Below are 72,089 nucleotides of genomic sequence, written 5' to 3' on the forward strand. Positions count from 1 at the left end.
AAACCAAATTTGAGCTTTTAGATTCCTCTCTGTCCTGGTATTTTTGTTTATTCATGCCCTGATCCTTTTTAGGATCCATATTCAGAAAAATTTACAAGCTACTAAATCAATAGAGTGAAAGAAGATGATGATGATGAAATATATGGAATATGAGTGAGAGGTTGAATAGATGAATGATTTCAATTTATAGAGAAATCAAAAATCACAAGTGGAGCATGTGAATGTGAGTACTTAAGTAACATAATAATGAGGAGGGTACTAGAAAAATTAGCCCCAAACACATGTTCATTTTGAACTGGAGGGGAAACGACCTATAAGTTGGTATCACAGTCTCAACTTAAGTAAGTTGTGTTCCCTAAAAAAGTTAAACTATTTTGTTTTAGTTTATAAATTTATATAACGGCAAATATTTTCTAAGATAGATATACTTGATGGTGATCCATATCGAAGATGGATATGCTATTCAACCCAACGAAAGTTTAATAACCTTTAAAACTTTGCTAAAATCTTAACTAAGTTAAGTACGGAATGCAAGGTTATACTACACAATATTGATTATGAATAGAGTTCTTGTTGGAAAATGGCTAAACACTTGGAACTTGATATTTCCTTTCTTGTTCAGCTTGATCAACTAAGTAAAACAATAATTATGATCGATAATTATTATTTTTTTCCTCTAACGTTCTTCATCTGTGCTTGAGAATAATTTGGATACGCGTTCTTTTAAGTAAATACAATTTCTTTAACATCTTAGAAAATTCGATTCCATCTTGTGGCAACTGTTAATACCGCTAACAATTTTATCAAATAAACTTCCCTTTTAAAAAGTAAAATAATCTTGGCTCTCTATTTAACTTGTTGGAAGCATAATCATGTGTTGTTAATGAGATGTTAAATAATAATGTGCATTAACTTCTTACCATGTGATTACACAGGATTGAACAATATGTTAATGCAATACACATCAATTTATCAATGGATACAATCAACACTTAAAAAAACAACATATCAGTGCAGACATAATTAATTATAAATGCTTGAGATTTAAAGATAAAATAGTATGTTTTGATTCGTTACTTGAGGAAAGATGAATGATTGAAATATAAATCATTGTTGCTTCAGGTATGTTAACGTCTAATACTAGACACTAAGTTTTCATTCTCAAGCATAGAAAAATATTTTTCATTCTCTGGTAACCAAATTTGAAATTTGTTGATTGGTGGTCTCTTATAACATAGTATATACTCCATTCCAAAACCCCTATAACATGATTGTTTGTGCAACGTCTTGTTAAGAAACAAGTGGTTGAAGAATTATACCAAGAAACTCCATAATCATACCAAAGACTATAACCCCTTATTCACTCATGTCCCTCAAATGAAGGACCCCCTTAGCAAATACATCTCCAGCATGTTCAAATTGTCAATACGGATACATTAAATCATACCCCTCTAATACTTCTCCATCCCTCAACAACGCCAATAATTTACACCATAATATCTATAGAACCTCCAACAATATTTTTTGGCTGATACAATGAAACAATTTTATACTCTTTTGTTATGGAAGATAATTGAATCTTCTTGAACAATAGGTATAGATATCCTCTGTAATCGAGGAAGGAATTTGTATTCTCTGTTAACTGGATTGATAACACAATCATGTTTCCAATCATTGAGACAAAGTGACTGAACAACCCATTAAAGGAACCAAGAACTGGTATTACTCTGAAGTGTATCAAGTGTGAATTCTATTGATGATAATTTAACTAGAGGTATTTTCTTTAATGGACTCTTGATCAAAAGATAAAATGAAATATATTTTACCGACTTTTGTTTTTGTGCTTGTTTGTTTATAGAGTTTTTGTTGTAACGTGTAATAAAACACTGTTTTAATTGTTTTTTTTCTCTAAACTCATTGGGTGTGATTGATGTTGTTCACAACTTGTTTATTGTGAAAAGAAATTTATGCTGATGGTCGTTTACTATTATTCTTTATGCTGCAAGAGTCAATGAATAACTAATCAGTTACAAGCTCATTTGATCTCCGTGTTTTCAATGAAGATGTTCTCCACTTAATATGAATTTTTTGTTACTATTAAAATTAAAATTCATTAAGAGTAGTTTCCAATTCTAAAACATTTAAAAAGAAAGGTACGCTAAAAAATGGTCACATTCCCACTATCCTATTGATTATTTTAGTTGATTACTTTTTTAATCTCTCCTTTAAAAATCATTATGTTATTGTTATTTCTCGTATTTTCAACGCATAATAAGTTGAAATTTAAAGAGCATCCATAATATTAGTTAAATGAAACATCCTAATAATAAAATGGTTATGATGTTAGTTTTCGCGTTCCTCTCGAAACTAATGTTACAACAAGCGGAGTATGTGGCAAGTGATTTTACAAACTAGGTCTAACTTGTAGGTGTATGTGGAAGTGAAAGTGACGGAAAAGAGAAACCAAATTTTGGCATGATTGGTGGTTTTAAAAAGTCTCGTTAAAGTAAAAATACCCAAGGATATTTAATTTGAGTCTACAAATAATTGTAGAGTTGTGGAAGTGATTGGAGATGCATGGTAGTTCACGTTTAGAAAAACTTTGGATGCATCTTAGGGTATTGATTTGTTGGAGCTCAAAGGTGATCTAACTTGGTGCTTCTGCAATATGGTGAAGAATACTTCCTTGATGGAGATTACGCTGCTGGTAAGATTTATGAACTCTTATCAATGAAGCAGGGTTGATGGGTTGGTGATGGTCTGTTAGCAAAGAAAATAATAGCTCCTAAGGTTATGTTTCTGTTATGGACAATTCAGTGCATACTCATATGATATTGCAGCAAAGGGGAGTCAGTATCGGTAGTAATTTATGTGTTCTCTGCAACAATAGTGGTGAATGTCAACAACACTTATTTCTTCGTTGCTCGTGGGTTATGAACATTTGGAGCTACTTTATCAATTCTCTTGGAGTGAAATGGGTAACGCATGTGGATATCCCATCTTTGATTCATATTTGGAAATCAATTAAGTTATGGGGTATAAAAAAGAAATGTCTAACCTCTCATGATATTTTCAATTGTTTAGGAGGTGTGGAAAGAAAGAAATGCAAAGGTGTTGATGGTGGTTTTTAGTTCAGGGCTAAAATTTGTAAAAATATATCTACTTGACCCGACATCAGATGTAGTAGACATTGATATGTCTATATTCCGAAGGGAATTCGGAGAATATATCTGATGACTACCTATGTGTCTCTCTTCATATTCTATTGAAACTCAAGCACCTAGATGAATTGTCCACTAGTATAGAGTCTAATGAGTGTATAAGCTCCTAACTGCATTACTCACAAATGCAGGAACCTGCTGAGTACTTTTCTTATGCTTATGTTCCCTGGAAGAACCCTTAATATTGGTATGGCATGACGGATTTGTGTTCACTCGCAGCAGAGTAGCACAGACCTCCAAGTACCAAGGTTAAGGCCCTTGCACAAAATACTCCGTCAGAAAGCAAAGAATAAACAGAGTCGCGGAGTAGGAGCAACAACGAGGGAAGCGTGGCCATGCCATAAGATAGCCGGCGCCACTTGGCCACGCCCCATGCTACCCAACCGGCCCTTATTCCTTTATCGACCAATCAGGTCGCATTAAACCTGCCACACTCCCATGAGTTGTGGTTGGGCCCATACTTGCCGGCTCTATTCCCCATCGACCAATCAGGTCGCATTAAACCCGCCACGCGCGCCAAAAGGGTAGCCACGCCCATGCTTGGCCGGACCCCTACTTTTATTGACCAATCAGGTTGCCTTAAACCTGCCACAACATTGAAAGAGGTGGAAATTGCGTCAAGTGGTCGCCATGCCAAATTGGCTTCCCAAAACCATGTCAACATGTTAACGGCATGTCAAACATGCCAAAAACAAACATGCCAGGCGCAATGCCAAACGACATGCCAATCATGCCAAACGCTCGTGCCAGGCGCACATGCCAAACGGCATGCCAAACATTACAAAAGCATGCCAATCGCACACGCCAAACAGGCATGTCAAGTGCACATGCCAAACGTGTCACCTACTGCATACTACATGCCATATGCTCTAATTAGTGTTTCGACATGCCAAACCCTAATTTAGGAAAAGTTTTCGCACCAACCGAGCCAAACAATGTTCCATAGAACATGGGGATCAACGTGGCCATGAAAACTAATGTTGACACACCACGTTTGAATCTAACACCAACGTGCCCAAAATCCAGCGGCGATGGCTACGCCAGGCGCCACTTGCACCATCGTTCCGCTGGCATGCACAAACTATGCCATCCATGCCGCAACGCCACTAGCATGCACTAAAGGCACCACTGTTCCATTGCCAGGCACCAATGGAAGGTATCCACAATCAACGGCTACCCTTGCCCATGAGATGCAATCTCAACATCCAAGTTTGCCACCAATCTAACAGACTTGTGGCAAATTTTAGGCGACCAATCGCCTAAATCCTGTGGCCATGGCTACGCCAGGCGCCACTTACACCATCATGCCGCTGGCATGCACAAACTATGCCAGCCATGCCGCAATGCCACTGTCATGCACTAAAGGCGCCACTGTGCCATTATCAGGCGCCAACAGAAGGTATCCATAATCAATGGCTACCCTTCCTCATGAGATGCAATCTCAGCCATCCAAGTTCGCCACCGAACTGATAAACTTGTGGCAAGTTTCAGGCGGCCAACCAAGACGAGTCTAATAGTATCACATGCTATTTTCCTGCGGAAAGTCTCGATTTTGACTTGCCAAAGTGCTACATGTTTTCCACTCGAGACATCAAACATGTCACAAACTGGGGGATACTCATCAGGGTATTGGTCTGACGGTTTACAGCGTGCGGCGTGCAATACGCCCGTTACAAGAAAGTGTCATGAAGAAGGGCGATTAGTAATGGAAAGAAGTAATGGTGTAAACGTTTCATTCATCATGGAAGCATAAATTCTAAGGTTACACGTTACTCCACTCTTCCACCAGTCAATCGTTTCCACTTCCTACGAGATCAGGGTACGTTTTATTATGATTTGTATAAATAGGTTTCACCTATTTCCACCAAACAACAAGTTTGGGTCGGAGAACAACATAGTATCCAGAAATCACCTGGTAGCTTTCTATTCTGCTTGCCAGTTCTACTTTCTGATACAAGTCATAAACAACCACACCTTCAGGATCAACGATTCTGGTCTCAATACTTTCTTCGTTTCTCTCCCTAAAACCAACCCTTCTCCTTCACTTTGTGACCGAAGCAAGCCTAGAATGATCATTTCTTGGTTTATGCCATAATTGTACAGATTGATCTCTCGAATAAAAATTACTCCCGTGCAGTACATTGTTTAGGGTTTAGACTCTTTTCTCATCCACACACACGAATTTACCAAAACTAGCAGAAACCGTTTTCACCCATAAACAAAAGGTAAATGGAAGACAAGGAAACCAATGGATGATATTAACTATAATTTATATTTATGGTGTTTAGCTGCATGATATCAATGAAGTAACAAATGTTATTAGGTTACATTTGTGGCTACATGAGTTAAATATGAAAGACACAAACAATTTTCGTGGTTCGGTGTTTTAACCTATGTCCACTGGGGTAATTTCTCTAAGATTAAAAAAAGATTACCAGTGCTCATTGAGGGTACATGAACGCTCTCAATATCTCTCTCTGCTAAGAATCCTAAAAAAAGTTAACACTCATTATATTATTTACATTTTCTTGGTGTAAACAGAAGTAACCAGTGGATAACAGCTCACTTCACTCGCCGGTGTACTTGTTGGTCTTCAGAGGATCCCTTCCCAACAAAATTACTTGTAACGGGGTTTATCCTCGCCTATTGAACACTTCGCAACGAAGCTTGTTTGGTCCTGACGAACTAAGTTTTCTGACTCTGCATTAAATGCACAACTACTCATTTCAAATTAGATCGCCGATTTTGTTAGTGATTTCCATGTGTCTTCACCTTGGACGAAGGATAGATATATCGTACCCGGAAAAAGTGCTCCGGAGGAATTATTCAATATTGGTCCTAATATTCAGATTTATCGTATTCATAATCTGTGATCCTTCCTCGTGGTGACATAATTTATCCCACACACACATGATTCTCTGATAGGGACACCTTTAGTTCTTTCTTTATTGCTTCCATTCGTGTTCTTCTTCTTATTCTTCTTCACGGAGGTCTCTTTGACATTTGATGTGCATAATATACTTTTTATGTACAGTAGAACTTCGATAAAAAATTTTTTTGGTAAGAATTCATAGAAGATGGAATTGAGTTTTGTTAATGTTGTTGATTGAATTGCAAATTAGTGGGGTTGATGATTTGAGGCAGTGGCGTGTCAATGTATTCTAAATTACAAGTGTTATAGATTGATCTGAGTGAATCCTGAGATAGTATTGCAGGACAGTGATGAAGCTGCAGGTATTACTCATTGAAGAACTGAAATGAAATGGATATGATGGGTATGTGTGTGTGTTGAATGAATGGTAATGGTTTTAGAATGTCATATCGAGATTGTATTGCAGTGTATGATGAATGTTGCGTCTTGCTAGCTGGAGTTGAGATGATGTTGGATACCAGCGGTGATATCCGATAGGATCTGCAGTTGTGAAGAATATGTTGTTTGAATGGAACTGATGTTGTTGAGGTGGCAGTTAATGGGTGAACTGTGGATAAGAAGTTAAATCTGAATTGAGAACTAGTACTAATGGTGATTTTGAAGTTTGAATATGACTCGCAATTGGAGTCTGGTGCTATTGTTGTTGTACGTAATGGTTGAAGTGTTGGGAGTGTCCTAAAAAACAGGTTTTGGACTAGTGTGGAGAGGTTTATGCTGTATTGTGAGTCTTGGTGGTGATGTTGTAATGTTGGAAGTGTAGTTGATATGATAAGGGGAATGAGTTGTAATGCTGAGTATGGTAGTGTTTAATATTGTTGTGTGTTGAGTTGGGAAAGTAAAGTATATGTAGGAGTGGTGATTGTAAATCACAGTTGGTAGCCTCACTGAAAAGCTTGCAACTTTTGCTATTGCAGGTAGGCTGTGTTATCTTTTGTAAATCAAGTTTAAGTTATAATTTGAATGAATGAATTATTGCAATGATTAGATTGAAGTTAACTTGAATAGAGTTGTAGAGTTACAGATGTGTGAGAAGGACCCTTGGCCTGTCTGATTGAGCTTATTTATTATTGTTTAGCTGACTCAGTTAATCTGACTGAGTCGAGTTGACCTTGATAACCTGAGTTGAACCTTGTTGACTCACCGAGTTCCCTGTCTTGATCCGAGTTGACTCGGTGGACCGAGTTGGACCTTGACCCTAGACTTTGACTGAAGTGGACTGTTAGTTGACCCATTTGACCGTCAGTGACCGTTAATAGACTCATATGGACCAGGCCTTAGGGTAATGGGCTGGTTTGATGGACTTGGCTTAGGTTTAGCTTTCCTATTCACTTGTATTGGACCCTTACGGTCTGAATTATTAAACCTTAGTTATGCTAAAGATAGAGAATCAAAAGGTGTAAAGGCATAAATGGGCTTAGAACCATTAGAAAGCCTTGTATGATTCTTGTGTGAGCCATTTTGGCTAGATTCTTAAACTTCTTGTATGATTAGGAGTTAGTCTATATTAACAACGATCGATTCAAAAGATGAACCAGTGGATCGTGGATCTCGAGGTAGGCGTGGCTCGTCATCAAAAGAGGTGGGAATTTATATTTAACTCTATTGTGATTATTGTTGTTTTCCTTTACAAAAGTTTATGTTAACAAATTCATGCGTTGTCTGGTTGTGTTTTCCATGCATTTGTTTAACTTTGAATTACGAAAGTTCTGTTATTTCTTTTAATATTTCCATTTCTTGGAAATGAATTGTAATGCTTTATTTGTCTTTATGAATTGTTTGGGAAATAAGAATTTCCATTTGTATGCCTAATAGGTGTGTAAGGAATTGGTCGACACCTATAAGGAAAATGATAGGTGTGTAAGGAATTGGTCGACACCTATTTGGAAATAAGAATTTCCATGCGTGGTATATAGGATACTGCTCCTTCATTTATACCTACATGAATTCGAGCTTTTATGCGTATTAGGTGTGTAAGGAATTGGTCGACACCAGTATAAACTAATAGGGTGTGTAAGGAATTGGTCGACACTCAATATAGTACATTGTTTGAAGAAGGAGTTAGTTCCATACACATTATTGTTTATTTCTGTGAATTGGTTATGTTTTAGTGTTCTGGGAAAACATGAATTGTTTTCAAATCATTCCAATGATTACTTGAAAGTTAAATGTTATTTTCCTGCGGGGCACCCCTTTTAGGGATGATGTGCTCACCCATTCCCATTTTCAGTTTCAGAGACAGATAAGAGTTGCGCAATGGAAGCTTCGAGGAGTTGAGTTCGTTAGTTGGTTAACTTTTGCTATGTTTATTATGTTGTATATTCTATTTGTAAACCAAATGACTATTATATATGTATCATTTGAGAGAAGTTCTTATATATATATATATTTCTGAGAGGGGCAAGTTTTGGGTTAAGTTTTGTAGCAGATTTCTTAATTGAATGTTTAAGTATTTGATTTAGACTCGTAGTGCCTCTTTATTTAGTTGATCTCTTGGATTAGTCAGCTAAATTAATCCTCAATAAATTAATTACTTCGCTAAATAATAAAATTCTTTAGTCCCAACTAGGCTTTTACAAGCTAAATTTTAACTCAATAAATTAATAATTTTGCTAAAATAATAATTTTCTTCAGTATAAAGAAAAATACTCAACCCAACATTCGAGTGAACCAATTTCCATTCAGATAAAATACTATCTCTGTTTATGCAAAAGTGTTATTAATAATTTTTTCATTTCAATCTATTTTCCAGAAACAGAGGGAGTAAATAATTCTAAAAACAGAATTAGGAAGTACTTAACCTAGAGAGAGGCGTGTTTGGTCCACTTGCCTTCGGCTGTATAATCCTGGAGCAGAGACTTGGCGACCTCAAATATGACAGCCAGGCTGGCCGATTGGGCTTGGCCCGTTTCGATTTCGTTAGCCAAGTGAAAGTTGCGTGACTTGTGTCTAGTCTGTCACTCACTGCCTTCGAGGAAGTTCTTCTTTTTCGTCTCCAAAAACAAATCTCTCAAAACAAAAACCCGCGCCATATACTAAACCCCTTTCTTCCTCCCCAAAAACAAAGCGAAAGAGAGTAACAGAGTTAGATTATGGGAACATCGGTTCAAGTAACACCACTTAGTGGTGTTTACAACGAAAACCCTCTATCTTACCTGGTCTCAATCGATGGTTTTAACATCTTAATCGATTGTGGTTGGAATGATGCTTTCGATACCTCTCTTCTTAAACCCCTTTCCAGGTTTGCCTTCCAATTTTAACACTGTGTTTTTTGAAAGTAATGTAGTTAATTTTGGTTGCTGAAATTCTTTTTATCTCATTCCCTGTGTATATTTGTTCAGTTCTTGCTGAAATTTTGATTCCATGATAAAATTAGGGTTTGTGTTGGAAGTAAGATTTGGGTTTGATTAGGTGCGATAGAGAGTGAATGTGTGTATTCTGGGTCTGGAGTTCTTGATTGATTTAAGTAAAGTGATGTGTGTGATTAACAATGTGGGAAAATTTTGGAACCCTAGTGTTAACAATTCAAGTAGAAGTAATTGAACATCATTAGTTTCAATTTCTGCATTTGTGTCAAACATAATGTAGGGGCAACTAATAGTTCATTGTATTGGTTGTCTTAGCCTGTAAACTCAGAACAACATGTGACTTGGTACATGCATGATAACTAGTGAGGCTGTATATTGTTATTGTTGTTTTTGTTAGTTTGTTTCCTTCTCTTGTTAAATAGATGTTTCCTTTGATATTTGAATGACAAGTTTGCTTTGCAGTGTAGCTTCCACTGTAGACGCTGTTCTGTTATCACATTCAGATACACTGCATCTCGGTGCTTTGCCATATGCCAAGCAGCATCTTGGACTCAATGCTCAAGTTTATTCAACTGATCCTGTTCATAGACTAGGACTTTTGACGATGTACGATCACTATTATTCACAAAAGGTGATATTTCTTTCACCTTGGTGTTCTTTGTAGGATTTTAAAATGCTTGACATTATGTATGTATATATCCTGAGTTTTTACATAGGACTGCTTTCTATTTTCATAGACAGACAGAACTAGTTGGCTAGCCATACCTCCATAAACTAAGTTTTGTTGCTGCTCCCGCGTTAGCAAACATTAGAGGTCACATAATGGATGGAATCTGTTAGTAGTCCACCCCTATTTGCTTTTCAGGGCCTATTCTTCTTCTTCTTCTTGTGACGTTTACATCTTCCTGCAACTATGCTCCTTCTATATTATGTACTTATCAGTCTGAATCTGAAGCTGAAATATTTGTCAGTTGTTTCCAACTTAATTTCCAAGTGATTGTGGTAAAATTTTCTATTTTCTCACATCATTTTTTGTTGTGCTGCAGCAAGTTTCAGATTTTGACCTGTTTTCTCTGGATGACATTGATTTCGCTTTTCAAAGCATCGAGACACTAAAATATTCTCAGAATCATCACCTGACTGGTAGGCAATTTCACTCTCACTTTTCTTTGACCTAGTCTCGTGAAACACAATGTGCTACCTAGTTGTTTGTGTCCCTAGATCGGCATGTCTCATACCCATCATGTCCATGTATGCAAGTGTAACCAATTTCTAGCATGGGCAACACTCACTTTTAATAAGAATCAGGGATGCGCTATATGAAAATCTTGAGCTATGTTTAAGAGTTCTTTTTAAAATAAAAGTAATGCTGTATTTATTTTTATCGTTGCTGTGTGTCTTTGTCTTGATTTTTCCACCATAAACCTTAATAGGTAAAGGAGAAGGAATTGTTATTGCTCCTCATGTAGCGGGGCATCTATTGGGCGGTACTGTCTGGAAAATAACAAAAGATGGGGAGGATATAATATACGCCGTAGACTTCAATCATCGTAAAGAAAGGTTCTAGGCGACTTTCCTACCAATTAATTAAAGAATTTTTTTTTGGAGCTGTGTCTATCTGGTGAATTCTTGAGAAGGGATTAAAGAGCTTACTTTTTATTTTTTTGGTGGTTTACCAGTCACTTGAATGGAACTGTCTTAGAGACATTTGTGCGGCCTGCCGTTCTGATAACCGATGCTTACAATGCTTTGAACAGTCAGGATCCTAGAACCAAAATTGAGAAAGGTTTCTTAGGTATTCTTCTCGCATTATTTGATGTTCATTATTTCCATATCATCTTACACTGTTTTCCTTTTATTACACCTTATTGTTTTAATATTTTAGAAGGTTTCCAATCCCTTATGTACGAGTTATTTTTGGGAGTCATATACTTGTTAGGACATGTTTTAAGACTTTTTTGTGATTCTTTTTATTTGTTTTTCTATTTCCTTTAGGTAAAATTAGGAATACCCTAGAAGGAGGTGGGAATATACTGCTTCCTGTGGATTCAGCAGGGCGGGTTTTGGAACTTCTTTTGGTTATGGAACAGGTAGGGTCAGATCAATTTTGTAAATGTTGTTAATCGCCTCCGTTTTCTTAACCATTTGTGGACACTGACGATCTTATGTTTTCTGATATGCAGTATTGGGCACAGAATCATCTGCCTTATCCTATTTATTTTCTTACATATGTTTCTTCGAGTACAATTGAGTATGCAAAGAGCTTCCTTGAGTGGATGAGTGACACAATTGCGAAGTCTTTTGAAGACACACGTGACAATGCTTTTCTTTTGAAGTAAGTAGTTCAGAACACATCGTATGTGGTGATTTTGTTCTGCTTATACTGTTATACATGTTTCCTTTTGTCCTTCTTTCCCATATGCACTTAAGTTTTCTATTTGTTTTTTTCTTCTTACCGTTATTGTAAAATGAAGTTGAACATCTGGAGTTGCTTTTCATATATAAGAATGATCATTTAAGGGGTTGCCTAGAGTACATAAGTTTAAGAACTCTTTTTAAAATCTTGTTTGAATCACCAGCATATAAATCAGTAACTCCAAATTGATTCAGGCATGTTACACTCATGATCAACAAGAGTGAGCTGGAGAAAGTACCAGAAGGCCCAAAAGTAAGATGCCTAGTTTTCATGAAACTGTACTTTTTTTGTATTACTTATTTTCTGGGATGAAGTTGACTGATACTCTTATGATTATTTAGGTTGTTTTAGCTTCAATGGCCAGCTTGGAAGTGGGATCTTCTCATGATATATTTGCTGAATGGGCAACTGATGTCAAGAATCTTGTTCTATTTACGGAGAGAGGGCAGGTATGTTCAATATTCTACCCTGACTGGTTAAGTTTGTTGATTTATAACCTGTTTACAGTTTCATCAGAGTATTTTAGACTTCTGTATTGTTCGAAAGAAGAAATCTGGGAAACTTCTTATCCATTTGAGTTAGGCTTAACCACCATCAATCAATAATAGTAACTAGTAAATTTTGTTTTCAAAAACTGGTTTATAACGTCCGTGTTTAAGTAACAGTTTACTTGGTAACATGCAAGTTTTTATTTTTCATATGGCATGCATAGATCTAGCTTTTGTTTAGTCTTTCCTGTGCTTTGGATAATTTTTATTTATTCTGAGACCCCAGTTACCAACTTCAAATGTAGTTCGGAACATTAGCTCGAATGCTTCAGGCAGATCCACCTCCTAGAGCTGTAAAGGTCACTATGCGCAATAGGGTTCCACTGGTAGGGGAAGAGTTAGTAGCTTTTGAAGAAGAACAAAACCGAATAAAGAAGGAAGAAGCATTAAAAGCTAGTGTAAGCAAAGAAGAAGATATTAAAGCATCTAATGGATCTGATGTCAAAGAAGATGATCCAATGGTCATTGATGCATCTAATGCCCCTGCATCATCTGAGGGTATGTTTTTCACTTATTTTCGCTGTTGCATATTCCAGGTTTTTTGATGATATATATATTCCATGCTATGTTTTCTATAGCAAGTCTAATTTTTTATTTCCTATAAAACAGGTTCTTTTTCCTTGTTAGTTTATGGTAAGACTGCATATAAAATAACAGGTCCTCACCCTTCATATAGTTCTTAGTATACCTGTTTTGGGTCTTTATGTTCTGTATATTAAGAGCTTGATGTATATTCATTATAAGGAGGAGTTCAATATTTAATATGATTACTCTCTACGTTCAATGTAATTTTCAGTTGATTTGGGTGATATAACGATATAATTTAATAGTTAATACTGTATAAGTTCCTGTTCTTAGTTATGTTCTGATTTACCTTTCAGTGACTGTACCACATGGAGACGCTCATCGAGACATCTTCATTGATGGATTTGTTCCTTCTTCTACAAGTGTAGCTCCAATGTTTCCTTTTTATGAAAACTCTTCCGAATGGGATGATTTTGGTGAGATCATTAACCCCGATGACTATGTAGTCAAGGAAGAGGACATGGATCTTATGTCAATGCATGTAAGTATTACATGTACATTCACTGCTTGCTCAGAATGTTTGTTATTGGTTCTCCCATTCTTTTTCCTTTTCATTATGTCATTATGTAACCACTTCAAATTTTAGGTAGCTCACCTAAATTTTGTTCATCTTAACTGTGTACCTTAATTTTTCTTCCGTTTCCCATAACAATGTCTCTTAAAATCTTATAATTTGGAGTTCAGTTGTATTAGAATAAGACGAAGGCGTCTGAAAGCTGCTAATTAACAGGAATGGTCTTTGCAAGTTGGCAAAACTGCCAGTTCTTAGCGTGCTTATGCGAATTATCTTTGCGTAGAAAGATGTGCAAGTAAAGATGCTTACCAGAAATCTGGCTTATGCTTGACAGTGGTCTGCTTTTAAGAGTTTTGAAAGTCAAAATTCTTAATTTGCATGCTTTATGTCTTAATAGCTTTCAAAGAGAAATTGCGATTGTATGGAATTTTGGATTGTATGTATGTGCTTTCAACTTTGTTGAATGTATGTTGTGTTTCATACATCTTCTTTTTCAGGTTGGGGGAGATTTAGATGGCAAACTTGATGAAGTAGCTGCTAACTTGATACTTGATTCAAGACCTTCAAAAATTGTTTCAAATGAATTAACGGTATGTCATAACCTTCCTACAGGTGCTTTGGTTTTTAAAATCTGCGTGTGATATAAGTTCATTATTTAACATATATGTATAAACAAATTGTCTTATTTTATTGATTGCTATGTAAGGCATGCTATATGTAAGAAATAGAAGTATAAGTATAAAATAAAGTATAACAGGGTTCAGTAGTTTGGATTACTTGCTGCTTTCATCTGGCTATCACACCAAAATGGTTGTGTAGGTAAATCACAGACCGATGGCTTTAGTTGTTGAGACCTTTTGGTCTAATCCACTTGGAAAGACTTTTATTTATATCCTTTAATCCTTACTGAGTCCCCAGTCTCCGCCTATGTTGTCTTTCTTAATCGCAATATTGGCATGTTTATAACTCCCTTGTTTCAGGTGCAAGTGAAGTGCTCATTGGTTTACATGGACTTCGAGGGTCGTTCAGATGGCCGGTCTATTAAATCAATTCTTGCCCATGTCGCTCCTCTGAAACTTGTATGTCACTACTGCTTTTATGTTATTGACAGACTGTTTGCGTATTATGAAATTGCTTACTTTTGGTTTAACTAATTTTGGACTTCTTTCAACTGGTTGAATTACTATGATGTATTTCTTAATGAAATTAGCCAAATAACTTTTCACCTTTTGAAGAGCACATAGGGTGTGAAATTACTGATCGGTCATCGTTTTTCTTTTGGGTAGGTTTTGGTACACGGATCAGCAGAGGCTACTGAGCATTTAAAGCAGCACTGCTTGAAGAATGTGTGTCCCCACGTCTTTGCTCCGCAGGTTGGAGAAACAATTGATGTCACCTCGGATTTGTGTGCTTACAAGGTGATCAGAAATTCCTGGGTTTGATATTATTATGGCATGAAATGTTTTATCACCTTGATTGATTTAGTTTATTGTTTTTCTTAATCACAGGTGCAACTTTCTGAAAAACTGATGAGTAAAGTACTATTCAAGAAGGTAAGCATTTCAGTGTCCCCATCTGATACATGTCAACGCTAATACAATGGTATAAGCTAATCAAAAAGCATGTATTGCATTTTGATCTCTTCCCTTGTCAAACTACTTTATAATCAGTTGTTGGGGGAATAAGTGATTTAGGGGATGGGAGGAGATTATAATTAGGAGAAACTGAACGTAGCTAGTTACCAGGTCAGTTTATAAGAGTTAAACCGCAGATTGAATAAACATGTAAAGGATAGAGCCTCAAGTGATCTGTAGTCTAGGATTTGAAAGATGAATGTTTCATATATCATAATGGCAACAGAAAGAAAACTGACTCATAAGTAGTTTGTGTGGATATTTTTCTCAAGGATGCTAAACCTGAATGCCAAGGTTGATTAGCGATAGAAAAGTTTTGAATATCATTGTTGTTATTTTTGTTTATTCGACATATCATCACAGCTTGGAGACCACGAGGTAGCTTGGATTGATTCTGGGGTAGAGAAGACCGAAACCGAAATGCTGTCTCTACGTCCTATCTCAACTGCACCTCCGCCTCATAAATCTGTTTTTGTTGGTGACTTAAAACTAGCAGATTTCAAGCAGTTCCTCGCAAGCAAAGGAGTCCAGGTAATTGATTTTTCTGCATTACTGTTTTTTCTTAGGAAAAGATTCATCACATCATAACAGTTCAGTTCTAACTGACTGGCATGCTGTTGGGCTTAATTATGTATTTGGAATATATTGTGTTTTATTACTGGTATAAAGCATAAACATTCTAAAACCTATGTTCTATCAATCTATATATATATCGAGAGATCAAACCACATCAAGGATCTTAGTTAGCATGAGTTTCTATCAGAGGCATAAACTATAATATACAATACAGCTAACTGTTATTTTAGGTTGAGTTTTCTGGGGGTGCTTTGCGATGTGGGGAGTATGTTACACTGCGCAAGGTTGGAGATGCAACCCAAAAGGTTATTTCTTATCCCTCAGCCTCTCTTTTAAAGCCACACTTCAATATATTTGTTCCGGCAAAACATCTATTTATGCATTCACTCATTATTCTGAATGTCGTTCCGTTTTCCAGGGTGGTACAGGCGGTACTCAACAAGTGATTATCGAAGGTCCCTTAACTGAAGAATATTACCAAATTCGTGATTATCTCTATTCACAGTTCTATTTGCTATAACGTGATAAATGAAACCCTCCTGCTTGCAATATTTGTCCATCTGTAGGAGTGACAACAGGAGTTTAGTCAGAATATTTGGATGTTGTATTAAACTATGTAAACTTCAGTCAGAGATACAAATATATAAAGAGAAATTTGTAGCTCACATCTTTGCAGTTCCAGTATTTGTTCAGCTTTTGTAACATGAACGAGATAGTGTTACTTGGATGAAATTTTACCTGGAGTTTTTAGGGGCCACTCAAAAGGATTTAGGGGCCAACAATAAAACAAAAAAGGTCACCCAAAGGGAAAATGTAGTCAGCCTTTATCTCGCGTAATTCGTAATGGCGAAATTATCCTTATATATTCGGAGGATATGATAACATTGTTATCCTCCGATTTCAATCGGAAGCCAAAATATTTCCCAGACTTCCGATTGTGGTCGGTGCAGTATTAGAATGATTTTTGTTTCATTTTTTCATTTCTTTTGCATTTGTGAGTTATTAGAGTTATAGAGAAGAGGTTGAAGGAAAAAAGGGAAAAACCATTTTTTTCACTACAAAAATGGATGGATATGAAAAAGAAGGTGAGAATCATGACGAAGAACAAAATGTTGAGGGTTCACGACCGTTTAGAGAAGACGATTTGGGGTATATGTTGAATGATCCAAACTTTTGTGGAGAGGAAAACCTAGACGACCCTTTCATGGAAGAAAATGGAGAATCGCACGATATTGAAGCTAACGATGCATGTAAAACACAGGTATTGTGTTAAGAAACTAAAATACTCGATTTCCATGGTTTGTGTGCTTTTGTAAACAAGAAAAACCGATTATTGCATGCATTGAATGCCATGAACTACCCAAATTCGGTAGATAATTTATAGATTAAACTTACGAATATAACACACTGAGTACCAAATATGTATATTCGGTAGTTCCAAGATACTAGTTTACTTCCGAATATGAGAAAACCCCAAACTGGTTTTCCAAAAATATCTACATTCGGTAGTTATGTAGAGTTATTTACCCCCGAATGGCCCCAAAAACGAATTCCTCAGAAAATTTCAAAACTCAGTATTCTTATCCTTTACAATCGGTAATAGTTTAACATTATTTGACTGCCGAACAAAATTTCCGAAAACTTGAAAATCGGATGTTTATCGATTAAAGTTATCTCCCGGTTATTTATATTTGACTGGTTTACTATATATTTTAGCTTTCGATTATATCATTTTTTGCACTCAGTAAACTGTGTACATTCATTTGCATAAATCGGGTGTTTTGGGTAATCGATAGGATTCCGAATATAAAGTATTCGGAAGTTTGACTTATTTAATAACCTCCGATTATATCATTTTTTTCACTCAGTAAACTGTGTACATTCATTTGCATAAATCGGGTGTTTTGGGTAACCGATAGAATTCCGAATATAGAATATTCGGAAGTTTGACTTATTTTATAACCTCCGATTATATCATTTTTTTCACTCAGTAAACTGTGTACATTCATTTGCATAAATCGGGTGTTTTGGGTAACCGATAGAATTCCGAATATAAAGTATTCGGAAGTTTGACTTATTTAATAACCTCCGATTATATCATTTTTTTCACTCAGTAAACTGTGTACATTCATTTGCATAAATCGGGTGTTTTGGGTAACCGATAGAATTCCGAATATAGAATATTCGGAAGTTTGACTTATTTTATAACCTCCGATTATTGTATAATAATTTGTTGCTTTCATATGCAGGCCGTTGAAGAGTTTGTTGATGACTTCTATTTGAGGCCCGACACTTCCCTATACTATGCAAACGATTTGGTATACTCATAACTACTTTTTTTTTTTGCAAAATTTATATGTTAAATGGTTATGCTTATTAGATTTGTTTTGTTTTATGCACGTTTAGACATTTGGAAGTAAGAAGGAGGAAAAGGAATGGCTTATGAACAAGGCAAAAGCTAACATGTGCGTGGTAGTTCAAAATAATCATGTTAGTGACACTCGATTTGAAATGATTTGTGAGCGAGGTGGGACGCGAAAGAGTCACGAGGGAAAGAATAGTAAGTACATACGGAAGACGAATAGGAAATACCGAAGCAATACCAAGAAGATAGGATGCCCATTTAAGATTGTCTTCTATAAGCCCGATGGTATTAAAGGTAAAGAGTATAAAATGTATAAAGTTGATAACGGTTGTCACAACCATGATGATCCGTTGGATTTAATTGGACATGTAATGGTTGCCAAGTTAAAACCACATCAAATGCAGACGGTGAGGTCTATGCGGATCCAAAAAGCGAGTGCGATCTTAAGTAAGATAAAGTCGGACGATCCCGACAACTTGTCTTCTTTGTCTACAATTAAGTCGGCCCTAACTACGATCAAAAGGACTGATTGGGATGGTAGAACGGTCATGCAACAATCGGAGTGGTTAGCGGAGTTACACGGCTACACCTTGAGAAGGGAAGAAAAGGATGGTATAGTGGTTCGTATTTTCTTGGCACATCCCGAAATGATCCAATTGGCTCAATGCTTTCATCAAATTTTGTTGATAGATGCTACTTATAAGACAAACAAGTATAACATGCCGTTGTTGAACATTGCTTGCCATACTTCGGACAAAAACATGTTTACGATTGCATGGGGTTTAATGGATCATGAGAACAATGTGAGTTTCATTTGGATGTTGGAGACGTTGAGGTCCATTTATAACGGTGATAATTTTCCAAGGGTTATTGTAACGGATAACGAATCAAGCCTTAATGCATGCAATAGCGGTAGTGTTTCCGGAAGCCCAAAACTTGCAATGTACATGGCACATTCAATGCAATCTCAAAACCAATTGCCATCATCATTTCCAAGCTAAAAGACCAAGGAAGGGTACCAAGAGGTCAAAAGAAGAGGATGAGCGCATCAGTAAATTAACCGTGGAAGAACGTAAGGAAGAGGATAGGCTATTTGAAGAAAAGTGGAAGGAGGATGGAATAATTTGGAAAATGTTCATGAAAGCATGGGACAAAATCGTTTGGTCATTGAGGTTTCGTATCATTGGTGCACTACAATCGGTTGTTAACGATACACGTATTCCCTCCGAATAAGACATTCGGTGGCAAACTTAAATTCTTATCTACCGATTAAGTTGGTATTTCTAAACACGACTATATTATTCGGAGGATAATTTTTTTGTAAAGTCCCGAATGTACGATGGCCCAAAAATCAGAATTTGGGAAAAACTTATACTTTTCAAATTTTGAAATTGAAATAATCGGAAGTATAATTAGTTACCCAAACTTCCGAATATGGGCTGTCTAACATTCTATATTGGCCCTTGGAACCACCTAGAGCCATGACGTGGTTTGTTTTGAACTTGCAATATTCAGAGGATAATTTTTTTGTAAAGTCCCGAATGTACGATGGCCCAAAAATCAGAATTTGGGAAAAACTTATACTTTTCAAATTTTGAAATTGAAATAATCGGAAGTATAATTAGTTACCCAAACTTCCGAATATGGGCTGTCTAACATTCTATATTGGCCCTTGGAACCACCTAGAGCCATGGCGTGGTTTGTTTTGAACTTGCAATATTCGGAGGATAATTTTTTTGTAAAGTCCCGAATGTACGATGGCCCAAAAATCAGAAATTGGGAAAAACTTATACTTTTCAAATTTTGAAATTGAAATAATCGGAAGTATAATTAGTTACCAAAACGTCCGAATATGGGCTGTCTAACATTCTATATTGGCCCTTGGAACCACCTAGAGCCATGGCGTGGTTTGTTTTGAACTTGCAATATTCGGAGGATAATTTTTTTGTAAAGTCCCGAGTGTACGATGGCCCAAAAATCAGAATTTGGGAAAAACTTATACTTTTCAAATTTTGAAATTGAAATAATCGGAAGTATAATTAGTTACCAAAACGTCCGAATATGGGCTGTCTAACATTCTATATTGGCCCTTGGAACCACCTATAGCCATGGCGTGGTTTGTTTTGAACTTGCTATATTCGGAGGATAATTGTTTTGTAAAGTCCCGAATGTACGATGGCCCAAAAATCAGAATTTGGGAAAAACTTATACTTTTCAAATTTTGAAATTGAAATAATCGAAGGTATAAAACATTATATTGTCTTCCGAATAAATACTGGCCCCAAAATGGGATTTTTCCTATATCAGAAATTTTGAGATTTTTTCAATATATATATTCGGTAGTGAATGTTCTTCCGAATACTGTGTGTCTACTTAAATATATTCGGTAGCCAAAAAATTCATTAAACTACCGATTATTAGCAGTTTTTATCCAGGAAGACATGACCACCAATATTCGGCAGATAACCATCAAATCGTTCTCCCGAATACTGTCGATGTTCTTGAGAAATGAAGAACACGACTACATTCGGAAGTAAAGGAGCATGAATATCGCCCGAATTTGGATAAATAACCGAAAACCCTAGAATTTTTTTTCTCGATTCGTCGAATTAAAGCGAAATAAACCCCAAAAATGATAGATTCTTACCTAATTGGGGCCATTTGACTTTGGAGTGGAAATTTTTTTTTTTCTTCCACAATCGGAAGATAATAAGAAACTGGAAGAAGAAGAGTTGAAATGAGTAGAATTGTTTTTGATTTGGTTTTTATACAGTTTTACCAGAAGGGCATTTATGTAACTTCAATATCATATAGGGTACCCCTTAACTAGAGTCTTTGGCTGGGTATAAATTGATGGCCCCTAAATCATTTCGGGTGGCCCCTAAAAACGCCAGGAAATTTTAGACTAGTTCTAGTTTTTATTTATAATTAGAGAAACAAACTTGTTCTTTTCTTTTCTTCGGTGGAAACTCGAGTCAGACATGGCCTGGTCGGCCAGGTTATGAGGTCAAATTAGTTGGCCGCCGGCACAGATTCAGACCCCAAATAGTGTACGTAAAGGGCCAATTTTCTCCCACAATAAAGGCCCGTAGGCACGGAACGACACTGTTGTCGACATGTCTCTCGTGTCATCTCGTGTGTTAGGTGAGTGCAGGTCCCACATAACTACAAATCACGGGACCCAGAAACTATAAAACACACGTGTCGAACAATGAGTAGCTGCGTTAGGTAAATTGAAATACACATCATAACACAATATCAAACAAATGCGAATAAGTAAAAAGATAGAGAGAAGAACAAAAGATTTTTCTTTATCAACTGAAGAAAAAAAAAAAATCCCAAAATCCTACCATTTTTTCAATGAATTTTCAAATAAAAACCCTAGAAATTCTCTGATTATTTTTTGATTCATCAAATCATCATCAATGGCGTTTACTAGTGCTAGTATAGCATCATCACCAAATTCATTTCAGCTTAGATTAATCCAATGTAGAAAACAATCATCTTCATCTTCATTTACCTCTCCTTCACAGTTGTTGTTTTTCCGTACACATTCAAGAAGAAGATATCATCATCATAGGATTAGGTTATGTGTTGCTTCGTCCTCTTCTTCTTCGTCTTCTTCAACTGGGAAAACAGGTGAAGAGAGTAAAAATGAAAAGAATCCGGGGAATTCATGGATGGAGAATTCGCCATCTGGATGGTTTGGTGGTGTTGATTCTAATGAGAATGGTGATAGTTCAGAGCCAAAGAGGAATTATGGAGGTAAGTGAAGTTAAATTCATAAGTTTATCAGTTTGATTTTCAATTTGAGGTTAATTTTTAGGTTTAATTGTTTGCATGATTGTTTACTAGTTAATTGGGGGTTAGTATAGGCTTGGTGAATCACCAGGAGGCAATTGACCCCGGTTTATGGTGCTTGTGAGGCTTTTAAGTACTTGATTTGGATTTAGTAGAGAAGCAATGAGAATTTTTTGTAGAAGATGGAAGTGATAGTAGGGTTTCATTTGTATTAGGATAGTTATGGAAGTTAAATAACAATCCATACTGTTGTTTGACTGGATAAATCTCCATGGTTCACTGGTAGACCAGTGTGCCTTTTCCCCTAAGGTAGATGGTAAAAATATCCAAATTTCTCTTAGTGTCAGATAGCGAAAGTTATCTTCTTGATGATAGTTAGGCCTTAGAAACTAATTTTCCTATTGGACTCCAGTTAAGATATCTCTCAGTTCAAGAGTTATGGTCCAAGTTGGAACCTTGGTTGCTGATAACTGCATTAGTGTCGTTATGAAAAGTTGTTTTAAAAATTCTGTAGACTTCTCAAGACAGGTTTTTTAAGTTTAAATGGTAATATGGTATCATTGTTAGCACAACATTTCAGCATACTGCAGGTGATTGATCATCTGTGTTAGATTCATGTGTCCAAGTCATAGCAGGGAACTCAGTTTATCATTCAAACTTCGACTATAGTTAAACTAATGATAGATACATGTTCGACATATAACTTTTCACAAAAGAAGGCTGAATGATATGGGAAAATTGTTGCTTTGATTCAATCATGACTGTAAAACCTGACTTTCTGGTGGTGCAAAATGATTGTGCTGTTACATGTCTTTGTCATTCTAGGACGCGAGATTTTGGTGGAGTTATTGACACTTCTGTAGTATTGTACTCTCAGGGTTTGTAAAAGCAGGAGTAGCCGGAGTGGTTCTTGCTGCTGGGGTGGCATTTGCATCTGTTTTGCTAAGCAAGAGGAACGCCCCTGGTACGTGGTTGTTCTTCTCTGGTTCTATCTCGTCATTAGGATTAATAGTTAAGACTGCCAAAGCATATATCTAAAACATTATGGTTTCAATAGGACCAAAACAGCAGATACAGATGGAACCTGTAACGACACAGAACGAATTGTTGCTGGCTTCAGATGATCAATCTGATAAAGTTGAACAGGTTACAGTCGACGAAAGCTTGGTGAGGACAGATGAAGGAGACTTGCAGAATCACGACCTTGATGACAAGACAGGTACATACAAGGTTTCTTCTACATCTCCAGAAATTACAGACGACATTTCTGAAAGCAAACCTAATGATAGTAAGGTTCCAGAGACCTCACTGATAACAGCTGTGGAACCTGCCTCTACTGATGTTGATGCCAATACTTCTTTGAGCCAAGAAGATTTGAAATCCAAATCAGATTTCGATGATATTTCAGTAGAAACTAACACCTCTGATTCAGATCCAAGCTTAACTGAGTATCTTGGATCTCCTGTTGACTCAAAAGGTTCAGGGGAACCGATTGATACTGTCTCACCAGAACCACTTACTGAATCCAAAGAGAATCCTTCCAACCTTTCGAGTCCAGATATTCCTGAATCTAATTCTTCAAATCTTGAGATGGACCAGCAAACGGTGACTTCTGACTTGAGTGAAATAAAAATTTCTGAGCTTCCTCTTGAAATTTCCTCTGGTTCCGATGGTCAAACCTCCAGTGATCCTCTAGATTTAGATTCCCATGCTAAGTCGAAGGATGTTTTGGAGACTGTAACCCCTACTTCAGCTGGAGAAGATTTGAATCTCAGCCAAACATTGCAGAAACCAGGAGAAGAGACCTCTCACTTAGAAAAGCTTAATTTAAATGAAAATGAACCGTCTTTGACCAACCCTACCTCAATATTAGCCGATCCATCTCCCAAAGAACCAGATACTAGTAACGAGCTTGAAAAAAGTGGCTTGTTTTCTCAGCTGCCACTGCCTGAGAATTCATTCTCTTCTGCTGGTATACCTGCTCCATCTTTGGTTTCTGCAGCTTTACAGGTTCCTCCTGGAAAGGTTTTGGTTCCTGCAGTTGTTGACCAAGTTCAGGGGCAGGCGCTGGCAGCATTGCAAGTTTTGAAGGTACTTTTCTTTTCTCACTTCTCAGGCAATTGAGACTTGATAGGTGTGTTTAACAGTTGATATCTAAATATCAGTCTTTAGTAAAATACATAATGGCCAACATAGAGATCTCTATTTACTTATAAATAGGTGAACAGCTACGGTTTCTTGGGGTGCCTTAATTGGAATTCATTGAATTTCTTTCCTATATCTGTTATTAAGTGAGCATGCTTTTGTGATTATTAACTTGTTTTTTTCATTAAGAACTAAAGCAGACCTCAGTCTCCAAAAATCCATTAGAAACTTCATCTTGAAAGTATTTACTACATATTAGCTAGAAAACTCATTTATTCTATCATATTTATAAGTTCAGATTAATAAAATTATTCGTTTTTCTGCAGGTTATCGAGCCTGATGTCCAATATATTGATTTATGTACACGTCGTCAATATGCCAGATGGTTGGTTTCTTCAAGCAATCTTCTTTCGAGGTATAAGAGAAATTACTGCTTTCCATGAACAAGAACGTTTATATAGAATCCATAGCTGAATTAGCGATAACAATTCAAACATTATATAGAAGCTTAAATAGATGATCCACTGATTACTTATCTCCGTTTATTCCATAGGAACTCGGTTTCGAAAGTGTATCCCGCAATGTACATAGAGAATGTCACAGATCTTGCATTTGATGATATTGCACCTGAAGACCCTGACTTTGCATCTATTCAAGGTGAGAAAATTGTACTTCCTCAGTACGAGCACAAAATCGATTCTAAAATGCTTGAATTTATCAGGCGTAAGCGATTGTGAAGCATGAGGCAAACCATGCGATCCACTACTTCTGCCCTTGTAGGGATAAAGTTTTCAGAAGAAAAGCAACATGTACTTCTATTAGTGGTTTCTCCCAAACATGAGGGGATCTTTTGATGATATTACGCTCCAACTTCTTAGAATTAAGCCCTATCACCTTTTATAACATGAGCATGGGTGTCGGTCAGTTCACCATTATGATCTGTTAACATTTACAACTTGTCATATACATTCTACTGCTGTAATTTGAACCTTCTGATTATCTACTTGTATATGACATTAGGGCATCCACTTGCATTAACGGTTTCTAAATACATTGGATTTGCAGGATTGGCAGAAGCTGGACTTATTGCAAGCAAGTTATCCAGAGGTGATATGCTAGATTCTTCAGATGGAGAGCAGGATCCTTTTAATTTCTCTCCTGAAAGGTGATACTTGAGTGTTCCTATCATTATCATCAGCACGAGTGTTTATAAGATAGCACTCATTTTGTTCCTAAATGCAGTAATTGGCCTTTTGGGACTTCGTGTTTCAGTATAAAAAAGAGTACTGATATCTTAGTATTCAATTCTAAAAATCTTTCATTTACTCAACCTTGGTGCTGCAGCCCTCTATCTCGCCAGGATCTTGTGAGTTGGAAAATGGCCCTCGACAAAAGGCAGTTGCCAGAAGTGGAGAGAAAGGTTTCTTTGAAATTCAGATAGACTGATGTTATTTGTTTGATCACTACTTTTAATGAACTGTAAGATTGATCAAATTTGTGTTTTTATGTTCAGATGATGAATCAACTTTGTGGCTTTATAGACATTGATAAAATCAATCCAGATGCATGGCCTGCACTTGTAGCTGATATTTCTGCCGGAGATCAAGGAATTATAGCACTAGCCTTTGGTATGCTTGCCTCTCAGTTTCCTTGTGGCTGCTTTGAGGTTTCACACGGCAAAAAGGTGTTATATCTAATTTTTTGGTTATATTAAGAACATTTCCTTTGTTTCATGTGGTAGGTTATACAAGATTGTTCCAGCCAGATAAACCAGTCACAAATGCTCAAGCTGCTATCGCTCTAGCAACTGGTGATGCTGCTGACATTGTTAGTGAGGAGCTTGCACGTATTGAAGCCGAGTCGATGGCTGAAGCCGCTGTTGAAGCTCATAGTGCTTTAGTAGCTAAAGTCGAGAAGGATGTCAATGCAAACTTCAGGAAAGAGCTTGCCATGGAGAAGGAAAAAGTGGATGCCATTGAGAAAGCGGCTGAAGAGGCAAAGTTGGAATTGGAAAAACTAAGAGCGGAGAGAGAGGACCAAGATAATGTCTTGAAGAGGGGTCGTGCTGCTGTTGAATCAGAAATGGAAGTTCTCACAAGGTTAAGGCGTGAGTTAGAAGAGCAATTACAGAGCCTTATAAGTGACAGAACGGAAATAACATTTGAAAGGGAAAGAATTAACAAGCTCCGGCAAGAAGCTGAGAGTGAAAACCAGGCTATCACTAGGTTACAGTATGATCTGGAGGTTGAACGGAAAGCATTATCTATGGCCAGGTACAGTAGTAGTTTCCTTTGCATTAGCAGCCATCTGATTGGTTCATCTTTACAGAAATTGTAATCTGTTGCAAATATCATACAGATTGCTCATCAGTTTTTAGTTTTCGGGAGCTAATTTTGTTATACATATTTAGGTCCTGGGCTGAGGAAGAAGCAAAGAGAGTGAGAGAACATGGTAAAGCTTTAGAGGAAGCAAGAGACCGCTGGAAGAAACACGGAATACAGGTTGTGGTCGACAGTGACCTTCAAGATGATGAATCAGCTGGAGTTACATGGACCAATGCAGGAAAAGAATCAACCGTTGACGAAACTGTGAATAGGGCAGAGACTTTAGTTGACAAGTTGAAGGAAATGGCAGAGAGTATAAAAGGAAAATCCAAAGCTGTAATTGAGCTGATAATCCTAAAAATTAACTCCATAATAATGATTTTGAAGGAGAAGGCCAGCTGTGCTGCCAAGCAGGTCAAGGAATTCCAAAGCACTGCTACTTCGAAGGCAAGTGAATCACTACAAGAGTTCCAGTCCAGTGCAAATGGATATAGTACAGTGATCAAGGAAGGTGCGACGAGGATAGCCGGAGAATGCAAGGAAGGAGTAGAGAAAATCACACAGAAATTTAAAAGTACGTGAAACCTTTATATCTCGTTTTTCTAGTTTCAGGTACCCAATAATTTTGTCTGTAAGAGTTAAAAAGAATGTTGCACTGTAGGAATTTTGTAATTTCTCCATGAGAGTGAAAAGGATTACTTATCTACGAGCTTCCTGCAGTAAAGAAGCGTGAATAATCAAATTCTTACTCTTATACAACTTCAATTTAAACTTTTTTTTTTTTTTTTGACAAGAAAAGGGCAAATTTGATTAAAAGTTAACATTCATCAAAGAGATGAAAGTTAAGAAAAATACATGCCTTTGCCCATGAAGGACAATGGAGATTGACTTTGGTCTTTCCTTGGATGTTGTTGCAGCATAGCATCCTTTGGCTTTGATATGAACAAGTATCATTCAAGGGTCTTCATCTCTAACCTAGTAATGAAGCTTCAAATGAACCATTGGAACTGTGTCATGGCTTTGCAAATCCAGGCAGCCTATTCTCAAATTTTGGACCCATTTTTGCATTGCGATATAGGCTCTGAAAATAAACACTCCCTGAAAATAAACAAAGGCTATTCTATTAGAATAAGCAATTGTTTGGGAAATGTAAGTGTATTAGAATAGAAATTATTGCCAAAGATAGTCAACAAATCAGAGTGGCGCAGCGGAAGCGTGGTGGGCCCATAACCCACAGGTCCCAGGATCGAAACCTGGCTCTGATATTCCCAAGATTCTTTTTCTTAACTGTTGTCACAGTCACTGATGACTTAGACATTCTTCTGTCCTTTTTTTTTTTTGATAAGAACATTCTTCTGTCCTTGCTCCATTTGATAGCTTTTATAACAGCCTTTCCCTCAGCGCTCCCACATCTCAACAGTGTGGCCATGGACTTTCACTGATGACTTGAGACATTCTTCTGTCCTTTTTTTTTTTGATAAGAACATTCGTCTGTCCTGCTCCATTTGATAGCTTTTAGAACAGCCTTTCCCTCATCACTCCCACATCTCAACAGTGTGGCCATGGCTCTGCCAAGATCGATGTACCTTGTAGAGTTTTTCTCAAAGTAAGAGCATAGTAAACATTATGGTAATTAGAAACAACAGAAGCATCACTTAGAAGTTACCATTGTCGGGCTCATCTCTTTATATGTTATGTTGTTTGGGTCATATAAATATAAACGCCCACCAGCGTGAACTAGAATCTCATTGTTCTTGAAACTCCAAACTAACTCAATACCCGAGGTACTGATAATTCTTTCTTGTGTAATGCTGAAACTTTTGGTCCAAGATTCCTTTACTCCATAGTTTCTCATCACCCATACATCTGCCCGGACATTGAAAACCTGAAACAGTAAACATACACACCCTCCCAGTATTGTCCATCTAGATCACACAGCATATCATCTTCCAATGATATTCCAGGATCGGTCTTTGGATTAGGTATAGGTTCTTGGGGTAGTGCCACCTCTTTGAATCTCTCATTGACGATATCAAAAGAGATTAGAACTTCAGAGTCTTGACCCTTGGTAGTCGCAAACCAATGAAGAGCTCCATTAACGAGCACCCCGTCTTCAGTATTGCCACCTTTGGATGCAGAATACATAATGTTTTGAATGGTTTTCCATGAGTTTGATTTTAATGAGTAGATATCAAGATCAACACTTTCATCATTCTCATCACCGATAAACCTTAACAATTTGTAATCATCAAAATTGCAATCATAACCAAACCCATAAAAATCAAGGTGGAAGCAGCGAGTCAGTCGTGGAAAAGTTGGCAGTTTCTTATACTGTTTCGTTGAAGGATTGCAAAGATGTATTTCTTGGCCATGACAACAATACCCAAGTTTACGATGAAACAAATCTCACTATTACCCAAACTAAAACAAGGCTCATACTCATAACACTGATATTGTCCCCACTTGACCACCTGTTGTAGCAGGTGTGGGGTTTTAATCTAAAAGGCCTCGGTGCTATGTAAGAAGATGCCCAAGCTTATTAGGCACCACATGTACTTCCTCTTATTCCATGTGGGACTATCCTAGCTATACATATGTGGTGTTTATTGAGCCACGTATTCCAACAATCTCCACCTTGGCAAGATTAAACCACCTCACCAAACCAATCATACTCCACCATATGATCACCGTCCGCATATGCTACCCATCGAACATGATTATTGTCACTACGCGCCCTGGAACCGTACTCCACCTTGAGTTTAATGGGAAGGCTAGCACTAACTCCACCTTGAGCACAACCTTGCCCACCTAGAACCCTGCTCCACTTGAGTTAATGGGGTGCGGCACTAACTCCACCTTGAGCGCCAGCTCTACCTTGGGCCTTGCCTGCTCCACCTGCGCCGTACCGGGTGACATCCACAACCACTTCTCCATTCCGAGAGTAGCCCCAACCATAGGCTCTGAAACCAATTGTTAGGATCTTCTCGGACCACCGGACCCTACTTCTGGGACCGACCACATAGCACCGATATTGTCCCCACTTGACCACCTGTTGCAGCAAGTGTGGGGTTTTAATCTAAAAGGCCTCGATATTATGTAAGGAGATGCCCAAGCTTATAGGCACCACATGTACTTACTCTTATTTCATGTGGGACTATCCTAACTATACATATGTGGTGTTTATCGAGCCACATACTCCAACAAGCAAGCCATTGCATGCACCTAAAAATTTGATCACACAATCTTGAGATAATGAAGGATAATCTATCCAATTAATAAATTTATCACATTCCAACACCATAGACGATGACAATGACAATGGCAGTAAGGACGATATCGATTTATAATCTATTGAAAACATTCTTTTGCAAGCGCTTTCAGATACCAAAATACTGATATTGTTCTTCGTGTTTCTAAAATAATAATGACAGTTAATAAAACTTTGGCTACCAATTAATGCATATATGGACTTGCTTACGCACCTCAATCTCATCAAAGACTTCCTTGGTAATCTTACGGAGATTTCAAAGAGAATTTCTTCCGGAAGGTGGTGTGACATTGTGTTGCCACTTTCTTCAACTTGCTGGTGTTACCGTGAGAGAGAGAGGTGGGGGAAGAAAATTTCAGAAAATATATAAGTTGTATAAAACCCTAGATCGCCGAAACTTAGGGTTAGCCAATTGTGATCTCTAATAAACTTACGGATATATATATATATATATATAAAACTTAGAGTTCTAGTTATACAAGGCAACATAAACTTGAAAGGAAACTCTCCCCATTTTTTTTAGTCAGTTCTGTTTTGCAACCAACGGCAGGTCACGGGATCAGAACTTTAAATTTTACAGTACTATTTATTTTTCGGAAGGAAAAAAAAAGATTCATTGAAAAGCAAACTACAAACTGACCGGATCACTACTCAATCATGTGGATCACCTCGCCATTCTTAATTAGCTAGAAGTGTTTGCATCCCTATTATGGACATTCTTTATAACTAAAACATAGTACTGGACTCACAATCATTTAACAAGAGAAGGACTTTGATCGGCACTATCCACAATGACCTTGTTATTTTCATTTTTAATGATGATTTGTGACATTCATCCGTCCTTGCTCCATTAGGTAGGCTTGCAGAAGAGCCTTTTTTTAAATACCTCTACATCTCAACTTTGTGGCCGTGGCTCTGCCAAGAAGTACCCTGTAGGCTTGCAGAAGAGCCTTTTTTTTAAGGGCAACAACATTGTGGTTATTATGAACAACAGAGTATCAATGTTAACTTTCACCCAAATGGTTGGACGAGGCATCCACTGTCCGACTCCATAGCGGTTGCATAGACAGGGCCGTCTTAGTGTTTTTGGGTGCCCTAAACCAACATGATATATGGGGCTTTTTTTTATGATTACTAAATTAAAGTTTAAGTTGGAATTTTCGTTTAGAGGGAGACAAATTAATGTATTTAAAGGGATAATTTGGATCCAGCTATGCGGCCGAAAGCTGCTCAATTATTTGTCTGTAAGAGTTAAAAAGAATGTAGTGCTGTAGGAATTTTGCAACTTCTCCATGAGAGTGAAAAGGATTACACTTCGAGTTTCCTCCTGTTAAGAAGCGTGAATAATCAAATTCTTACTCTTATACAACCTCGATTAAAATTTATAGCTTCTTTTCTTCTGCATATATATAGATGTCATGCTATCTTGGGAATTTATCTAATATTTTCCCTGGGTTAGCTAAACTTTTCAAGCTTATTCCACTGAATCTGCAAGCTTTTACCCATGAAGGACAATGGAGATTTTGGTATCCTTGGATGTTGTTGCAGCATTCTTTGTCTTAGATATGAACAAGCATCATTCAAGAGTCTTCAATGAAGCTTCAAATAAACCATTGGAAGTGTGTCATGGCTTTTCAATTTCAGTTAGCTTTTTCTCAAATTTTGGACCCATTTCACCTGAATTCTCCCCGCATTGCAATATAAGGGGGTGAATACCAAAATTCACGTAGAAAGAGGTTTAGGATGAAAATTTGTCAATGATTAAACAACAAATCAGAGCGGCGCAGCCGAAGCATGGTGGGCCCATAACCCACATGTCCCATGATCGAAATCGAAACTTGTCTCTCTCTGATATCTCACACAGAGAAAGAAAGGCTTCCCACGATTTTTTTCTTTTTTTCTTTTCTCTGATTTTTTTTCCTCCGATATTCTCAGAGACGGGCTTTCCAATTTTATTTTTTTTCATTAATTTTTTTTTAAATAAATAATAAGTAATAATCATGCAATTCGATCTTTCAATGGACAGTACTATTTTCCAAAAGAAAAGATTCTTTGAATAAGCTAATTAATTAAGAAGTACTGCAACTGACTATGATATTATTGCTATCATTTAAAAGAGACTGATCTCCCCATCTAGCTAGCAACAAAAAGACGATCAGTATGACAATATCCACCATGACATTTGTTATCACTTTCAATGATGACTTGCGACATTCTTCTGTCCTTGCTCCATTTGATAGCTTGTAGAAGAGCCTTTCTCATCCATATGCAGCCGTTGCATATCTTAGAAATCCATGGGCCTAACTAACCTCGAAAACCGGCTTGCAAGGTTAGGATTGCCCAAGGTTTATTAAGCATGGGACCTAGGTTGTTCTAGGCGATGTGGTACTATTTAACACCCCCCTCAACGACTAGGGCTACACTGAACTGATGAGTATGTCAGCCGCTGACTGGGCTACACAGATGGAGTGGCACAGAAGCCACGGACGCATTGAAGGGGATACAGATTGCCCAAGGTTTATTAAGCATGGGACCTAGGTTGTTCTAGGCGATGTGGTACTATTTAACACCCCCCTCAACGACTAGGGCTACACTGAACTGATGAGTATGTCAGCCGCTGACTGGGCTACACAGATGGAGTGGCACAGAAGCCACGGACGCATTGAAGGGGATACAGAGTGGTACGGAAATCACGGACGCACACTGACGGGGATACGGAGTGGTACGGAAACCACAGATGCACACTGGCGGGGATACAGAGTGGTACGGAAACCACGGACACATGGATAGCGTTGAGAGAGGGGTCTGGCTCTGATACCAAGTTAGAAATCCATGGGCCTAACTAACCTCGAAAACCGGCTTACAAGGTTAGGATTGCCCAAGGCTTATTAAGCATGGGACCTAGGTTGTCCTAGGCGATGTGGTACTATTTAGCAGCATAGAGGTACCTCCACCATTGTGGGTGAGCCATTTAAAAGAGACCGATCTTCCCATCTAGCAACATAAAGACATTCAATGTTGACACCGTTCCTAATGACCTTGTTATATTACTTCACTTTCAATGACGAGGCATTGTCCAGCTTAATAGCTATTGCATAGAGGTACCGGCCCCAACAACTGTGGATGAGCCATTGTGTTCTTACGTACCTTAGTTTAGCGAAGCCATGCTAGCAACATACTTATCTGCCACCAATGTCTTTCCTAAATCATGAAGCTTCAGCTTTTTATATGTTTTATTGTTTGGGTCATATAAACATAACAACTTATCAGCCACCACTAGAATCTCATTGTTTTTGAAACTCCAAATTAACCACAAATTCAAGTGACTGATAATTTCTTCCTGTCTAATACTGAAACTTTTGGTCCAAGATTCCTTCACTCCATAATCTTGCATCACCCATATATCAGCCCGGATATTAAAAACATGATACACTAAACATAGACACCCTCCCAGTACTTCCACAGCTAGATCACACATGGGCTCGTCATCTTCCAAAGATATTCCTGGATCGGTCTTTGGATTAGGTATAGGTTCTTGGGGTAGTGACACCTCTTTGAATCTCTCATAGATGATATCAAAAGAGACTAGAACTTTAGAGTCTTGAGCCTTGGTAGACGCAAACCAATGAAGAGCTCCATTAACAAGCCCTCCTCCAATGTAATATTGGCTTGGAGAATAAGGTATGTTTTGAATGGTTTTCCATGAGTTTGATTTTAATGAGTAGACATCAAGGTCAACACTATCATCATCATCATCGATAAACCTTAACAATTTGTAATCGTCAAACTTGTAATCATAACCAAACCCATAAGAATCAATGTCGACATAGCTAGACGGTCTTTGTGGTAAAGTGGGAAATCGCTTGTACTCTTTCGTTGAAGGATTCCAAAGATGTATTTCTTGGCCTTGACAACAACACCCAGAATCATGATGATAACAAATCCCATCACTGAAAATTTCATAAGGACCGTAATCGTAACGAGAACAACATATGCAAAGCAAACCATTGCATGAACCCAAAAATTTGATGACGCAATCTTGAGATAACGAAGGGTAATCCATCCAATCGATAAATTTATCACATTCCAACACTGCAGATGATGACGATGATGTTGACAATGTTGGGTGCAATAATCAAAATAAAGAAAAAATCAAATAAGCAAAAGTTATTGATACTTAGCTCCTTTATAATGGAATTGATCGATTGACGAAACGAACGAGCTTCTCATATCTCCACAACAGCAACAAGGCAAAACTTTGGAAAAACAAAGTGAGTCACGTGTTCAACACGTTGCCCTTAAGACATTAGCGCCCGGCTACACTCAAGAGTGATGCTATAGCCCTCACAGGACGGATATCTCCAGGATAAAACACCCTACTACACCTACTATTAGCATATGTAGTAGATGCTCAACTTGAGCTTGGCAACTCCGAAAAAACCGTTAAGGAAAATCCCGAACTCTTAAGAAACGCTATAAAATATTTTCCCTTAGGGGTCCCTCTAAAATATAGAGCAACCCCTTTCCCATAGATTTTACAAAAGTAGTGAATTTCTTTATATAATGGAATAAAACAATTTAAGAAGTGGAAACTCCACAATGTGGGACTAATAAGTTTATATAGTTTCTTAAAACTACTAAAAATTGGAAACTCCACAATGTGGGACTAAAAAGTATCATTCACAGAAGAAAACAATAAATTATAATTTTTTTTATTAAAACTTTAATTTTTTTTTTTATTAATCGTTTCCAACAATCCCCCACATGAATGAAAACTCAATAAAACATGAAAACACAGATAGATCTTGGTAAATCAACATCCCAACCTCACGATCCAAACAGATTGATCGTGCAAGTGTTGAAATCATACTAGTCATTTCTACGTCCTCTCCCTCACACAAAAGTGTGTCGACCCCAGGGTCATACTATGGATTGCATAAATCATAATAGTATTGAGAGCTTTCATCTTTAGTTCTCACATGGTGAGACTATAGGTATCTTTCACCAAAGTGAAAAAGCATGAACTAGTGAACCCTTAGTGACCTTTAGGTCCTAAGTTCCAGTAATACCAAAACCATCAAAACGAAAATCACATAAAAAGCGCAGGAAATATCATTTTAGGCAGAGGTGTTAATGAGGTCTTGAACCTTTGCTTAGTGAGATATTACCGGAATTACTTGCTAGAGACAGTGAACTATGTCTTGAACTGCTAGCATTTGATGTAATTCGCGATAACAACCACGGGTGATATCTCCAAGATTGCTGCCAAGCTCGTGCCGTTTTGTCCAATTTGGCCCTGGACATATCCTGTTTCTCAGAATGCTCTAGAGAATCAAAGCTCATATTCTCATAGGAAGCGGCCCACTTCCTCATTCAGATAGGTGAGTTTCCATAAAGAGTGTTACTGCTACACCCCACTTCAATCTTAAATTGAAACTATAGAACTCATTAAGACTTCTTAAAAGTCATCCTTCACATGCAGTCACACTATCACGTCTACACCATAGGGAAGGGACAGAGAATAAAATTCTCTGATAGTGTTTACCTTTACCCACCACAAATTAGTTGTCTCATTCGAAACCTTGATCTTGGATCTGGGATCTCCAGTCAGCAAGGTTGAGTATCCTTCATGGCAAGTTTAATTTATGAGCTTAAGCCCCTTCCCCTCGATGTTTTCTAACATCTCTTGGATAACCTTTCGTCAAAGGTTGCGCGATATTCTCCTTGGACTTTATCCAATCAATGGAAATAACGCCATTGAGATTAGTTATTTTCAGCTTTAGCTATTATAGCTTGGCTAACACAAGTATAATATATAGCTGGCACAGGCCTATGCCAGAGAGGAATGTCTTCTAAAAACATCTTAGGCACTCGCCCCCTCTCGTGCTTTATCTAACTCAATACTCTCAGATTCCATAATGAATTGAGCAATATATGTTGTTTGTAAATCTTCCAAAACAAACCTCTGCTAGAGTGAAAATATCCACTCGTAGACTTAGACTCCTCTGAGTCAACTATCCAGTTTACATCACAAAGTCCCTCAAGGACAGCAAGATACCTTTCATAAATCAAAAAAGGTAATAGAGTATTTTAGGTACCATAATACTCTACTAGTGCATCTGAATGCTATTGCTCTGGACTACAAGTATATCTACTTAACTTACTCTTACATATAGGCAATGTCTGGACACTTACAGTTCATTAAATTCATCAGACACCCTATAACTCTTGAGTATTCAAGTTAAGATACTCCACTATCCTTAATTTTCTTGATTCTACAAGAATAATCGTACGGATTACAAGCAGGCTTACAATCACACTGATTGTATCTCTTAAGCACAAAATTCAACATAATGAGAATGACTAAGACTACATATGTTAGATTATTTTCTAATCCTCATCCCTAAGATTACATCAACAGGGCCTAAGTCTTTCAAGTCAACGTTCTCATTCAGCGCATGTTTTTAGTGGAATTAATCACATCTATGTTTGTATCAAGTATAAGCATATCATCAACATACAAGCATACAATCACACAGGCATCCTTAACAAGTTACTTGTAAATATACTTGTCAGATTCATTAACTTAAATCCACTACACATTATCACATAATCAAATTTTTCATGTCACTGTTTACGTGCTTATTTTATAAACCATACAAAATTTTGTTCAACTTACAAACTTTGTCATCATAACCTTTCACTACAAAGTCCTCAGGTTGGTCTATGTAAATTTCTTTATCTAATTCACGATTTTAGAAAAGCTGTCTTAACATCCATCTGATGTATCTCTAATTTGTTTATGACAACAATAACAATTAGCATCTCAACGTAAGTAAATCTCGTCACATGTGAATAAGAATCAAGGAAATATACACCTTCTTTTAGTTTATAGCCTTTAGCTACCAACTTAGCCTAATATTTTTCTACAGTTCCATATACCTAATGTTTCCTCTTAAAGACTCATTTACATCTCATGGTATTACTCTCTGGAGGTAAACTATAAACCTCCCAAGTCAGGTTCCGACGGACTGAGTCCATTTCACTAAATGAAGCTTCTTACCAGAATGGGGTTTCACTAGATATCAAGGCTTTTTTACAAGTCCAGGGCTTAGACTACGCTAGGCATGTTATGAAGTCGGCTTCATAAGAAGTCTCAAGTCTAATTGTTTTACTTCTCTTAGGCTCAACCTTAACTTCATCTTCCTTTAAGATAAGTTCTGACTATTTGAAAATAAATCAAGGGGATCAACAACACATCTCTAATGAGGTACAAGTTTAAGAATAAACATGTTCAAAGAACTCAGCATCCCTAGATTATGTAATAGTATTCAAAACAAAGTCAGAAAAATCACACCAAAAGTATGAAAAATCAGAACACACAACCAAAAATCTATATGTAGAAGTATACTCAGCATACCTTATATGAAGACACAATCACAATTTTTGGTTTCTATCTAGTTCTTCTAGGATGAGGAATGACAATCTTAGTCAAACACCCCCACACTTTGACATATTCATAAGAAGGTCATCTACCTTTCCATAAATCATATGGAGTTTCATCTGATCCTTAAGGGTACTATATTCAGGATATACTAGTTAAGAGGACTTCCTCCTCCCACAAGACCGCAGGTAATCCTGAACTAATCAACATGGTAATTATGATCTCCTTAATATGTTCAAGGCTTCTAATTGGTTATCAACTTCAAGTTTATACATCTTAAGGCTTCTAAGGCATCATCCTTATCCCTAAGCAATTATACAAGATAGTACCTCGTACAATCATCTACGGAAGTGATAAACCATCTTTTATCATAGTGGTTTTGGGTTGAACTCATGTCAACTAGGCCTAACTGAATTAATTCTAAGGGATTAGAATTACTATGAACATTTGAGCTAAAAGATTTTATAGCATATTCATTTCACTTTTGTGTTCAAGATCCAAACTAAATTTGGGTCGAAGCCTATGCTAGGAAGTTTATACATTGACTTATAATTTTACGGTTCCAAGTCTACCATGCAAAACATTCAAAGACACACAAAAGAAAGCACAAGAATCAACTATGTTCACTTCATCAGATTTTCCTTCAAACTTATATAGACCCTAAGTCCTATAACTGTTGCCTAACAAATCAATACCCTTAGTTATAACAAGTTTTCCACATTTAATTAAGATCTTCAATCTTTTACCATCTTCAAGAGAACAAGATACGATATTATTTCATATGCTCGGAACATGAAAAGTTCATTCAGTGTGAGAATATTACAGATATGAACTTATGCTCGACCTTTCCCTTTTATGCAACCTATGTCACAGATGAGTTACTCATATAGAGTTTCTCGACATCCCTTATCCTCTGATAAGAGGTGAAAGGTCTCTGTTTCAACAAACATACTTAGTGGCTCCAGAATCCACCCACCAGTCTCTCACATTGGTTATTAAAATAACTTCCGACATCATGTCAATGAACTCGTTCTAATTTGTTTCAACTAAATTAGCATTAACTTTTTACTTATTAAGGTTTTATGTTGTCTACACTTTACTGCCGTATGGCCAGGAATTTTACAAACATAACAACCACCTTTAATTAAAGTAATGCCGGATTCAGTTTTACGAAATATACCTTTCTTAAGAAGACTACGCTTAGAGTTGTGTTTGATGTTCTCGCCTTTGTCAGCTTTGGAAGACTTATGTTCATCCACATGCGCCTGGTAGCCATGTTCCTTTTCAATTTCATGTCACAATCTTCGTTTATACTCTGACCACGGACACGATAATTTCCCAATCACCTAATACACCACATCTCACAAACCTTAGTTCCGAAACGGAAGATAAAATATGAGTTTTGAAGATAATATCTAGATTTACAAACTTCGTTTGAACCACAATATCAAAAAACTCATGATTACCCCATAAAAAAAATACTTTAGTTAACAACAAAAGTTTGCCCGTCAGAATTTTTCAGGAACATTTGTCTGTTTTGTAAAATATCAAAAAAATACTTGTACAACTCCAAAAAATCTGAAATTTTACGTGGGTAACTATCAAGATGTCTACTACGTTGTGTCAAAAGGGTTCATCGAAATTCCGTCTAGGTTAAGAGATAATCTCGAAACTCTACAGCTGACCAAAAATAATTGTTTTTGTTTTTCACTCCATAATTAACATCCATGATTCACAAACCAACCAACCATTTTCGATTATTACAAATTATAATGTCTTAAGATTGTTGGGTGCAATAATCAAAATAAAGAAAAAATCAAATAAGCAAAAGTTATTGATACTTAGCTCCTTTATAATGGAATTGATCGATTGACGAAACGAACGAGCTTCTTATATCTCCACAACAGCAACAAGGCAAAACTTTGGAAAAACAAAGTGAGTCACGTGTTCAACACGTTGCCCTTAAGACATTAGCGCCCGGCTACACTCAAGAGTGATGCTATAGCCCTCACAGGACGGACGGATATTTCCAGGATAAAACACCCTACTACACCTACTATTAGCATATGTAGTAGATGCTCAACTTGAGCTTGGCAACTCCGAAAAAACCGTTAAGGAAAATCCCGAACTCTTAAGAAACGCTATAAAATATTTTCCCCTAGAGGTCCCTCTAAAATATAGAGCAACCCCTTTCCCATAGATTTTACAAAATTAGTGAATTTCTTTATATAATGGAATAAAACAATTTAAGAAGTGGAAACTCCACAATGTGGGACTAATAAGTTTATATAGTTTCTTAAAACTATTAAAAATTGGAAACTCCACAATGTGGGACTAAAAAGTTTCAATCACAGTAGAAAACAATAAATTATAATTTTTTTTTATTAAAACTTTAAATTTTTTTTTCTTTTAATTAATCGTTTCCAACAGACAATGGCAACGAGGACGATACTGAATTATAATTTATTGAAGACATCCTTTTTCTAAAAGTTGCGGCAGCCAAAACACTGATATTGTTCTTCGTGTTACTAAAATAATAATGACTGTTAATAAAACAATGGCTACGAATTAAAGCACAAACAGATTTGCTTACGAACCTCAATCGCATTAGAGATTTCCACGGTAATCTTATGAAGATTTCGATAAAAATATCTTCCGGAAGGTAGTTTGACATTGTGTAGCCACTTTCTTCCACTTTCTTCAATCTTCCTGTGATTGTGAGAGGAGTAGGGGGAAGAACTTTCAGAAAATATCAAAATCCTAATTACGAATCCTTTCCTTAAATCAAGATTGAAAGAATCGAAACAAGGAAATTACCAATTTAGCGCTACACATGGCCAACTTCTATGCTGGGGCTACCCCAATCGGAAAGGCGCACTCTCGTTCTTGAGGTCTGCGGATCGGGTAGTCAATTGTCATGACCACTCTGCACAGACCACGGTTAATTGCAGTCAGTATTATTGTGATGCATCAGATTCACTAGTGATTCGAATATTATTCTGCGATTTTTTTTTTTTGATAAACTATTCTGCGAAAATATTTACCCCTGATTGCCTCTCGGAATTCTTCGTAGGATTAAACCCAGTATGTGTAGAACCACGGTCAGAATCGGTTGGGAACACATACATGTTCACAAAACTTAAATTTTATGGTCTGTCAATGAAATTATCTCTTTTAGAGATTTATTTGGTTGGCTGAACTAGAGGTATATATATCACTTCTTCTGAAAGTGTGGCAGTTATTGTAGAGACGATCGAATCATATGTCTATTGTTAATAGTTTTAGACGTGTTTGATTTTTTAGCACTTCACTGAGTGCAGTGCATCTAAGAATCAAAATCTATAAGAAGTAATCAACTAAAACTGGCTGACATTTATTAATTAATAACAGTTGCAATGATCATTAAAAAAGACTATCTTCGCATCTAGCAAGAGAAAGACATTGATTAACACCATCCGGACACAATGACCTTGTCATATTACTTTTGGCTTCTCTTAAATGTAGCACACGTCTTTATTAACCATACGGGAAATTCCTATGGCAATAGCCAAAGGAAAAAGTTTGTTGAGTTATATGGATGGCCAAACCGAGTTTTCCATTATGGTAAACCATAGGGCGTATTACAAACAGGCGCGCGTTCGAAGTAATAACGTGGGCGTGTGAACAAAAACCGTCAGCGTTTGAATACCAAATGCTGGCGCTAGAAGAACAAACGCGGCGTGATTACTACACCCGCCAACGGGTATTTTTTAAAATTCAAATTAACTTTTTACCTCTATAAATTATCACCATCTTCAAACAATTCACCCACGTCAAATTCATTCTCTTGAATTTTCTCTTCTAAAATAGCTGAAAAGGCGATCACACTTTTTTGCGATGCAAACCTTGAAGCCGCTGTTTCTAAGATATGTAATAATTTTAAAAAGATTGAAAATTGTACGAGGGAAGTGTAAGTTTTAGAAGTTGCTCCAAGAAAATGTTCCGCTAAAAGACAAAGAAGAGTTCCAGTTTTGAAAGTTAACAACAAAAAATTCAAAAACAAAGACGAAATAGTGAAAGAGCGCGTTGAATGGAAGATACGTCAAATGAAGATAAACAGGAGGCCAAAACTTGTACTCGATTTTTATTGAAGTTGTTTTTAGTACATTTAATTTATTATTGCCTACATTTATATCTTGTAAAAGAATTGGCATCAATGAATGAAAATAGATTTCCACTTAAGATTAAGCAAAATTTATTATAATTTAAACTTTCAAATAACATCAAACTACATTTTAATAAACCACAACAAAAACATCAAACTACATCAAATCCAGCGACATTCTCTTTATAGAGTTCATAACATTCAAAATGCTTAAACTCTCTTCCGCTTTCTTCCGTAAACTTGGTCTGAGCGATGGCTTTCTGTAAAACAAACAACAAGTTCAGATATTTATGATGCAGTTGAGTACATAAGGACAAATGTAATAAGATACTCACCAGTTCTTCGTTGGAAAGTCCATAATTGCTACAGTGAACCATCCAGAAAACTTCTGTATAATATTTGACTTCCTTAGTGATGAATGCAATTCTTAGTTCTAGGCTGTTACTGTTTCTTATGGTTTCGTTCTGCGATGCTACAAAATGTCCCAATACTCTTTCCCAGAAATGTTCATGGTTCATTGGTCTCATCATACGATGTAACCAACATCGAACAAGAGTAACATCTTCTTCCGTTGTAAAGACCGGGAGCGGCATTCGAGTGCAGTACGATGTGCTTGAGAAGGACCATCTTTTAGAATTCTGAAACACCCTTCGTAAAGAAAAGGTTTACCGTGAGCATCCTCCCAATTTTCAATAGCTGTTTGGATCACTTCATCTTCAGTTACACCGACGAACTTTTCTCGATCAATTTCCATTATGAGAGCAACAAATGGCTGTAGTACATTACTAATAGATTGAAAACGAGCACGCAATCCACGAGCATCCCGATTTCCTGCGTTTCCCGTCAGTGAGACGAACATTGAAAGAACGTTATCCCAAAAATAAAGGACATTAGTGTCTTGATAAAGGACACCAGTGATTATCCTATGGAAAAAATATGCTTTGCATATAGTTATATCCTCTTCTTCAGTAAACTTGGGACCACGATTTCTAACAGACATTTCTGCAGAGTGGGAGAGATTAAAGAGCTTTAGCAAAAAATAAGAAGAAGAACATGTGAATTTGGAGATGAAAGGAAAGAAATTTATAGGCTGAGAAACCAAACAAAATCGGGCCGTTGGAGATGTAGCCGTTGGCGTTTGTAGTAATCGCGCGCGCATTTCCTTTGAGCGCCTGTTTGAATTACCAAGGTGGCATTTGTTATAAAAGCGCGCAGTTTTATTAAAACCGCCCGTTCGATTTACCAACGCCTATTTTCTTGTTATAAATACGATAAACTAGGTGTGCCTCTCAACCAAACCAACAGATTTCTTTTTCAAAATCCACCACGTTTTCTAAAGGAAAAGCGAAGCAAATATTTTGTGTCGAAGCAAAAGAGGTTTGTACATTATGTTTCATTGATAACCACAATCTTATGCAGTTTCCTTAGATCTATTCAAAGTGTCCGCGAGAAGTTTGTTCACGCATTAGAATGGTGATTGAATCACAACCGGAAAAGCTCAGGTATTTGCAATGTCAAGATCCCAATTGTCCAGAGGAACCACATATGCTAGATGATGCTATGAAGATTAAAAAAGAAGAAGAAGAAAAGATTGCAACACTCTGCGAAAACTTTAAACTTAAAGCCATTTGAAGAAGGATCTATTACACTGCAAGCATTGTGGATATGGAGATCACGAATACAAACATTGTCCACAGAGAATTAGTGGATGCTCAAAGCCCCGTTGCAATATTTTTATGCATTTGCGGACTTCTTCTGAAGAAAACACATATGGAAGGCATTTCTGGGAATGTCCCAGGTGTTTTTTAGTGGAGTGGGATGATTGAAATTGTAGGAAAAATTGATTCACTATGATATTATGTTATTACGATTATATTCACATTTTCACATCAGTAATTTAAATTTTTCCTGGATTAAACATTGCACCATCACTATTAATATCATAAATAAAAACGTACTGCATTAAATAACCACATCATACATGAAAATAAAAGAAATACATTAGATTAAAACAACTACGACATATGCGTCAATTTTCGGCGGGTGGTGGAATTCCTAGATCGGTGGATTGTATCTATTGAGCACCCTGAGAATGTTGGAACAAGCATGGAAGTCGAAAGGACGACCGCCGTAAGTTGCTCACCACATCTCTACAGTCTGGGTTCCACTTCGTGTTCGGCTTCACCGTTGAGCTTATTATTATGATTCTCCATTAGTAAAGCCATGGACTTCGATACGTTGATACTAATTACATGAAAACGACGCGACAATCCGTGAGTATCAGTCCTATAAATGTTCTCCGTTTCAGCGATGAACATTATGTAAACTTTCTCCCAGAAACTCAACATCGGATCGGCTACATTACCGAAGAAAGCTTCTTCCGTGTAAAAAACATAGGCTCTACAAATAGCTAAATCCTCTTGTTTAGTGAATCTAACACCACGAACTCTGGGAGGCATTTTTTGAGATGATTTGAGACTGAAGAATGTGAAGAATTTTTAGAATGTGTGAATTTAGAGTTGAAATGAGGAGTATTTATAGAATTCAATAATTATAGCCGTTGGATCACGAGATTTTCCAGCCGTTTAGATTTAGCCGTTGGCGCTCTTAGTGAAAGCGCTGGCGTGTCAAAGGAAAACGCCTGCGTGTTTAGTAACCATGCGCGTCTGTACTTTAAACGCTGACGTTTTTGTTTCACACGCTAGCGTTTGTGGCACGTCCGCGCGCTTTTAGCACAGGCGCGCGCTGGGTGTTTCCACTCGGTGTTCAATTCATCAGTTTAGTTGAGTTGAACATCCATTTTCCATGTTTGTTCATTCCATAGTGGGACAAAAATGAACAAACGAAGAGTTTGTTCACTCCATAGGAAGTGCTCTAACATATGTAAAATAAGTGCTTATGCTAACCAAAAAGACCTTTATAATCATTCGACATTGTCCACGTAATTAAATATAATTATTACATATAGCCATAATAATGATATAATCATTAAATCCCTAAATCAACATCAACAAAAAAAAAAACAAAAAAAAAAGTTAATTATTTAATAAAATGTAAGGTGTTTGACAAACTTAATGTTTTTTTTAAAAATAATCAATACCCTCAATCAATTTTAGTATAATCATGATTGAGAAGAAAAAAAATCATCTCATACATTTTTTCTTTCTATAGATTATGTTTATGGGGTTCTAGGAGAATAATCCTAGGAAATGAATTAAAACCTTAGTTAATTCCATTTCGATTGATGTTGTTGTGGAATTTTTTAAGGGAACAACTAGAATATATACCCCGATCAATTTTGGTTCAATCATAATTAAGAAAAAATTATTTAGAGAAAATAAGAACTAGAGTTTATTTTTTTGGGGGAAAAAGTAAGAACTAGGGTTTATATAGAACGCGCAATTGGGGAATATGAATTACTTCCCCCAACCAATAGTGTTTGTTAAGGGGTGTTTTGGGGGCAAAAATACTAAAATACCCTTCCCTCAAAATGAAAATAAAAAAACTTAAAATCAAAAAACAAAATCATATCTCCCAATTCCATTTTCACCTCTTATTAATCTCTTTTAGGGTTAGGACTTTCAAACCTAAATATTCCCCACTCCCTTTCAAATTCTAAATTTTCCCCACTCCCTTTCAAATTGTCTTCTCCTTCTCTGCCGGCTCCTCACTTTGTAATCGATTCTTTTTTTTTTTTACATTTTGAAGCGATGAATACCATGCCGGAAGTGATGAAGACCATGCCGGTATAGATGAAGACCATGCCGATAGTGATGAAGACTATGCCGGAAGTGATGAAGAAGACCATGCCGGTAGTGATGATGATCATGTCGGGAATATTTTTTTTACACCGCCAGAAGTGATGAAGACATGCCGGAATTCATGAAGACCATGCCGGAAAATGGTGCCGGCATGCTTGGTAACTAACATTCAATGCCCTAACTAAGTGCCAGCATGCTCGATAGAAATCTATCAATGCCGATACTCAAGTGAATTTTTTTTTCAAGTTTCTGGATACTTTACATTATGTGCCGGCAAAGAAATTCAACCAACATATCATGCCGGTAGCAGTACCGGTATGCTCGAGAATTAACTGACTATGCCGACACCGAGCTTTTTCAGAGAAAAAAAATGGAGAATTCAAAGAAAAAACTTCTTTTTGTAGGTGAGCTAAATATTCAGCAGCAATTCTCTTTTCACTATCATCCACCATTTTCACCAAAAAAACTTCCCTCTCAAATTTTTTTTCCTCCTTCAAATAATACACTAATCATTTATCAAATAATCTTATGATTTTCTTAAGTATAATTAAGCACTAAACCTGATTAGTGAGGGGTAGATTATGAATTATATAAGATACTTAGATAAGGGGTGACCCTGATTTGGATCTAGGTTTTGTCTTTTTCCTTTATCCTCCAATTAGTTTTGATATCCACAATTGCGCGTTCTTTATATATTTATTGTTCAATTTGTGAGAATACAAAAAGAATAATTATAATTAATTTTAAGTGTGATTAAGAAAAAAAAAGTTAGGTTTATTCTTATTTTGAGCAAGAAGGAGTTAATTTTAACTGTTAGCAAAAATTTAACTTGTTTGATTTTTCATTTTAACTTTTGCTTTTTAATTTTAGCTTAAACTTTTTGGGCTGTGATTAATAAAATTGTATGCTATATTTAAGAGAAGCCTTACTTTTATGCAAGGAAGGAGTAGAGAAAATCACACAGAAGTTTAAAAGTATGTGAAACTTTTATATCTCGATTTTCATGTTTCAGGTACCCAATAATTTTGTCGGTAAGAGTTAAAAAGAATGCAGTGTTGTAGGAATTTTGCAACTTCTCCATTTGATTATAACAAGCATTTTTTGTAGGATGTAATTTTTCTTTTAAAAAATAAACAACAAATCAGAGTGGCGCAGCGGAAGCATGGTGGACCCATCACATGTCTCAGGATCGAAACCTGGCTCTGATATTCGCAGAGAAAGGCTTCCTTTTTTTACTTATCAATAATAATCATGCAATTCTATCTTTGCTCTGATATTCGCAGAGAAAGCTTACCGATTTTTTTTTTTTACTTTGTAATAATATAATAATCATGAAATTCTACCTATCAATGTACAATACTAATTTTGCACAAGAAAAAAAATATAAAAAGCTAATTGAGAAGTACCACAAGTCTACAACTAACTATATGATATTATTGCAATCATTTAAAAGAGACTGATTATAGCTAGCAAGAGAAAGACATTCATTCAATATTGACAGTATCCACTATGACCTTGTTATCACTTTCAGTGATGACTTGTGACATTCTTCTGTCTTTGCTCCATTTGATAGCTTTGTAGAACAACAAAAGGTACCTCCACCATTATTTGTGGGGTGAGCCATAGGGCTTGATCTCGCCTTAATTATTTTAGCGAAACCATGCTATCGAGGTGAATATGAACCAACTGATATACCAGATTTATGTTCCCGAAGAACAGCCTAGAAATATCAATCACCTCACAATAATCTTAATTGACTAGCGAAACAAGATATTGTGTAGTCACAAACTATGAGACGAAGATGTTTGTGAATACTTTTCTATCTTTCCTATTGATCATCGCACGCCTTCGTTTTGGTAGCCGCATAGGGAAGGACGACATGGTATGGCGCGGCAAGGTGGTTGGCATGCCATTGGCACATGTGGCATGGCATGCCTTGGCGGGGTTTGGCGTGGACAAAACTAGGGTTTGGGCCAAAGGTTACCATGCGTTGTTTGGCGACCTTGGACAGCTAATATTGGCATCTAAGATGGAAGGGTGGCCGTTGATCATCGCACGCCTTCGTTTTGGTAGCCGCATAGGGAAGGCCGACATGGTATGGCACGGCAAGGTGGTTGGCATGCCATTAGCACATGTGGCATGGAATGCCTTGGCGCGGTTTGGCGTGCCCAAAACTAAGGTTTGGGCCAAAGGTTACCATGCGTTGTCTAGCGACCTTGGACGACTAAGATTTGCATCGTTGATCATCGCACACCTTCGTTTTGGTATCCGCATAGGGAAGTCCGGCATGGCATGACTTATGCGCGACAAGGTGGTTGGCATGCCATTGGCACATGTGGCATGGCATGCCTTGGCGCGGTTTGGCGTGGCCAAAACTAGGGTTTGGGCCAAAGGTTACCATGCGTTGTTTTGCGACCTTGGACGGCTAAGCTTTGCATCTAATATGGAAGGGTGGCCGTTGATCATCGCACGCCTTCGTTTTGGTAGCCGCATAGGGAAGGCCGACATGGTATGGCGCGGCAAGGTGGTTGGAATGCCATTGGCACATGTGGCATGGCATGCCTTGGCGCGATTTGGCATGGCCAAAACTAGGGTTTGGGCCAAAGGTTACCCTACGTTGTTTGGCGACTTTGGACGCCTAAGATTTGCATCTAACATGGAAGGGTGACAGTTGATCATCACACGCCTTCGTTTTGGTAGCCGCATAGGGAAGGCCGACATGGTATCGCGCAGCAAGGTGGTTGGCATGCCATTGGCACATATGGTGCGTCTGGCATGCCTTGGCGCGGAGGTGCGGCTGGCATGGTTGGCATGCCTTGGCGCGGAGTTGCGGATGGCATGGTTGGCATGCCTTGGCGCGGAGGTGCGGCTGGCATGGCATGCCATTGGCGCAGTGGTGCGGCTGGCATGGTTGGCATGTCTTGGCGCGGAGATGTGGCTGGCATGGTATGCCATTGGCACAGTGGTGTGTCTGACATGGTTGGCATGCCTTGGCGCGGTGACGTGGCTGGCATGGTCTGCCATTGACACAGTGGTGCGGCTGGCATGGTTGGCATGCCTTGGCACGGTAACATGAGAATTAGGGTTTGACATAGATGATGTCAGTCAGTGTTAAGGGTTCTGCCGTGGAACATGACCCATGTAAAAAAAAAAGGTACCCTGGTAATTCTTATGTAGGCATGCTGATTGATTCAATAAATGTGCTAATGGTCATAGTGACGTCATGTCAGATATATAGTTTTACGATTTTGACCCTAAACTAAAAACCACCATCAACAATGGTATAACAAATCAGTGCTGAATGGACCTTCCTAGTACTCTGTCACAATGGTGGTGTTTGTGCATAAGCTTCTTTATATTGTGTTCTGTTCATTCTAGAATTGTTTGCAAATGCAAGTTCATTATTTAATCCAACTTCCAACAAAAGGCATGTTTCTGATATTTGGTATATTTCTATTGATCTCTGAATTTTCTTTATAACAAAACTTGCCGGACTTAGATCGGCATACATCTTAAATACTTTCAATGAGTTTTGAGGAACCTGTTGTTCTCCGCTAACATGTCCATGTAGAATCGTATAGCCTAAAGTTGTTGTCCGTTTTTGGAAGGAGTATCGTTATACAACTGTACCATAGTAGTCCTCCTTTGTGGTACCTGGTCGCAAAGTTGACGGGGGACCTACTGATTATGCTCCAGTAGTCAAGTAACACTTGATAATGGCTTTCGTTGTTTCCAATTAACTGCAGTTGGTAGCAGTCGTGTTGGTTTGTCTTGTGCTCACTGGAGCTTGGTTGGGTTTTTGGGAGGTACGTAAACTTGTTCTAACACAAGAAGGATCCATTGATTCAAGTATAGCTGTTTTCGTCGCTTGGTCAATTTGCAGCTGTCATCATTGTCCAGGTGGTCTGGCTCATCTTTTTTTTTTTTGTATGTAAATTTATCAGTTTGTAGTATTTCCTTTTTACATCATTCTTTAGTTATTATATATCATCTTTCACTAAACCTTTTGAGTTGATGATCTGACTTTTAATTTGGAAACTATTATAACTTATAAGTTTCTCACATGTTTAGAGTTCAATGGATCACTTACTGGCTATAGGGGCCTTGTTCTCAATATTCATTTTCTATGAATGAGAAGAACATTTAATAAAATTTGATACTCAGTGGGTGTCGTGTTTTTCTTCATTTATCCAAATAGAATACTTAGTTTTGTGTATATGAATTTGGCTCGCAGATTTTATATCTTCTGATTCACACTCTTTTTAACTTTCAACCTCTCTTTTATTTGCAGCTATAACATTAACTAGTTGGCATCTAATGGTTACATTTTGCACACTTCATGTGGCACAAAGATTCAATGTTTTTGAGACCAAGGCAATTGATACCCAAACTGTAATGCTATTGGGTATCATAAATGGCGTGTCTACTGGACTTCTCAATTTATGTCTTGGGTTCAATTCCACTGGATTCTACCACGTTAACTATTTTGATTTTATCTTATGATCATTTTTAAGAGAATTTAGGATCTGATTAGTTTAGTTTGGTTGTAGTAGTGAAAGTTTAATCTGGATGAAATGATTTTTCTATACAAACGACGAAACTTGCAATAACTCTTTACAGTACTATCGGGGACCCTGTTCCTTAACAAGGTGAATTTGTCTGTTGTTCAAGTTTGTATAAGCAATTGCATTTGTTTTGTCAAAGTTTATATTTATGTAATCCATGCGTAGTTAACCAGATATGTTTGACTAAGTTCATGGGTAACAAGGTACACATTGGCTCCATTATTTTCTTATGTTTGTCTTAAGAACCTGCACCTCTTATTTCTCCACATGAAGGATCCTCAAGTAGTTGAAACCTCGGAATGAATTAATGGTTGGTGGACATTTGACTTGTACAAAATTCTAGTTGAATATGTTTATGAATCAAGTTGTTCTAAATCTTAAAGAGTAATCCCTTGTTAGCATCCCCTAGCATCTCTTGTATTAGTCTTATACACAATCCTTTTATGTGTAGGTGAAGCTATGTATGGCGAATGAATTGCACATTGTTTTCTATATTATCTCTGAACAATCCATCATTGTCAAGTTGAAATTAGTTTGTAAACTAATGCAGAAGCTTATTTTTGCTGCAGGTATGCGATTCTGAGTTGCGCGGCTCAGTTCATCATCAGATAGTGTATCATTTTGTTAGTTTGTACTTATCTTTTAAGAAAACTTAGAACTTGTATTGGTGCTCATTTTGTTAGTTTGTACTTGTCTTTAAGAAAATTTAGAACTTGTATTGGTGCTGATTCAGGTTTTGTTTACAATTTTTGGTTATTCTGAATCCACGATATGATCAGTGTGTTGTTCGTATAATAAATTCTAAGCTTAATTGAATGGGAATCATTTACTTAATTCAGGTTGTATTTGAATGTAAATTGAACTTTAGTTTCTTGTTCGTTGTTATTTTTTTTGATTCAGCTAGGTCAGTTTTGGAATCCATCCGAATCAATTTCACTTTTTTTTTATAAATTATAATCCAGTAAAATGACTGTGTTTCCCAGTTTTGCCATTAATGTTGTTGAAGGGAGACGTAATTTGAAAACCTTTAGGGCTCCCAGGACCAGTCATTTTGAGAAATAAGACTACAATATTAGGGCTCTCGTAAGCAGTCCTTTTTGATGATTTTAAGTATTTTTTTGACAGAATTATTTTTTGCATTTTCCACTAGTGCCTGCACAGTTAGTATCTGATAATGGAAAGAAATTTGAGGGCGAGAATATAAAGATGTTACTCAATGCATTCAAAATTCAAAGTGGAAAGTCTTCCGCTCTATATCCACAGAGTAATGGACAAGTAGAAGCAACTAGCAAAACAATCGCAGACACATTGAAGAAGAAGTTGGAAGGACACAATAAGGGGTGGTGCGAACAAGTACATAATGTAGTATGGGCATAAAGAACAACAAGGAGACAAGCAACAGGAATGTCACCTTTCTGTTAGTATGGGGTAGAAGCAGTGTTACCAACAGAGGTAATTATCCCTACAACAAAGAAAGAAGCGTGAGAGAAGAATCTAAGTGCGGATCTAATTTTACCAAAACTTGTTAATCTAGAAGAAACTAGAGAGGTCGCTCTGCAACATATAGAAAATTATCAAAGAAGATTAGCTCGAGAATTCAACAAATGAGTTAAGATAAGAGAGTTTCAACCAGGAGAATTGGTGTTACGGTAAATACCGGTTTATAGAAAGGAGGAGATGGAAAGTTGGAAAAGAAGTGGGACAGATCATATATAATAAAAAGAATAGTTGGAAATGGATCTTATGAGTTGAGGGATCCTGAAGGAAGAGATGTAGGACGCAAATTAGATCGTCCTTGGAATAGGTTATATTTGAAGAAGTATTATCCATGAATGCTTGCGATATAAATTGCACAAATAAAAAAAAAGTGAAGTTATGAATGCAAGTTCATATTTTGAACATGGATGTAATATTCAAGTCAATGAACTAGTTTGAAGATTTCGTTCATTCTCAAAAAATTCGTTCATCAGAAAAAGGAAAATGTAAGACCTTGAAATAAGACCTTAATAGAAGGCAACAGAATAAAAACTCTAACTAGGAAGGCTAGGCATCCGAATGTGGCGTGCAACCTAGTTCGCATAAATGCAAGAGGAAAAAAGTAAGACCTATCGTACGTCACAGTCGGGGAAAACCTGGTAAGCATGACTCAAGGGAAAGCTACATCGACCCTGGAACTTGAGTCATGGAGATTTGGGGTGAGAAAAACGAAAATGCCCATCCAGGAGAGACACCTAAATCGAAAGATTGGGGGTAATAAGATCTTTCATAAGGAGTGCAGAAACTCGATCAAGGCGCCGAGGTACACGGTTGAGTCAAGAGTGCCCGAGGCGTCTGGAGCGTACCTTGCCACTCTTGACAAGTCCTGACTACGATGCACTCGGTCCGAAGAAACCCCACTTAGGGTGCGGTCTCGTAACCATAAACCTTATCGGTGGAGGGATAAGAGACTGAGAAATCAACTGGTTGTTGTATTACCGGATGTGAGGAGCCAACCTTAACCCGGTAGAGATAAGCTTCCTTGAAGGGGCAACCAGAGGGATATAAGGACGACACCCTCCATTAGGGAGATGAATTGTGTCAAAAGACGTAAATGTCATCAGGCTTTTTACTCATTGGAGTATTAAGGCTTGTCATATTTACGCACATAAAAAACCTGTAGAGGTAATAATACAATAATATGATAAGGCAAGATCAATGAGTCTTTACATTTAGGTGTAATGACCGCCTGCGATCTCGTCGCACAAAAATAAAAGATAAATTAAGGAAAAATAAGACCTTTACTTAGGAAGGAAAAATAAGACCTCATGAGAAAATTTATATATAAACTAATGTTGTTTCGCAGGGAATCCGAGAACGATAACAGGATAAATAAATTCGAACACTTGTTTCTTACAAGAAATATAATAAGAGGCAAGTATGGGAATTAAAATAAAAAGATATTATCCTTCTTGTCAAGAAACAAGTTCAAAGTGTATCAAAATATAAGAGGGGAATTCAGATAGTTAAAAAATAAGAAGACTAAGCATTTTTAGAAGGTACATCTTGTTCAACCAAAGACTTTTCAGCATCAATCTTGTGGCTTGGATTCGGGTCCTTAACTTCAGCATCATCCTTATCAACAAAGTCCACATTGCCATATTTTTCGTTCTCAAGTTGATCCTCTGAAAAGGGAACATCAATATCATCTTCATGATCTTTTTCATCATCGCTTACAAATTCATAGTCACTATATAGCTGAGTATACTTCTCGTCCTCACTTATATTAAGTGGAGGGACAATTACTGGAGAGAGAGAGTTGCTTAGAAGGATTTGGTTAACTATAGTCTGAGCATTAACATGAGCCTTGCGAATAACTTCTTTCTCAATATTTCTGGCATTAATTTCCATGAAATTTTGAAGATATGCGAATCTTCTTCGCGCCCGGTCTCGAGAAGCAGTGATAGAAACCTCAAGATTCGTATAAGATATCTCCAGGTTCGCACGATCTTTGCGAACTTTATCTAAGTCAGATCTCAACTGGGAAATAGTGGATTGATTCGAATTTTCGGAGCCTGCAAAGAGTAATATAGGATCATAATTTGGAAACAAAATTCGCATTAACAAAGTTCATAGAAATAAATAAAGAAGACAAGAAAAATAAGGCAGTCAACTCTAGCTGACTACCTTCGCAGAGTTTAGAAAAGGCAAGAGTGTTATTCTTCATACTTTTCATAGCTTTATCAAAATCATCACCAACTAAACCATTGAGACGGGATCGAATCTTATTTTCATCAGTAGAGAGAGAATTATTCTTTTTCTTAAGGACATCATGAGAATGCTTCAATTGATCATATTATTCTTGAAGCTGGTTCATCTTCACAGTCAAGTTTATTTTACTTTGGATGATTTTTTATTCTGGGTATTTAATTCCTTAAATGATGCTTCGTGCTGAACTTATAGTGAACGAAGAGGTTGTTCTTGATCATCATTTATTTTCTGAAGAATTAAGTACCGAGCGAAAACATTACTTCCTTCTTTAGAAAGGAGCGTTTCTCCATAGAAAGTCTATGATTTTCTTCTGACAAGGTTTGATGACTTAAATCAGCACTATACAACAATTTAGATAAGTGGGAAATCTGAGCGTTTAATGCTTCAATCTCTTGAGTAAGATGACTATTTTCATGAGTTAGATTGTTAATCTGGTCAAGCGAGTATGAATGTTGGTTATTTAATTGAATCCGCAACTTCTCATTATTCGCAGGGGTATCTTCAGCAAGAAATTGAAAGATGAATCTCTCCGCAACTCGCTTCTGGTTTGAATTTTAATAAATGCATGAATAAGTTTAAAAGATGTGGATAAGCGAAGAAATGCATTATAAGATACAATAAATAAAGAGAAAAATACCTCTAAGTTTTTGGTTTTGGTTGCGAATACCTTCAGAATCAAGAACTGTAACCTGGATTTCTCCTTTCAGTCTACTAACTTCCTTTTGTAAAAGAGTATTCTGGTGCGAAAGTTCTAACTGGGAGAAGCTAGATTCAAAACGCCCTTCAGCTAAAATCATTCGACGATGAGATTCCTGAAGAAGAAAGAAGATAAGGATAAGTAATTAGGATATTATGATCAAGAAAACATATACAAGAGGCACTTACCAAGAGATGTAGAGCAATATGAAAGCTTGGATCAATTTGAGAAAAGATCTCATACCTAGTAGCTTTATCAGAAGGAAACCCGCATAGCAGTTTACTCAAAGAGGAGCAAATGCGGAGTTGGTGAGGATCATTAGTAGACGATTAAGCAGAATTGATGATAACGAGTAAAGTTCGAGAAGAAAATTTTACACTATCCAAAGCTTTATTATCAATAGAAAGGGGTTCAAATAAGAAAGAGATAGATGAAGAAGGGGAAGCAGAAATAGAAGGAGGAGGAATGGTGAAATTCGCAGAGTTAGGAATATCTATATTATTTTGTATGGTATCAGTATTCGCGAGCAAAGGAGTGTTCTCAAGGTTTGAAATAGTTTGAACAACATCCAAAAAAACCGTAGATCAGGCTGGAGCAGGGGTATCCATTATTCCTTGATCAGCAGTTTTCTCTTCGAGGGAAAGATTTCTTCGAGAGTAACGAAAATATTCGCATGAGTAGGATAAGTATTAGTTTGATCTGTCTTTTCGAAAGGAGTTGGAGGGGTGACGATCGCGACACCAAATTCAGGAATAGAAATATTTGATTTAAGAGTTGTAGGATTGCGAATTCTCTTAAGTTTCGGTCCTTTTCCACCACCCATCTCACAATCGGAAACCTGCGAAAACAACGCAAATAAGAAATAGAGACAACAATATTGTTTGATAAAAATAAGATATTTCTTACTCCTTTGTTGTGCGAAGTCTTCCTTTTGTGAGATTCTTTGTCTTTGGTGTCTGAAGAGGATTTAGGGTTGGGAACGGTTATTTTGAGGCCACCTTAAGAAGAGTTATTCCTGCAAACAGTATGGGAATAAAGTTAATCATAAGATCAACAATCATGATTGAGATTAACAATTATGATCAATAATCATGATTATCAGAAGAAAGAGGGGTTGATTTTGATAGAGTACGCAAACCTTGAGTCGAGATCCATGAAGATAATAATGATAGAACAACAACAGCAGTAAAAGATGAATCAGAGAAACAGTAGCAGAAAGATAAAATAGCCTCGAAGAAGTTGAAAAGAAAAAACGAAATCAGAAGAGAAGAAGAAGTTATTTATTTAGGATAAATCAATAAATAGGTAAAAGAGATGACCGGTTAGAAACATGCTATATCGGTAAAAAGTAGAAGAATTGACACGTGCAGATAGATAGGCTGGAATTGCGGAAGAGTGTCGGAAAAACAAAATTTGAAGAAATGAACATGTGCGATAATTTGAATTGAAAGTTTTTCATATCGCTCACTTTGTAAAGGGAACGACATGAGAAGAGGCAAAATGTAGGAGTGAAATATCGCACATTCGTTATGTATGCGAAATAACAACCATCTAATATAAGCGAAGACTATCACACATAGCAAAATTGAGATGACAAATTTGATGATTTCAACACAATCGCGAGTAAAGTGTAAAGATCTATGCGAAGTGTAAAGTGTGCGAAGTTGAGCAAACGTATATGAGCGATTGTAACACACAGTGATTCCAAAAATAGGGGATCTATTAGCTGTCATCCATTATGTAATATGCTATATAAAGGGAAAGACTGTCATGTAATAGGAGAGACCTCTTAGAGTGTGTTAGACAAGAAATTAGGAGAGAGAAAGTTTATTTGGAGAGCAAGTTAAGTCTTTGTATTATCTTGTATCCAACTTAAGATCTTAATGAATAAACGAATGATTTTCACTATGATTCCTTAGAGTATTGTTTAGATTCTTGTATGGATGTGGTTGTAGGATTTCCTTCAACTACAAAGGCAGCAAGATAGTAAGATCTGTAAGAAATGCACAAGTGCCATTCTCCCTTTTACAAGTGAGCATTCCTTTGAAACTTTGGTACCTCCCATTCAAAAACTCCAAGGCAAAAAGCTAGCTTGCACAAACTTTGACTGCCTGACTAGGAAGACGAATGAAGCCGCTCACTATCTGGAAAAAGAGACAAAAAAGAAAGCTCTGTTGAATAAGAAACTTCTGGTGGATAAGAAAAGGAAAACGTCGGTGGATTACATGGAAAATTGGGAACCAAAGGACTTTTCAGATGATCTGGTATCCATTCTATTTGATGATGCCTTTGATACGCTTTATTACAACTCGGATGCAATGTCTAGGATGGCGCAGTCTTTCAGTTCATGCAATTGATAGTTGTTTTATTCTCGAATGTCTAATATTTAAATGTTAACAGAAAACCAGGAGGCCTGCTCTAGCTGGCTTGAATTTATGACCTCTATATCTTTTATTTGTGAACAAATTTTAATTAAATGTTAAGTTTTTAGCATCATCTTTTTCTTTGCTGTCAGGGACACAGTGATCTATGTCGTGACCTATGTTCACAGTGATGGCAATCCGCTAGCATGAATCTGACTTTTCTGCATAATTGGTCTCTCATTTAAAGTGACACAGGAGACCTCAAGTATAGAGAGATACAGGAGGCAACGTCCTATAGCTGTTATACCTTTAAACCTGAAATAAGATAAAAACCTTAAAACACTGAATCACCAAACCTAAAGTCTAGCACTCAGCGTATACCCTAAACGGTGAAAAGTGTCAGAATTGGGTCCAAAAACCCATTCCGAACCCACTGCGGGTCACTTAATATTTTAAGAGGAATTTGTTGTTTGGTCCACTAAACCTGATCCGGGTTAATCTGTAGTCCAGTGGGAGAATATTTTTAACCCTTGGTCCAAAAACATGGAAATGACTAGAACACCCATCATCTAAAAACGTGTGAACCAAAAATAAGATATCTTTTTCGTCTCTGTATTGTGAGTTCTCCTGTATTGTTTTTCTTCTCCCTTAACTTTCTTTCTCTCTAACCTAAAACATCATCTGCTCTTAATATTTTCCCTATCGATTCATATCTGATTAAGGTACAAAGTAAGATTTTAGGGTTTCCGACGTGATTGATCGATCTCACCGTTTTTATGCTTTTATATTTCATTGTTTTTCAAATCTAGGTCGTTAGCCATTAATGTTTTTCCTATCGATTCATATATGATTAAGGTACGCAATAATATTTAAGGGTTTTCCAGGTGATTGATCGATATCACTGTTTTTATGCTTTTATGTTTCAACTTTTGTCAAATCTAGGGTTTCAGTGATGCAATATTGGGGATTTTTGATAACTTAGTTAAAATTTGAATACTTGCTGCATGATTGTGTTTCGACAACAGTTTAACTAATTTTTTCAAATTAGTTAAACTTCCACTGGATTATTGTGTTTTTGGCTCATAACTGTTTAATACTTGTTGTAGTTAATGAAGATTATTTGATGATGCAGTTGAAGTCTCTACCAGATTCAACTGGGAGTTGCTTCTTATCGGAAGAATTACAAGTAAATTGTTCAAAACAAATCCTTCTCTGATTCTTCAGTTTTAAGTCATTCATTTTACATTTCTATTTTTCTGTTCTGAGGACATGTCAATATGTACTGCATACAAATCCCTAATTTATGTTTGATTATGATTCTGCCATACATATCTATATGTATATGTAGGGAAAAAGTGATCTGTTAAGCAGTACATGTCAATATGTATTGTATACAAACCGCTAATTTATGCTCGAATATGATCATATGTACATATCATTACGTGTTGTACGAACCCATACTTTATGCTTGAATAGATCCTGCAATACCTATCGCTATGTACATAAGAAAAAAGTGATTCACTAACGCAATACAAATCAATATATACTGTATATAAAACCCTAGTTTGTTTGAATATGACCCTGCAGTACATATGCGTATGTAAGTAGGGAAAAAGTGGTTTGTTATGCACTACATGTCAATATGTAAACCCCTGGTTTGTACTTGAATGTGATTCTATAGCTGTGTTTTAGGTAAAAGGTGATTCGTTGATCCAGTACATATCATTATATACTGTATGAACCCCTAGTTTATGCTTGAATATGTACATATGAATAATCCTTAGTTTATGTTTGGGTATGATCCTGCAGTATATTTCTGTATGTGTTTAGGGGAAAAGTGATATGGTTATTAAGTAAATGTCAATATGTATTGTATACAAATTGATCCTACCATACGAATCAAATTGAGTTTAAAGCCAAGTCAAACAAGGGATGGAGCCTGCTAACAGTAAATTGCTTTTAAGTTTGGGAAACTACAATTCTCCTTATTCATTAAATCTAATATTTACAAACTTTTTTCTTAAGTACAATGTTGCGACATTTCTATGATAAGATTTTTGACACGGGTGATCCAGTATTTTCTAGTAAACCATTATTTTTTTGATATACCTTTATGTTCTTTTGAAGTGCAAGATGGGTTCTCTTCTCCGTCTTCCTCATTTTTTGTCTTTGATATTTCAGGAAGTTCGAGGGAAGTTCGGAGGATTAATCTATACGGGGTGAGTTTCTTTATGCGAGGATGTAAGACAAAGCTTTATCCCTTGTTTAGCAGCAAAATGTGGTGCAATACTTCCTTGGCACTCTGTTTTCTGGAAAGGAAAGTTCAGGCTCTTAACTTAGATGCCCATGTACTTAATGCACAAATATGGAGCCATGATGTTCGTGGATGTTGTTGTAGGTAAACTATGGATACATGATGTTCATGGATGTTGTTGTAGGTTTATTTTGCGTATTCTTCTCAACGCAAAATGCCGAAAAAACTGCAACTTGTACTCAGAACTTTTTTATTACAAAAGGTTATGTAAAAAATACCAATTTTCTCCGGTACTTCTGCTACATACTAATCATATGCATTAACCTAATATAAAAATACTATGAAAAAATATAAATCCTTATCTACTGGTAGTAGATATCTTCTTGTAGTGTAAAGCCTGGCACGCAAAAGAAAATTCTGCCAAAAATATAACTTAGCCGTCTTTAGTACGTATTGATATGTGACGGTGATAACCCAGTACATATCGATATGTATTGGGTATCAGACGCTTCAAATTGATGTGTGATGAGATAATCCTCCCGTCTTTCAGGCTTGATGCCTGCAAATTTTCCAACTTTTGTAGTTGATCTTTATAGCCACAGACTCTGTGAGTCTTCCACTGTTACAAATAGATCGTGTATTTCTCAGAAACATAACAGAAGTTCCACGGGCATCTGACGACGAAACGGCTTCCACAACCATTTCACATGTTATGGCCACAGGTCGCGAAATTCTTTGTTCTTACAAACACCACCATTCCTGCCACCCCCAATTGGATATATTCAAAACATTCAGATGCAGAGACAAAACAATATCTAACTAAATTAACCAGGTAACCTAAAGAATACTGCCTGCTTATTTGTTACTTTCCATTGGGTGATTATTTAATGGTGTCTGCAATCAATTTAAACCCCAGAAAAATTTAAAATCAAAACAGAAAACCGCAATATGTATACACATGTGCTAAATATACTGTAATGTACTGAATAAAACTTAGTAGATATCAATATGTAATGAGGGAGAAGTAGTAGATATCAATATGTAGTGACTGAAAACCTAGTCGATACCTATATATACTGAGTGAAAACCTAGTAGATATCAATATGTACTGAATGAAAATCTAGTAGATGTCTATATGTACTCAATGAAACCTAGTATATTTTTATTGTCATGTGTAGAATTAATCACAGTTTCTGCAAAGAATCATAAGAATATCATTCCTTATTCCTCCGAGCTTTGAGGGATGGAAATTTAAAGTGTTATCTTACCGGATACTGGTCAGACCAAGTAACTTAATACCCTTGCGACAAACTTGTAATACTCTTTGGTTACCCAAGTACTCAATGACATTGAACCTATGAAAGTAAGTAAGACCATACAGAACTGGAATCTTCGCGAGGAATGCTCTACAGTAAGAATCACGGAAACATATCCAATCTCTGAAAATATAAAAAAAAAACATGAAACATTAGCAGCTATAGTATTAAGTAAGTACACTATTTCTGGTAGATATTGATATGTACTGAGCAAAGCTAGTTGATATTACTCGGTACATATTTATGGGACATACAAATTAACTAAGTTGAGGGCACAGTAATGTTGCTGAAAGATTACCCGAAATACCAAAGGTTGGTTTCCTGCTGAGTTGAGGGAACTAAATAGATCTTCTTCCTATCATATGTCAACTTCCCCAAGTTGTACCTCTTGCTGGCCCTCGGGTTTTCTTTGAAGTAGTAAATATTGTTATGTAGAAAGTAAGAACCCAATACATATTGTTATATAAAGAGAAAGAACCCAGTACATACTGATATGTACAAAGTCAAAACACAATACATACTGATATGTACTGGGTTAAAGCCTATTATATATAATTGATATGTACCGCGTGAAAACTTTGTAGATATCACATTTGAAAACTACATACAGTTGAAGTACACCATAAATCAAAGACATTTTACAATTGAAGTACACCATAAATCAAAGACATTTTAGAGTTGGACTTCAGGAATTTAAGTAGTAGCTAGCATTAGGGGGTAGGAAATTACATGCAATGGATTTTTTTTTGCTCAGCCACAACAGTCACAGGTAGTATGCCCACCTCTCGTTATTGAATAGTTTCACCGACACAAACAACCACTTTCAATTTTCTAGAGTGTGTATATGTAACTTTCTCTCCGACGAACATCACAACCATATTTCAAAAACAACAAAAGAACAACCTGCAAAAACAACAAAAGAACCAAATTATAATTGCCTTTCATCACAAAAACAAACACATATGTGGCAACCACTACAGATGCAGAACATACTATTAATTTCAGTACATCATACTGTTGAATAATATACACCATCATATCAAACCTACGTAAAAAAAGGCCTAATTTCATTTTCACATTTTGAACCTTTGATGTGTAAATTAAAGCATCTAAGCAAAATCAAAATTTGAGTATAAACCATCGTTTGATGAGATATTAGGAATCAAACTACTTACGGGCAAAGAAAGTATCATATTCTTAGCATCTTGAATCCAAAATCTCCATACGTGCGGCCAATTCAAACGGTGCTAAAACACAAAATCATTTGATTTCCGTCTTTTCACTAACCCATTCAATTCCTCCTCCCAAAAATCCCCAAATCTGAAAATAAAATATAATCGAACACCAGATATTGATCAAATTTTACATTAAAACGATGAGAAAGTTAAACTGATCACAAATCTCCACTCTAATTTCGAATAAAATAAATGAGTCGAAAATTATAAACCCTAAAATGAAATTTCCAGAACTGTTTTTCATTGAAACAAGGATACACCTAGATGTTTCATACCAATATTAGAGAGATAAGAGGAAGGATTAGCTTTTTCAATGATGATGGTGATGCCGATGAGATTTCCATGTTTCTCCTAAGACAATTTCTTCTGATCTCATACCCAGAGACCCTCTTCAATATTGAGAGACGATAAACATAATCTGATCTGCTATTATCCCAAGGAGGGGTAGTTCTGCCTTTTAAAAATGCGGTTTATATTATTCGCACGTGTAATGGATCAGGGATTAATATTTTTAGTCCAAAATCATGAATTTGGACTAGCGGTTAAATCATTTTTATGGGTGGACTAGTCATTAAACGGATACTCAAGTTTAGGATTAACCAGTAATTCCTAGATATTTTAACCGAATATCTCACTCAAAGCCTTTATTTTAAGGGGCTTCTGCATTCTTTGCACTTAACTATACCGGAGATCAAATCCAATTAATCCAACTCTGGTTTAGATCGCATTAATCCAACTTTGCGTAACAATGAACAAAAGGGTATCATTGATTCTTATTGTTCTTTCTGCTTATTGATGCTATGCTCTTCATGATGTTCTTATTTGTGTTTCTAATGAAAACCCCAAGTTGTTTTTAATTATCTAATTTAAACTCGTATGTATAGTTGAAGCTGGGTCTGACTCATCTGAGTCAATTCCATCCATCCATTAGTTGTTTTTAATTATCTAATTTACATTCGTATGTTTTACAAATAATCTAATACTTGCTACATATATTATACTAGGGAAGGGCAATTTCACACTGTTTTATGCTGGGATATTAGACGTTCTTTAAAAGTTTACAATAGAAAATGATCGCATCAATGGACGCTAAGAGGATGTGGTAAATTAAAAGAGGGAGGATCCCCTTGTATGTTTATTTTCACATTATCTCACACATTATACATCACTTTTGTGAATAAAAACTAAACAAAAACGGATTTGAGACTAATATTTTGGGGATACGTTTCTCTAAGAAAGCTCTATGTATATTTTGGGAATATGTTTCTCTTAGAAAGCTCTATGTTCCCATCAAAAATGAGCGTATTCCGAAATATTTAACCTCGCCATCTACCAATCTTATTTCAATGGTTGAAAAATCTGTTGATTTTCATCGCCTCATTTTCAAAGTAATTTGGCTTCACAAAAAGAAAAAAAATAATCAAAATAATACATGGCGGTATTATGCACCTCGAAATACACTCATTCTCAGTAGGTATGTAGATCTTTGCAAGAGAAACATTTCTCCAAAATATAAATTCTATTTATATATCATCTGTTTAAATTTATTACGATTATCAGCGTGTATACATATGTCCCTTGGACATTAAGAGCTTTGAAAATCATAACACCAAATCCGTTGGACATGTAAGCAACTCATAGTTAAGCGTTCTAATCCCGAAACCTATTGAGATCAGGCGTGACGTAAAAACAACGAAAAATGGGTCATTTGTCTAAATATTTTTAAAACATGGTTCAAATGGACGAGTAAAAATTAGTATGGGTGAAATGGACACCAAAAAAATAGCAAGGATGAAATTGGATTCAACCTGACTTAAATTTAAAACATAGTAAGGATGAAACTGGATGCATCCTGATGTAAATTAAACATAAAAAAGTATTTGAAAATGGGTAGGATGAAACTGTTTACATCCTGACTATTTTTAAATTTTTGTCCATTTAAACAGTATCAAAATCTAAATATCCTTTTCACCCAGAAATTATTGATTTTGGTCTTTTTAACCAATTTTATATAAATACAAACAAACAGCCGACATGATTACTAAAGACGGGTACCAATATTAGCTGACGGATATCAAGCAAATAGGACCCGCTTTGTCATGGATTCTTAACATATTTGGTAGGCACTCAATGTGTATTTGTACACCTCGTATCAGTCCTTTTTTTTGAGAATAGAAACCTTCACAAATCGCACATGTACCAAAATATGCACCAAGGAAGCAAATAAAATCAAGACAGGAAAGTTGCCAATCGTTGGAAGATACAACTCAACTAATGAGTTAACATGGGTACCATTTTGATCTGAACAGACACGAAATTTGGTAAATAGAAATCAAAAATATCTAATCCACGAACTACATTAGATATAATTAATTTCAGAGAGCACAACTCCGGATACACCTTGAGATCAGTCAAAATAAACTAAAAGGCTAATATAAAGATCTGAGTAAGTGTTTGGACCTGTAATCTTATCTATTGTCAGACCATGATTAAAATGATCTAGAGTCTAGATATAATACAATGGAATGAAGGAAAAATAAACAGTATGAACCTATAAGCAATATCCAAATTTGACACACCAAGTTTTCTAGGTAAGCGATATCCCCAATATTTTAGGTAAGACATGGAGGATCTGCCATGAAAGATTCCTTTTAAGTGTATAGGCAAACTATTTCTCAAATATCCTAATGATGCCGCATCTCTGCACCTAATATCTACAATATAAAAGAGCTTCTCAACATCTGCCCGCTACCACAAAAGATTGCGTTCTTCGACTATAGCACCCTTAGAATCTCCATTCCATTTATCCTATCTAAGAGCAACCACAATCATGGACGGGACTAAATACCAAAAAGCAGACCAAATGCTAAATATTTTTAGCTTTTTTGGAGGTGAAGCGCAGCGGTAAAAGACTAAAATCTAGTCGTACGTAGTTATAGTGAACGTCTGATAGTGCATGGAGATGTAGTGAACGTATGAAAGTTAGGAATAGTTATTGTGCAGGCATATATGGGGCGCAAGTATTGTTCACGCTCGAAGTGGGGCGTAAGTATTATCATCGCCAGACGTTGGGCGTTGACAAAATCACCATAAAGTGTGAGTCCAAGTGTGAGACGGAGGTATTGGGAGAGTCCCATGAAAAAACAAACATGAGGCGAGAGTATTATTCACGCTCGAAGCGGGGTGTCATTTTGTGAACGTTTAGGTTGGTGGACTTTATATTAACGCCCCACTGAGATGTTCTTTGTGTTAGCGCTCCACATTCAAACGCACACTATACTTATGTTTAATCCTATACGCTCGTTATATCCACTCCTAACCTACAATGCTCACTATACCTGCGTCCCATTAAATTTAGTTATTGTGCGACTACGTTTAATCTCAAACCCTAGAAAACCATACCAAATTTAGCTTTAGTCTGTGTTTCTAATGAAAACCCCAAGTTGTTTTTAATTATCTACTTTAAACTCGTATGTATATTTGAAGCTGGGTCTGACTCATCTGAGTCAATTCCATCCATTCATTAGTTGTTTTTAATCATCTAATTTACACTCGTATGTTCTATACGTAATCTAATACTTACTACACATATATTATATTAAGATGCTATGTCTTCTAGATGATGGTTTCATCTTTCCTCATGATTTGCAGTGAAGAGGGAGTAGGAAACATCCATACGGATACGACCACTGAGAGTTCTTCTCGGCAAAACCAAACTGCTGAAGGATATGCCTCCTCTATTAGTACTGGTCACTCAGTAGAAGCCTCATCTGAAAGTGATTACTCCGAAAGTGGTTACTCCGAAAGTGATTTTCTTTTTTTGCTAGGTAAAGAAGGAAGATATATTGAAATAATAAAATAATACAAGACCACTAGCGAAAGAGTCTAGGAAAACATATTGAAACCCTTCCAGTGAAAAGGAACAAAAATTAAAAGAAAGAACCCTGAGAAACAACCCTAAAACAAGAGAATAATTGGTGGGGGTTTAAAAATAAATGTTTCCATCCCACTATTACATTAGACGTATTAATCCCTTTGAAGAAATCAAGGCCTCTAGACCAGTTAAAAGCATCAATTTTTATATCTCGAATAACATCATGAAGGTTGAAAATATTCCCAGAAAATGCAATTGCATTGCGAGCCTTCCAGAGACCCCATGAAATGGTGGCTGGGAGACGTTTCCATAGTTGAAGACCCTGGGCAGAAAGGGGAAAATTTTTCCAGCCTACAACAGCTTCCTTGATAGAACTGATAGTAAAGATATGACTACCCACATCATTGATGAAGTAATTCCAGACACGAGAAGCTAAGGGGAATTGAAATAGCATATGGTCTTCAGTTTCTACATCATTCCCACAGAGGTAACATAGATTAGAGGTATCCAAGACAGAATGCCTTCGGTGCAAGTTACTCAAAGTTGGCAGTCTATATAGACACGCTTGCCACATAAAAAAACCAACTCTACGAGACCAAGCTCTAGACCAGACTTTTAAACTCGGGAAGGGAGTGACAGGTATAGTACCTTGAGATTGATTCATATATGCCGCCTTAACAGTGTATATTCCATTCTTATCTCCAAACCAAATAAGCTGGTCTTCCTGATCAGGAAATAAAATAATAGAATCAAGTAACGGAAGAACAATAGACAACTCAGAGATTTGAGTATCATACAAGCGTCTTCTATGGATCAAACCTAAATCCAAATTTAAACCATCAATTCCAGGCAGGTGAATATCAAGAACAGACATATTTTTAGTGCTAGAAAGGTTGTATAAGCCAGGGCATCTGTAGAAAGAGGTCTCTGAACACAACATTTATCTTCCCATGGATGGACTCTATTACCTTTACCTATCTTGAATTGACAGAGTTTGAAGAAATCCTCTGTCGTTGAGTAAATGTTCTTCCAAAGACCGACACCATGACTCCCCTTAGGGATACGAGTTCTCCACCCTAAATCAGCCACACCATGCTTATCCTTAACCACTCTCGACCATAGAGCTTTAGGTTCTTTTCCAAGTCTCCACCACCATCTGTGAAGTAGGTAGAGATTTAAGAGCTTTAAGCTTCTAATACCAAGACCACCAGCTTTAATAGGTTTATTAACATTTTCCCAACCTACCCAATGATGCTTCCTAGTTTCATTAGATTCATCCCACAAAAAATTTCGAATAAGTTTTCAATATCTTTAATGACCTTAGAGGGAGCCATGAATAAGGAGAAATAATAAATCAGAATACTTTGAAGCACGTTTTTGATAAGAGTTAACTTACCAGCCCTTGTGAGAGTTTTGCGCTTCCAAGAGGCAAGTCTTGTTTTACAAAGTTCAACAATTCTATCTCATTTAGTAGTAGAGTTGGTTTTATCTCCCAATGGCATGCCAAGATACTGAGTAGGAAAACTATCGCAAGCACAACCCAAGATTTCAGCCAACCCTTCAAGATCCTGAAAATTTCCAACACCAAACAGATTACACTTAGAAAAATTCGTTTCAAGCCCTGAAATGCATTGGAACCAAAGAAGAATATATTTCAGATTCTTAACTTGATCAATATTATCATCCAGGAAAACTAAGGTATCATCAGCGAATTGGAGATGACTGACTTTAACAACATTCACAGAAGAAGAAGAAAAAAACCCCTAGCAAACTATCCATTACAGCCTTAGCGAACATCATAGTAAGAACCTCAGAAACGAGAAGAAAAAGAAACGACCATAGCGGATCACCCTGGCGTAAGCCTTTCTCTGAAGTAAATTTACCGAAAGAAGATCCATTGATAAGCACAGAAAAGGGACTTTAGCAATGCAACCATAAATCCATTTCAACCAAATGTTACCAAAACCCATTTTTTGAAGAATTTCCATTAGAAAAGACCATTTAACATTATCAAAAGCCTTTTCTAAATCTATTTTGCATACAACCCCAGGGGTGCCATTTTAAGTCTAGAATCAAAGCATTCATTAGCAGTTAAAATGCTATCTAAGATCTGTCTACCTTTTACAAAAGCAGATTGTTGAATGGAAACAAGTTTAGGAAGCATTACCTTTAGTCTCTCGGGTAACATCTTAGAAATGGCTTTGTAGATAGTGTTTGTTAAGCTTATGGGACGCAAATCTTTAATCTCCTCTACCAATTGCTTTTTAGGGATGAGAGCCAGAAAAGTGGATTTCAACCGCCAATCTATCTTTCCTGAAGATTCAAAGTCCTTCACCATACACATAATAACTTCCTTCATGAAATTCCAGCACTTCAATATGATCCACACCTGAAAGCCATCAGGCCCGGGGACCCTATTTTGACCAAGAAGTTTAAGAGCCAAATGCACTTCATCAATAAGAATAGGCCTTTCAAGCCAAGATGCATCTTTTGAAGACAAGGTTTTGAAATTCATATCCCCAACAGAAACACTGGAGTCATCAGTTAGCTTGAAACGAGAATTAAAATGCTCTAGAATGTTATTCTTAATAATGTTCTTGTCTTCCACTACCACCGAATCGATCTTTAGGCTACAAAAAGTGTTGCGGCGTCTTCAAATCTTTGCTATTCTATGATAGTAGCTGGTATTTCTATCCCCATCCTCAATCCATCTAATTCTCAACCTATCCCTCCAAAATTGCTCCTTCATATCTGCCAATTTCTCGCTTTCAAGCATCAAATTGTCATGAGTAGTCATTTCAAGATCTGTAATGTATTCGTCATCAATTTTTTGATCCAACCATTGTATGAGGAGATGGTTTTTCTCACATTTCCTGTCTATTTTGCCAAAGACATTTTTATTCCAATCCATAATTTTACCTTTAAGAGCTTGTAACTTTTTTGCTAAGATATAAGCCGAAAACCCTGAAAATTCATTAGCCAGAGAGACCCACCAAGACTCCAAAAGCTCTAAAAATCCTGGTTCAAGCAACCACATACTTTCACATCTCCAAGGAGGAGCTCCCCAATCCTCTGAATCTCATGAGAGAAAGATTGGCTTATGATCTGAGAAAGGTCTGCCTAAAGTTTTAACAAGAATACCCGGAAAATGATCATCCCAACTGGCTGAAACAATGAATCTATCTATTTTACTTCTTGAAGAAAGTGAGCCTTTTTTAATCCAAGTGTACTTAGCCCCATTTATAGGGATATCAACCAACTCATTAGAATCAAAAAAATCATTGAAGTGTTTCATGCCTTTTGAAATATCAGTACATCCTTTTCTTTCGATCATCAACTGACTTCATTGAAATCTCCCTCTATGCACCACGGCAGACCCCATATAGTGTTCATAAGACTCAGTTCATTCCACATTCTCCTTCTTTCACTTACTTCACACGGGCCATACACACCAGAGAATAACCAATTAAAATTATCAATAAGATTTCTAAACTGAATATTAATGCTGAAAGTACCTATAATGTGTGATTCCATATTTAACTTATTACGATTCCAGATAATTAGGATACCACCAGATCTTCCAATAGAGTCTAAAGACAACCAATTGTTTGCACTGCTTCCCCAAATTTGCACAACTATAGAATCATAGCAGGTTTCTAAAAGTGTTTCTTGAAAGACAATAAAGTCAGGATTCTGAATAGCAATCCATCTTTTTACAACCCCCCTTCTCTTAGAGTTTCTAAAACTCTTTACATTCCAAGAGATGATATTTAACATGATAAAATAGAAGAAAGAAAACCCAGAAGATAAACAAACAAGATCAATTATCAAGAACTAGATGCTCTTGTTCCCTACATTCATAATTGAAAGCAGCTGGATTTTGTGCAGCAGCATGCATCAGAAGCCTAATGAACTCATAATCAGATTGTGGTAGTCCTAATTGCATTGACACACCAACCTTTTTAATAAATTCAAACGCAGTATGGTATTTAGAGTCAAGGTAGGAGATTACCATTGCTTCTTTTTCAGGATCAGATAAAGCTTCCATGAAGAAATCACCTGTCGGTGAGAAAGGAGGGGAGCGTATGGAATTTTCATCACTTGAGCGAGAAGAGGTAGATGCAGAAGGTATGGAAACCATCAGATGAGGTTGAGAATCTGAATTCGAAATTAAATCAGCCCTAACACCACAACATTGAGCAGTACAATCTCCATTACAATCTCCAATAGAATCCCTTGCAGCTTCCAAATTAAGTCTAGCATAAAGTCTTCCACGCTCCTGAACCCTGAACTCCGAAAGTGATTATTCCGAAAGTGATGATGCCGAAAGTGATGCCGAATTTGACGAGGGATTGGGATGGGAGGGATGGGACGGAAAAATTAATGGCGTATATCTAGGTCCCTTCACTCCTGTAATTGAACATAGAAAGTTGTTCTTTAAAGCCATGACTAATTCGGAAGAATCAGAAGATGAAACTGAAGATGATACAGAAGATAAAACACAAGAGTTAACAGAAAGTGTGAGTTTTAAATGTCCATTCTCAGCATTTTCCAGTTTTACTTATAATTATAAATACCTTACAGTATATATTTGGATGATGTCTTTTACAACAAGGATATGTTTTGCAGGGTGGAAAGACGACGCTGAATAGTTTCCTCTCAAGCAAGCCCACTGGGGATATCTGGAAGTAGTCTTGGCCAGAGGAAGGCGACACAACAGAATTTGGTTGTGTCAATGTGTATAGTTATTACAAGAAGAAAACAGATTGCGGAGGATATGCAGTTATTTTACGCAATAATTCTGCACAGCCAATAGCTGCTAGGGTCAACTTCTCACTGGATGGAAAATCTTATCTTTTTCAAGTGTTGAGTGGATTACTGGCTGGTCTCCGTCTTTCTTCAGACCATGGCTGTTATACCCCTTATGTTCGGTGCAATTCCAGAATAGTTGTTTCGCTTCTCTGCCAAAATCGCCTCTCGTAGTTGCAAATGCGAAGGCAGCAAGATTGGTAAGATATGTCACACATGTGCAAGCTCCATTGTCCCTCGCATAAGTGATGATTGCTTTGAAACTTTTGTGCCTCTCATTGAACAACTCCAAGACAAATACAAATACCTAGGATATTCAAATTTTGCACGCGTGCCAAGGAAGATTAACGAAGCTGCTCATTATCTGGCAAAAGAAGCAAAAAAGGACGCACTGTCGAATAAGAAACTGCTGATGGATTATGAAAATGGAAAACTGGTGGATTACGAGGCTGATATGAAACCGAATGAGTTTCCAGAAAAACTAGTATCCTTTCTGTTGAATGATGCGTATGATTCGATTTACTACAACTTGGATGCAAGGGGTAGGCTCGTGGAGTCTATAAATCCATGAAATTGATAGTTGTATTCATGCTCGAATGTCAATTTAATGTGTGGCTAAAATGTTAACAGAGAAAAGAGCTATGCCTGCTCTGGCGAATTTTATCAACTTTATTTTTTCTTTTGGGTTTTCTTATGGTTGAATTCATACGGTATTTGTGAACTCATGTGCATTAATTACTACTTCTGTTTAATAAATGTGAAGTTTATAGCATCGACTTTCTCTTACGGTCACAGTGATCTCTGTCATGAGTTATGCTCCGGTGATGGAATCATTGGAATGAACATTACTTTTCACTCATTGGAATGAACATTACTTTTCACTCATTTCAGATCCAGGTAGCGTTAATGGAATCAATTAATTCTTAATTCTTCGTCTGTGAATGATTCTGGTATGAATTTTGAGAACCCTTTACAGATTTTGATTCAACTGATAATTCTACCCCCAAATGGAGTGGAGTTGTAAATAGTTCTCGTACAACTTTGTCTAGTTCGTCTGCAAAAGAGAGGGTCCCCTTAACCCCCTCTGTTAAACAGAAAAAATAAAATAAAAAATAAAAATAAAAATACAGAAATACCTACATTAATGTTTATGGAATCATTGGAATATTTATGACATTGCAGAGATAAGAATAGAGATCCATTATTTTACTTGAGTGACCCTAACCCTAAGCTATGGAATCATTGGAAATCAAAAGCTAGCGATAAATTGAATAACAACAACAACCGCCCAGACTTATAACTTTTAATCGGTTAACGTCTGTCTTTTCCTCGCGATTTGTTGAAGCACCAGCACCAATACAAATGCCTGGATAATAAATCCTTGGGTCGCAATTCTTATGACAGTCATAATCAGTATGACAAGGAACTCCGATGTGTACACATTGTGGATGATTTTCTGCTGCACCCGCATCATCTGCGTGCAAGCATCGTGCATCGATTAGTTAGTTGATCGTTATTAACTTAGAAAGGGTTACATATAAGATTTAAATCGAAAAGTATATATACTAACTTGTAATTGGCCTTGCAGCTGCCTCGGCAGAGTACGATAAACCCAGAAGAATCAAGCATAATAAGCTTAGAGATACAACGAGCTGAGTAGTCGAACTGGACATCTTCTTTGAGATTCTGGCGTCGGATTTCATTGATAGTCTAAATTAGATTGTTCGGGCAACCAATATTTATAGTGGCTTCCTAGGTTCACCCTAGATGCCTTAAAAGGAATGTGAAGATTATTTCCTCGCATACAATAATTTTTTGATTAAATGCATAAGATATCATCACAATTTCTCAGTGTAATGAACAAGTATTGCCAGCTGGTGATGAAGATCATTATTTCCTTATTAGGTAACTAAAATATATATGTTGTATATTTTCTTTTATTTTTGATTCTCCAAAATAGAGTGCTTGGCATTCTTAAGATTTTCAGGATATACGAGATATATCTTGAAAATGGTAGATTTGACATGCTGGGCGGACAGGTGGTCTTAATGCGGGCAGACTGGCTGATTTTGAAAGAAAACAAAAACCAACTAAGATGGACTCCCTCCTGTGGGTAATCCAAAAACTTCTTCGCTATCAAAAGACAACCTTTTGAGAGCAAAAACACTGAATCAACTATCACTCTCCGGTTCTGCTATTAGAACCAAGGTTTAATATGTTAAATAATTAGTAAAGGAGGTGATAGT

At 36.8% G+C, this 72,089-nt stretch overlaps 3 protein-coding genes and 1 non-coding gene across 6 annotated transcripts; 3 read left to right on the forward strand and 1 right to left on the reverse strand.

Annotated features, from left to right (window-relative positions):
• The first annotated feature begins 9,141 nt into the window (after window positions 1-9,141).
• LOC113306825 (cleavage and polyadenylation specificity factor subunit 2-like) lies at window positions 9,142-16,470 on the forward strand. 2 transcript variants are annotated; one of them, XM_026555739.1, is made up of 18 exons: window positions 9,142-9,391; window positions 9,921-10,089; window positions 10,505-10,601; window positions 10,892-11,018; window positions 11,138-11,253; window positions 11,454-11,548; window positions 11,642-11,793; window positions 12,069-12,126; window positions 12,216-12,323; window positions 12,668-12,920; window positions 13,304-13,488; window positions 14,019-14,111; window positions 14,502-14,600; window positions 14,808-14,939; window positions 15,030-15,074; window positions 15,519-15,686; window positions 15,962-16,036; window positions 16,150-16,470. In XM_026555739.1, the coding sequence occupies exons 1-18, from the start codon at window positions 9,243-9,245 to the stop codon at window positions 16,249-16,251; spliced, it is 2,223 nt and encodes a 740-aa protein (XP_026411524.1). In that variant the 5' UTR covers window positions 9,142-9,242; the 3' UTR covers window positions 16,252-16,470. The 2 variants fall into 2 exon arrangements, with proteins under 2 accessions (XP_026411524.1, XP_026411525.1); XM_026555740.1 differs by having other exon boundaries at window positions 9,212-9,391; window positions 9,926-10,089.
• A 4,930-nt stretch (window positions 16,471-21,400) lies between these two features.
• LOC113304248 lies at window positions 21,401-27,154 on the forward strand. 2 transcript variants are annotated; one of them, XM_026553315.1, is made up of 11 exons: window positions 21,402-21,861; window positions 22,775-22,861; window positions 22,955-23,116; window positions 23,900-23,988; window positions 24,369-24,457; window positions 24,596-24,699; window positions 25,108-25,207; window positions 25,387-25,462; window positions 25,556-25,670; window positions 25,784-26,315; window positions 26,453-27,154. In XM_026553315.1, exons 1-11 carry the CDS (start codon window positions 21,522-21,524, stop codon window positions 26,946-26,948), a joined length of 2,190 nt encoding a protein of 729 aa, XP_026409100.1. In that variant the 5' UTR covers window positions 21,402-21,521; the 3' UTR covers window positions 26,949-27,154. The 2 variants fall into 2 exon arrangements, with proteins under 2 accessions (XP_026409099.1, XP_026409100.1); XM_026553314.1 differs by having other exon boundaries at window positions 21,401-21,861; window positions 22,955-23,988.
• A 405-nt stretch (window positions 27,155-27,559) lies between these two features.
• TRNAM-CAU lies at window positions 27,560-27,631 on the forward strand. Its single transcript has one exon. It is a non-coding gene; the product is annotated as a tRNA-Met (tRNA).
• Window positions 27,632-28,220: 589 nt separating this feature from the next.
• Window positions 28,221-33,697, reverse strand: LOC113304953 (F-box/kelch-repeat protein At3g06240-like). Its single transcript, XM_026554072.1, has 2 exons — window positions 32,814-33,697; window positions 28,221-28,596 (listed from the first exon to the last, which is right to left on the reverse strand). The coding sequence occupies exons 1-2, from the start codon at window positions 33,695-33,697 to the stop codon at window positions 28,221-28,223; spliced, it is 1,260 nt and encodes a 419-aa protein (XP_026409857.1).
• Between the last annotated feature and the right edge of the window lie 38,392 nt (window positions 33,698-72,089).

Source organism: Papaver somniferum, chromosome 8, assembly GCF_003573695.1.
Source record: "Papaver somniferum cultivar HN1 chromosome 8, ASM357369v1, whole genome shotgun sequence".
In the NCBI taxonomy this organism is placed as follows: Eukaryota; Viridiplantae; Streptophyta; class Magnoliopsida; order Ranunculales; family Papaveraceae; genus Papaver; species Papaver somniferum.

Bases quoted from the DNA above. Each gene is read 5' to 3' on its own strand.
- LOC113304248 (XM_026553314.1), top strand. From the start codon at position 21,522: ATGGCGTTTACTAGTGCTAGTATAGCATCATCACCAAATTCATTTCAG. The intron at 24,700-25,107 runs GTGAGAAAATTG...TTGGATTTGCAG, and splicing joins TGACTTTGCATCTATTCAAG to GATTGGCAGAAGCTGGACTT. The intron at 25,463-25,555 runs GTTTCTTTGAAA...TTTTATGTTCAG, and splicing joins TGCCAGAAGTGGAGAGAAAG to ATGATGAATCAACTTTGTGG.
- LOC113306825 (XM_026555739.1), top strand. From the start codon at position 9,243: ATGGGAACATCGGTTCAAGTAACACCACTTAGTGGTGTTTACAACGAA. The intron at 14,940-15,029 runs GTGATCAGAAAT...TCTTAATCACAG, and splicing joins CGGATTTGTGTGCTTACAAG to GTGCAACTTTCTGAAAAACT. The intron at 15,075-15,518 runs GTAAGCATTTCA...ATATCATCACAG, and splicing joins GTAAAGTACTATTCAAGAAG to CTTGGAGACCACGAGGTAGC.
- LOC113304953 (XM_026554072.1), bottom strand. From the start codon at position 33,697: ATGGATTACCCTTCGTTATCTCAAGATTGCGTCATCAAATTTTTGGGT. The intron at 28,597-32,813 runs GTATGTTGCTAG...CAAATTGTTAAG, and splicing joins AAGACATTGGTGGCAGATAA to GTTTATCGGTGATGAGAATG.